This window comes from Tamandua tetradactyla, chromosome 4 (genome assembly GCF_023851605.1).
Source record: "Tamandua tetradactyla isolate mTamTet1 chromosome 4, mTamTet1.pri, whole genome shotgun sequence".
NCBI classification, from domain to species: domain Eukaryota; kingdom Metazoa; phylum Chordata; class Mammalia; order Pilosa; family Myrmecophagidae; genus Tamandua; species Tamandua tetradactyla.
The window spans coordinates 53402274-53474362 of NC_135330.1; the positions used below are offsets into that span (position 1 = coordinate 53402274).

At 34.9% G+C, this 72089-nt stretch overlaps 1 protein-coding gene across 1 annotated transcript; it reads right to left on the bottom strand.

The window, feature by feature from the left end:
• Nucleotides 1-15028: 15028 nt before the first annotated feature.
• On the bottom strand, nucleotides 15029-43517 carry LOC143680806 (complement factor H-related protein 2-like). Its single transcript, XM_077157308.1, has 5 exons — nucleotides 43349-43517; nucleotides 36239-36433; nucleotides 35043-35219; nucleotides 15899-16081; nucleotides 15029-15438 (listed from the first exon to the last, which is right to left on the bottom strand). Exons 1-5 carry the CDS (start codon nucleotides 43422-43424, stop codon nucleotides 15242-15244), a joined length of 828 nt encoding a protein of 275 aa, XP_077013423.1. The 5' UTR covers nucleotides 43425-43517; the 3' UTR covers nucleotides 15029-15241.
• Between the last annotated feature and the right edge of the window lie 28572 nt (nucleotides 43518-72089).

A 72089-nucleotide genomic window follows, 5' to 3' on the forward strand; every position in this document is an offset into this window, starting at 1 on the left:
TTAATGGGTGGAACAGTTGGCCTGAATCACTCTTCTTGCTCCCTGGGGCTGAGGGGGAATGTGGGTTATTTCCATTGGGACTTTAGAATCCAAGAGTCCCTGCCCTGGGGGAGAAGCACAGGGTGGGGGAAGGTGCAATAAAAGATCCCAAGCTTTACTTTCTAAATACCTAGCTTCTGTTTCTGGAGTTTTGACTTTTACAGGATAGAGAGGGGTCCCTTTTACCTTTAGCCATCACCTGTTGTAATCAGACTCCTCTTTAGAGAAGGGCTTCTTGTCATTAACATAAAGCACGAGGTCAGCACAAAGCCAATCCTCATCTGCCTTGTATTTTGGCCAGAATACATTGGGTGGCACATCGTTTTCTTTGATACAAATATAACAACATTTACCCCTTTCCCTTGGTCAAATCACTATCAGTACAATGTTTGGAGAAGAAAGGAATTTCTTCATGATATTTTAAGAATGGGCACTCAGACCAGTCTGAGCCATTTTATTATCTCATCTTGTGCTATCTTGTGTGAAAGCTATACTTAAGTTTATTCTTACACTTAAGGCAGCAGAAAACTGCCAAAGGGCTGCTTCTGAAAAAAAACAGAGACCTTTTCTAATGGTCCTGGTCACAGTTTTTAGTAAAATAAATCTAATAATTGGAAATAATTATAAGAAGGGCATAGGAGCTCTCAAAATTCCACAGCCCTCACCTAAAGCTTTTAAATACAGCAAACCTGATATCTTTTTGTTTGTGCAACCTATCTCTGCCTTAAGGCCCAACCACCTAAAGCAGATATGCAGGAGGGCTAGGCATGGAAAGATATCGTGAAGTGTGGTTCAGAATTCACTTTTATTGGGGCTAGAGACTAGAAATGGTAAGCATAAAAAATGCTATAGAATAGGCTATGTTTGCTAATATTATTTTTCCAATGATTGCTTTTCAATGGTAACTGTAGTACTCACATTATTATTAAAACACAAATAACTTTGGGATAGGACTAACAATAAAATCTAATTACCAAATTTCAGTAAGATATTTGAAAGATATGTAAAATTTTCCTGGGTTTAAGCTTGGGACAAATTACACAATTGCAGTGTATTTTCCAGAACTTGATAGTCAATGTACTTTTAAAATAGTTTATATTATAAAATATTATGAAAACAAGCAGACTTTTTTCAGCCTCTGATAAAAGGAATTTTATGATAAATTTTGAGTTGAACAAACTGCTTGGGTGTGTTCTTCCTAAATCTATATAAGCTTACTGATAAAATGAGTTAATATTATAAATATATTACTGAAATTCCTCTTAAAATAGCCTAACTAGATAGGTTACATGAACTGGGCAATGTGCCTGGTAATAAATTTATACAAAGTATAATTTAAAATATACTAATGTTTCAAACATTCTGTTTAAGAAATCAGTTACTTTAGTAAGAAATATAAATGAATTTATTTACAATCTTGATTACCTGGATTTCAAATAAACTGACTTTTGGTTACTTGGCCAATTATTACCTCAATATGTGGAAGAATTTGAATTTGTAGTGACATTTTTAACATTAACCAAATATTGTTGTTATTAAATGCTGTCATGAACAGAAAAGATATAAGTCTTAGCTTCAAAGAGTTTATGTTCTAGTTAGAATATACTCATACCAGGGCATAGTATAAAACAGTCATAATGCAGGTGTTAAAATGCTGCAAGAATTTTAAAAGCAGACAGATAAAGAATGATCTAAGAAAACTTCATAGAAAAGATGACACTTGTAAGACCTAAAAAGAGAATACATTTAAATAAATCGAACTCTGAACTAGCTTTTAGAAACCATAGCTTAATTTTGTAAACTAATATTCCTACTATTATTTAGTAGTTGGAAACAATGTTGAGAAAAATTTTGAGTTTTTTTCCTGGAAATAATAAATATAAAGAAGCTCATTATATTTCAAACTTAGGTTTTTCTGACCCCTGGAGGAAGTGTTAAATCAGACTGAGATATTTTAGGCCTATTGTAAAGTAATCACTTATATGTTCTGAGTATAAAGTATATAGATGCCTGGCCAAGTTCTAAACCTAAGCATAAATTTCTTTCTTCCATCATTTTATAGTATCTCTTTCTCTTTCCCCCTTCATGAATACTGTTATTGGAAGGAAGTATGCAGAGTCAAAAGTTTTGTGTATCATAAATTTTTAAAACAAAATAAAGCTTTTCTGTCAAACCAGGTAACATACAAAACTAAAGTGTAGTTTTCTACCTGTTAAAAAAACAAGGCCTCAGAATAATATCCTTCTAATGCTTATGTTGGCATTATCATTCTTTATTTCAGAAGATGTCTTCTCACTGTTAAGGGAAAAACTTACAAATAATCTGTTCTGTCATCTTTTATAAGTAAGGTGCTAAAATGTTTAACTTATTGCATAGGTGGTGTTTGGGAAATATTACAGTGATTAAAAAGGAATTTCTATCCTGTTTCTGGTTAAACTTGTTTAGGTAATATATTATTCATACATTTAGAGATTGTATAAGATTCCTGAAATTTTGATGATGTTATCACTGTCTATATTATACACTGATACTAATCTGTATGATATTAAGCAATGGTATGGTGTTGTTAGTAATGTTTTTAGTCATTCTTATAAGGCTACATGTTGTAAAAACAGCCAAATTATAAGGTGCACTGCTTTGCTCTATAACCTCTCTGAAAATATATGTGGTCAGCTATAGGTCAGGGTCCCATCTGTAACAAGGAAAAACTATAAAAGAAAGGCAGGACAAAAAACATATATATATGTTATAATATATAATTTATCTGCTAATTAACATAACCGGTAAATGTGTAAAACAGAACAAAACTTCTACTATTGTTTCTTAATATAAACAACTGTCCAATGTTTTTTTTTCAGAAAGCAGCTTCATTTAAAAATGCTTATATAATTAAAGCTCAGACTGCAAGTGTTAACTGTTATCTTTAAATTCTGAAATGCTTTGCTCTTTATATAACCTAGTAATTCCTTGAAACTTTAAGTATCTATATGACACCTGTGCGGGTTTGAAAGGATGTATGTCCCCTAGAAAAGCCATACTTTAATCTAAATCCCATTTCATAAAGGCAGAATAATCCCTATTCAATACTGCATGTAATTAGATCATCTGGAGATGTAACACAATCAAGAGTGGTTGTTCAACCTGGTTAGGGGAGATGTGTCTCCACCCATTTGGGTGGGTCTTGATTGGCTTTCTGAAGTTCTATAAAAGAGGAAACACTCTGGAGAATGAGAGATTCAGAGAGAGCAGAGAATGCTGCAACACCACAAAGCAGAGTCCATTCATTTCTGATATATTGCACTCTGGCAGTTAGCAAACTAGAACAACACCTGAGACTCAGCTTTAATTCTTCAACTCTGAAAGTCAGCATAAGTCCATACAGTTAAAAAACAACTAAAAATAATCAACTCTATTTAATGATGTGATGAAACTGATCTAGTTAAACTAACATAAATCAATATGCAAGTTAAAGAATAATATATTTGCATTTCAAACCTTTAAGGATTTTTTTGGGAGGAGTTCATGGTCTGGGAATCGAACCTGGGTCTCCACATGAAAGGTGAGCACTCTATCACTGAATGACCTGTGCACCCCTAAAAGCTTTAACTTTTGTGTGGGATAAAAAGGAAAATGTTTATTGTGTTCAAAATTTCCACTTTTTAATTTAATCTTTCTAGTCAGTTAAACAAATTAATTCAGCTTTATTTTATATAGAACCTGGAATAAGAAACAAAATCTTAATGTTCTGCACAAGCTAGTGTTATGCAGTAATGCATTTCAGAGTATTTGGGGCAGAAAATGAAAAGTGTTTGTGAAATCCCTTGAGGGATTGGAAAAAACAGAACTATTAAACTCCCCCACCTTGGGAATTCCTGACATTTTCTTGAGCAAGAGGAGCTCTAAATTTAATAAACCAAGGGCACAATTTTGAAGGTTTCCCTTATTAAATTTATTTCTGTAGTAGCAAACTGAACTTACTTAAGATTAGTGCCTAAGAGCCATCTTCAGAAAATCTTTGCTACTTCTCAAATGCAGTCTCTCTCTAAGACAAACTCTGAGCTTCCTCCCAATGTGAGACATAATTTCCAGGGCTATAAGCCTAATGCTGGCCCTGGCATTGTGGGACAAAAACTGGCCCTAGCCTTGTGAGACATAAGTTCCAAGGGTGACCCTAGCCCTAATACCATGGATAAACTGGCCAAAAGGGGTAAAGAAATAGAATTTCAATGTCTAAGAGATTTCAAATTGAGTCTAGAGGTTATTCTGGAGGTTACTCTCATGCAAGTTTCAGTCAGATGTTGCACACTGCCACAACATGGCAACCCCAACCAACAGTTGTCCTGGAAACCCTGAAAGATGGGCTGTGCTCTATAAAACTTCACTTATTACATTTGTTTTTCAGAAACTTAACACCTCCAGATTGTTCCAATGCCAAAGAAGATCTGAAACCCAGAAATACTGGACTCTCCTACAATAACTGATTTCATCCATTCATTCCTCTGCCTTTTAATGACAATATCCTTTTTCAGCTTTGAAGCAGTCAAAGAGTTATTGCCCAGATATCCCTCAAGATTGGGAGATAATTGTCAAATCAGAGGGAGGAATGGTAACTGAGAAATTAGGATTTAAGGGATGATTTTGATTACAGAATCATATGCCTTTTTGTTTTCTGGGATATTGGAGTAGACAGGGGAATAACCTGAAATCCCTAAAGTATAACTCAGCTGCCTGATATCTACAGTGAGTGTAAAAACCCTTATCTTGTGCCTTTGTGGCTGCAAGAGCTTTTATGTCCTTTATCTGGTCATTTTCTTGTGGTGCAGAACCCTTAATGCTAATGAAGTCAGCCATTAACTAGTCTTAGCCCTGGACATTTGTAAATCATGTCAGCTAGATTCTGCTACTGAAAGATAATATGTCACCCATCCTTTTAGCTTACACCATTAGTATTGAAGTGATAGCTCTTCCTCTCCTACTTTTAGCTTATTTTCTCCTATTGAAATGATAATGATAATACCGGCTCCTTTTTTGCTTTGAACTTGCTATTTGAAATAGTCTCATCACCCCTTGCTAAAATCCTTAAAAACCTTAAAACCCCTAAACTTGGAGAAAGAGATTTTGGCCAGTAGACCATCTACTCTCCTACCATGTACCTAGAAATAAACTCTTTCTCTCTTTAAAACCACAGTGTCTCAGGAATTGGTTATGAGCATGTCATGCAGAAGAATCTATGACTTTGCTAGTAATAAATATATCCTAATATCTTGTAGACCCTACTTGCCTTGTTGACCGTTCAGGGCTTTTATCTCATTTTTGAAAGGGGGGAAGGTGTTGATATTAATCCATATGGCTTCATCCTGCTCTGGATGTTATCTTACTCCTGTGAGCAGAGATGAAAGGTCTCATTTTCAATCTAACTAGGAACAGAAAGTAAAGTGCTGAGATTAATACTTTCATCTTACAAATAAAAAAACAAATAGAAAAATATTTTCTATTTGTTTTTCTATTTGTTTAATATGCCTATTAAAAATGGGCAAAAGATTAGAATAGACATTCTTCAAAGAGAAAACACAAATGGCCAAATAGCACAGGAATAGATGCTCAGTTTTGCTAGCTATTAGGCATATCAAAAACCACAGTGAGAGAGAGATTGGGCAAGACGATGGCATAGTGAAGTGTGCAATTTATTTCATCCTCCAGAGCAGCTAGTAAATAGCCAGGAACAGTACAGAAAAAATACTGAGGGAACATCAGTGACTGGACACACAGCATACACCAGTCTGGCATGGGTGGAACAGCTGAGATCCAACACAGAACTTAAGTCTCCCAAGCAGCAGAGGCTGGTGCCCCTTCCCCATGAGCGTGGCAGGTTTCTTCCCTGAGGGGTAAGGAAACAGATTTTACTAGTAGCAAGGGCTTAGCTCAATCATGTTCCCATAGTGGAATAAATTAAGAAATTCTGACTGCAAAAACAGGTCCCAAGCACAGATAAACCTGGAATAAGCACTCACAGATCTAGGAGTTTTCACCCCAGCAAAGAGGGAGTAAGACTGGTGAGGAAAAAAAAAAGAAGAAGAAAAAACAAAAAGGAGGGTTTTTTAAGTAGACCACTCAAAATTAGTGAAGAGTCCTGGGCCCCCACAAGAAGAGCACACATCAAGTCTGTGGGGACATAGAGCCATGTATCAGCTCAAGCTCTTGATTGGTAAATCTGGGGAATGGAGGTACAGCTTAGAAAAGGCTTTTTACTTGTATTTTATGTCTTAACAGATCACTAGATAGAACTGCAAGCCATCTCAGGCTCAAGCACTGCCCCAGGCAAAGGCACAACTAAGGCATGTCTGAGAGACAAAGTAACTAGTCAAGTGAAAGGGATTAATTCCTAAAGAGAATATCTCCCAAGAAAAGGGAGCAAGCTCCAGCTCAAGTGAAGATCCCAGGATATTCAAGCCCCAGGTTTGGAAAACAGAAGCAATCAGATCCTGCCTACTACCTTAGCTTCTGTCTCAACCACACCACTTGCAGGGAGAGTCTACTGGACTAAAGACACTGAATCACTTTTTGCAGGTGGGAAGCCACAGGTAGTCAAACACCACATGCTGAGCATGATAGGAAAATTGTTTGATCTAGAGACTTCACAGGAAAGTCTGACAGCAAGCTGTGTCTCACCCTCAGAGAAAACCTATGCTGCCTACTCTTTCCTCCTAACACATGGGCCTGTCTGGTTTGGGAAAATCTGATTTTAGTCAATAATATCTGAAGAGACCCTCATGCAAAAAAAAGGCTCCACATAGGAAACAGAAAAAGAAAACTGAAAAATATTGATCAGTCAAATAGAATCTATGCTAAAGGTCAAGAAAAAGTTGAACTGAATGTTTACAGCTAAGCTACTAGAGCTAATAAATAAGTTCAACAAAGCATTAGGATACAAGATCAATATCCCAAAATCATCAGTGTTTATGCATGCTAGTGATGAGCAATCTGAGAAATAAATCAAGAAAAACATTCCATTTATAAAAGCAACCAAAAGGATCAAATACTTACAAATAAATTTAACTGAGGAAACAAAAGACCTATAGAAAGAAAATTACAAGAAATTGCTTAAAACATTTTATTGAAGACCTAAAGAAATGGAAGGGCATACCATGTTCATAAATTGGAAGGCTAAATACAGTTAAGAAGAAAATTCTATCCAAATTGACTTATACATTCAATGCAATACCAGTTGAAATCCCAGCAACTTACTTTACAGAAATAAGAAAAACCAATAACCACATTTATTTGGAAGGGTAGCATGTCCCAAAGAGCTAAAAATATTTTGAGAAAGAAAAATGAAGTGGGAAGTCCCACACTACTTGATCCTAAAGTATATTATGAAGGTATAGTGGTCAAAACAACATGGTACTGGCATAAAGATAGATACACTGAACAATGAAATTGCATTCAGTGTTCAAAAACACACATCATCATCTATGAACAATTAATCATTCATAAGGCAAGTCAACTCACTATGGACAGAGCACATTCTTGAATAAATAGTATTTTGAGAACTGGATATCTATATACAAAAGAATGAAAGAGGATCCAGACCTCACACCCATTACACAAATAAACTGAAATGAATCAAAATCCTTAACATTAGAGTTAAGATTATAAAACTTTCAGGAGAAAATGTAAGGAAATATCTTTAAATCTTGTAATAGGAGGTGGTTTCCTAGACTTTATATTCAAACCATGAGCATTTTAAAAGAAATAGATCAATAGGAACTCCTAAAAATTAAACAATTTTGTGCATCAAAACCATGTCAGGAAAGTAAAAAGGCAACTGATTCAATGGATGACTGTATTTGGAAATCACATATCAGAAAAGCGTTTATTATCCAGAATATATAAAGTGATTCTTCAATTCAACAACAAAAAGACAAACCATTTCAAAAATGGGCAAAAGACGTGAACAGACACTTCTCAGAAGAGGAAATACAAATGGCTAAAAGGCACATGAAAAGATGATCAAATTCAAAGGCTATTAGGGATGTGCAAATCAAAACTACAATAAGATATCTTACACCATTAGAATGGCCATTATCAAAAATAAAATCAGAAAGTGACAAATACTGAAGAGGATGTGGAGAAAAATGCCCAATTTTCCACTTCTGGTGGGAATGTAAAATAGTACAACCACTCTAGAAAGCAGTTTGGTGGTTCCTCAGGAAGGTAAGTATAGAATTGCCATATGATCCAGCAATCCCATTACTAGGTACGTATTCAGAGGAACTGAAAACAAAGACAATAACAGACATTTGCAAACCAATGTTTTTACCATTCACATTCTTTTGATTGTGAAGAGAAGGAAACAGCGCAAATGTCTATCAATGGATGAGTGAATAAACAAGTTGTGGTATCTACATATGATGGGATATTAAGCAGCTGTAAGACATAATAAAGTCATGAAGCATGTGACAACAGGGATGAACCTTGAAAAAATTATGCTGAGTGAAATTAACCAGAAACAAAAGGACAAATACTGTATGATTTCACTAATATAAACTAACATAAATGAGTGAACTCTGGGAATTAAAGTTAAGAACACAGGTTATCAGATGATAAAAATAGGGCAGATATTGGAATTTGGTGCTGAAGGAATACATATTGTGCAACAAGACTGATTGTTGCATAGTGCAATGCTATCTGATTTTAGCACAATAATACAAGTACCCTGAATGAAGTTGAATGTGAGAATGATTGAGGGAGAAGGAGAAGGGCTGGGGACACACATGAAATCACCAGGAAATATAGAGGATAAAGAATGAAATGGTACAATTTAGAAATACCTAGAGTGGATAATGATAGTGATGAAATGTACAAATATAAAAAAAAACATTTTTGCATGAGAGAGAACAAATGAATGTAAACATTGCAAGTACTAAAAATGGATGGGATACAGGAAAAAGTTCAATCAATGTAAGGTAGGGTCTATACTCAACAGTAACATTGGAATACATTCCCACTAAATGTAACAAAGGCATTATGCCAAAACTAAATGTCAACAAGTCAGGGGTATGGATTCTTTGCAAAAGAAAAGGAAATGTCTACATATAGATTATAGAGGTAAAGGCATGTCTATTTACTTAGGTTGGATTATATGATGTGTGAATAAAACTGTTTAAAAATGAACAGAAAGGAACATTGTTGGTAGGGAAACTGAGAGGAGCAGCCCCTGGGAGGGCCATGTTGTGGTTCCACAGGAGGCTAGGGATGGGGTTGCCATATGATCCTGCAACCCTGTTGTTAGATACAGACATGGAAGAACTGAGAGTGGGAAATGAAAGAGCAATTGTACACTCGTGTTTATGGGGGCAGTGGTAGCGATTGGCAATGGATGGAGATGACCAAAGGGTATAGCAATTGAGGAGAGTAAGGGGAACAGTGGTTCCCCCTTGCATAGCCAATCTGTAGTAATACTGATTGGCCGTGCAAGAAGGAATGATGGTGTGAGGCATGCAACTAGGTGAATGAAACTTGAGGGCAGTATGGTGAATAAAATGTCAGGAACAAAAAAGACAAATATTATCATGCTTCAATCATATGGACTAACAATAATGTACAAACTTGGAGAATTGAATTTGAGAGCATGGGTTATCATGTTGGGGCCTATTGTAAAGAGTCCTAGATTGTAAGCTGTTAACAGTAGTTGTACATATGAAGGAGTTGTAACTGTTATTTCTAAATCCCGAGATAGTGAACTATTTGTGTATAACCTGGTCATTTCCTGAAACTTCAGTTATGTATGTGACACTTGAGAGTGAGGTAGAACATGGAAGCTGTGAAAGTCAGCATTACCCCATACAGCAACAGTTTAAAAAGTTGAAAAAGTGATCAAACTTCAGCTAGAGATATAAATGAAGCTGATCTGATAGGACTGAGGCAAATCAGAATACTGGGTAAAGAATGTTATAACCCATATTTTAAAAGTTCAATTTCTGTGTGAGACCAAAGGAAAGGATGTTTATTAGGCACAAAATTTATATTTTGGGTAGTGCATTGCATAATTTAACTTGTGTGGTCTGTTTAGTTGAACACCATAAGTACATGGACTCTTAAATAGAATGTGAGCTTTTGTTATTTGTATAGGTTAGTGTGATGCTGTGATATATCCCAGAGTAATTTGGGCAGAGAATAAAAAACACTTGCAAAATCTCCTTGGGAACTGGGGAGAAAAGAAGAAATATTCACGTTCTCCATCTGGGGAATTCCTGATACTCTTGCAAACAGTGGGAACAGCCAACTCAATAGGCAGAGTCCTCGATGTTGGGGTTGGCCCCTATGAAAATTATTCCCACAAAGAAGTAGCAAAGCCTAATTATAATTATGCCTGAGAGTAAACCCAAGAGATCCACTTTTATGGCTTAGATGTGTCAGCTTTCTCTAAGCCAACTTGTCAGGTAAACTCACTGCCCTCCCCCTTACATGGGACATGACTCCCAGGAGTGTAAATCTCCCTGGCAATGTGAGACCTGACTCCTGAGAAGAGCTGGGATCCAGCATCATGGGATTGACCAAAGCAGGGAAAGAAATGAGGAAAAATAATATTTCAGTGGTGAGAGATTTCAAATAGAGTCGAGAGATTATCCTGGAGGTTATTCCAAGGCATTATCTAGATATCACTTTTAGTTTATGATGTATTGGAATCGCTGGAGGCAAGTACCTGAAACTCTCAACCTGTGTTCCAGCAGCCTCAATTCTTGAAAGATGATTGTACAACCACATAACTTTTACAACATGATTGTGTGATTGTGAAAACATTGTGTCTGATACTCCTTTTATCCAGGATATGGGCAGATGAGTAAAAAAATGATTTTTTTCTTTTTATTTCTTTTTCTTGAGTGACACAAATGTTCTCTAAAAATGATCATGGTGATGAATACACAACTATGAGATGATATTGTGAGCCATTGATTATATATCATGAATGGAATATGTGAGTGTGAAGATTTTTCAATTAAGAAATAATAATGAAATATCATTTCACACTTATTTGAATCAGCTGTATTTTAAATAAAAGCAAACTATAAGAGTTGGAGGGGATGTAGAGAAATTGGAACACTCATCTATTGTTGAGGGTGAAGTAACATGGTGCAACAGCTGTGAAATGCAGTGAGGGGGATCATCACAAGCTAAAAATACAATTGCTATGTATGCCAGTTTAAGAGGATGTATGTATCCTAGAAAAGCCATGTTTGAATCCTAATCCCATTTTGTAAAGGCAGCCATTTCTTCTAATCCCTATTTAGTACTGTATGTTGGATACTTTGAATAGATTATCTCCATGGAACAAAATTGGATAGGGTGGAGACATGTCTGCAGCCATTCCAGGTGGGACTTGATTACTTTGCTGGAATATATAAAGGAGGAAACATTTTGGAGAAAGCTGGAGACTCAGAGAGAGGAGAGAAGAACAGCAGAACCATGAGAAAGCCACGCCAGAGAACGCAGAACCATGAAGCAGAGAGCTCACACCAGCTGCTTTTGGAGATGAAGAAGAAAAACACTTCCCTGGCAGTTGGAGAGGAACATGCCAGAGGATGTCATGTTCACCATGTGCTCTTCCAGCCCAGAGAGAGAAATCTGATCGTGTTCACCATCTGCCCTTCTACTTGAGAGAGAAATCCTGAACTTCATCGGCCTCCTTGCATCAAGGTATCCTTCCCTGGATGCTTTAGATGAGAGATTTCTATAGAATTGCTTTAATTGGGACATTTATTTCCAAAGCCCAAAAACTGTTAATTTGTGATTTATTAAATTCCCCTTTTCAAAAGTCATTCCATTTCTAGTATACTGCATTCCAGCAGCTAGTAAAGTTGAACAAATGTGATCTGGAAATGGCTTCCAGGAATTTAACCAGAAGAAATGAAAGCAGGGATTCCAAAAGACATTATACTCAACGTTCACTGCAACATAATTTGCAATTTACAAAGGATGTAAGCAACTCAAGTGTCCATCAACTGATGAATGGACAGGCAAAATGCATTATATACACACAACAGAACATCATCCTGCTGTAAAAAGAAATGAAATCCTGATGCATGTGACAACCTGGATGAGTCTTGAAGACATTATGTTGTGTGAAATAAGCCAGATTCAAAAGGACAAATATTGTCTGATTTTACTGTTCTGAAGTAAGTAAAATAAGCAAACTCACAGTATTATAATCTAGATTAAAGATTATCTGGATATAGATAGGGGGATAGAAAGTGGGGAGCTGATATTGAATTTACAGATTTCCTATTTAGGCTGATGATAAAGCTTGGGAAATAGATGGTGGTAGTTATATGAATTTAATTTAAAAACTGAATTCTGTAGGTGAATATGATTAAGAGAGGAAAACTTAGGATGCATATGTTATTAGAATATAAATTAAAAGATGAAACATGGGACTGTATAGCACATCTATTGTAGATGATGGATTATAGTTAATAGTACAAATACAAGAATGTGCTTCATGAATTATAACAAATGTTCAATACTAATATGTGGTGGTAAAAATAGGGTGGTATATGGGAAGATTTATAACTAAAGTAATAATGGACAATGAATGGAAGTATTTTAAAAATACTTCATCAATTGTAACAATGATCTGTACTGTTAAAAATGAATAATCAAATTATTTTTAAATAGTTTTGTATACTAGCAACTATTCCAGACAAATGCAAGGTATTGGTGGTACGCAGTGTGCATCTCTAATAAAAAAAAAAGCAAATGTTTTTAAAATGTTTGACAAAATACACAATAATAGAATGGAGAGATATTGTATTTTAAAATGAAAAAGTCAAAGTAATCACATACAATGCTTGAACATTGATTATGCTCTTAATCAATTTTCCCTTAAATAACAACTACAGAGGATAAATAGGAGAAGATATTAAGGAATTAGAAAGAACATTCATTGGTGAAAATGATAACATTTTTAATGTAGATACAATTCTTTGTTGGAGATTTATTCTGAAGAACTTAAAGTAGAATTTGATAATGTCTGCAAATATTTTCTTATGGTCATCCACACAAACGTAAAGAACTGTGTAGAGAGATAACTATAGAAAACATATTTGGCAAATGTTTACTTATGTTTGAATCTAGATTCTAGTTCTAATGGTGTTTATTAAACTCTTATTCTAAGATTTCTATAAGTTCACAGGTTGGGTAAAATATATATGTGGGTCTATCACTGATATAGAATGGTCCCAGTGCTTTTGTGTAAACAGGAAGACTGTTAAGCTATCATGTCTAAAAATAATAATAGTAAATGGTTGATCAGTGTTAGAGGTTTCCACCTCACAAAGTTGGCAATGATCAACAAATTGTGATTCATTTCCCAGTGACAACAACCCCCCATCCATGACCTACATGACTGATTGAGGAAACCATAGCCTATGTGCTTGAATGCAACCCACCAATTCCTTCCAAAGATGAACAAAAAAATCTACCGTTCCCTATTGGCCCTTAAAGCTCCTGCCCTTAACCAAGTCTTGCTACTTACCTATCTTAAAATACAACATCTCTTTACCCTAATTCCCCACCAAACATAGTATAACTCATCAGTCAAACTTATCCCTTCCACCCAATGTATTGCAGTGCATATAATGTTGTACAAACTCCTGGAGGCAGGCTGAAGTTATTCTTTAGACTCCCTCTGCTGAGAGAGCTTCTCAATAAACTTCCCGCCTGTAGTCACCAGTCTCCGAGCCCCGGTGTGTGCCATATTTCCTACCAATGAGAATCTGTGCATCCACTTACTACAATAGACCATCTCAAAGATCAGTTTCTTTGTTGCAAGGGTGATATACTGCTCAGATATGGAGTCTACCTGTTATGAAGCATCTAAGCTTTATTTGATGTGACATAAATTGATTACACAGCCTCACCTACAAAGTGTTCTTGCACTAAATATTGATCTGGTTGGAGACACTGAGTTCCTGTGTGTGGGCAGGAGTGAGAAAGGGGAGATCTCCTTCCTGGTCAGATTGTCAGTGGTTCCACAGGATGCGTTCCTCAAACCAACTACTTCATGCTGTAGTTAGTACAGATTCATTTTCAATTCAAGCAATACAATTTCAGGTACATCTTAAATGGTTTATGCTTTGTGGAAATTAAAATATTTCTATCCATGAGTGATTTAACACATTAGTGTTGTTTAAAGTATTTGCACACAAAAATTAAATTTTGCATCTTGCTGTTGACTAATCTCCAAGATCTTTATTCACCAAGAAAATCACAGGTATGTTGTAGGACTCAGACTCTTTCCCAACAATCTCTTCATACTTCTTCACATGCATTCCTTAGCTTTCAAGTCAGCCATAATTTAAATAACATATTCTTGGTATTGAAGGTTAAATGTAGAAAATTAGAGCATACGCAGCTCTATGAAGGTCTTAAACATCAATTCTTTCCCCTGATAACTCTAACTCAGATACAGTCATTGCAAATATATTATGGCATTTTATGTTCATCTTTATTCAATAAATATTAATTTTATACTCAAAAAATTGCATGTATGTGTATGTATGATTATACCTGTATTGAGTATCCACCACTTTTTATGACAAACTTACAATGATTATGTAACCAACTGGATCTGAATTCCATTCTGATTTGTTTGGATCATAGAATATGCCTGACTTCATATAGAAGATTGCACATTTCATATTTGTTATATTTCTCTATTGATATATTAGGAATCAAAAAATAATTATAGATACCATGTCAATTACATAAGATATCACTCAGTTGGCCTTACATGTTTATGAAGTGTAGAATTTTAAAGATGGAGACAACCGTATCTTTTCCATTCTTTCTGATATAACAGAGACTCAGAAAGGCTCAAAAGTTATGGGGAAAGGTTTGAGAGAATTCAAAGAGTGACAGAGGGAAGCAAGCTTGAAGTGAATGCATCAAATATCTTGCAATTGGTTTATGAATAGCACACATAACACAATTGTTTGCCAAGTTTTAATCAAGTACATTTAAGAAGTGAGACACTGGTCTCTCTGATTACAGTAACATCATCCACTTAATATTTAACACAAATTCTGATATGAATAAAAATGTGTTAACAAATAGAAGATAAAATAGAGTTGAATTGGATTAACAATGCAAAATTCAAATTCAGTGCACTTATTTTCATTACATAAATGCAGAATACCAAATTTTAAATACAAGTGGGATATATCACTGTCCCTTCCTGACACTTTGTTCGAAGAGGAGGTGATGATTCTGCTAGGAAATATCCATACTTACATTGGAATTCAATAACATCATCTGTTCTGGAATACAGTTTTTTCTCATGTGACCACTTTAACTTTATGTTATGCTCATTCATCTTTTCCTCTGATATTACACATCCCTCTGTAAATAGAAAAAAATGAACTTAAAACATTAATAAATGCAAATATCCCTTTCCATAGATGTCTAGGTTTTCAATAAAATCTTACATACTGTCTCAGGAATTCTTTCCAAAAATTTTACCAAGCCATCTCTATAAAAAATTTTAGCATAGATTCTTTTAAATGTTAAAATACAACATGGAAAAATAAAGTATTAGGCTTAATGAGTGATAATTTGATGTTATGACCAAGGATTCAAAATGTGAATTATCACATTAAGTGTCTTGAATTCAGAAATCTTCCATTAGCACTGCATTTGAATAATAATTTCTCAATCTTCGGTTCCAAACATATTAACATTTCATAGTCAAGCACTCAGCAGTTTGCTTGTGTGTTATTCCATGAAATTTCAAACATAAACAGTCAAAGTTTATTCATATTACTCTTGTATTCTTGGATATCTGGAAGAGTGAGGCACTTACCTAAGCATTTTGGTGGTTCTGACCACTCTCCATTTCTACATGTCACATGTGTGTCACCCCGAAGTACATAAAAGGCCTGGCATTTATACTCCACTGACATTCCTGGAGCATATTCTACTTGTGGAAATATGGTTAAATCTCCATTTTTAATAGGTGGAGGGGGCCCGCATTTTCCTTTAGAATCTAAAAAATATTATTTTTTGAGAACAAATCAACTTACAGATTAAATAGAAGCAAAGAAAAACAGCACAATAAAGATCAAGATGTGTACTAATTTCTAACAATAGACATATTTCACTTTATAAATTCTTATCAAATGCAGTGAGTCACACCATTTCATGGCTCTTTATTTCACCTCACAATAAAGCACACTCAAATTATTAATAAATATGTTTGTTTTATAATATTCCAATATAATAATGTTATTTTCTGTGAATTGATGTTTAACTATAGGATAGCTAAGATAAACAAGTAAAGCTCTTGAAGTCCTTTGAGTCCCTAGGTATTTGTTTGATTTTCACTTAGATTACAAAAGAAATGGCAACTCTTTGGAAAATTGCAAAGAATATCCTGTGTATACAATAAAAGGGAACTTCTGGTGCCGTCTTCTGAAAGCAATATGTTAGAAACATCTTTGCTTACTTTTCTGCCAAGTACAACTAAAAACCCTGAATATGATATTTAGAATGACACTATAAAGACTTGGTAGGGGTAGAGAAGTAGACATGGCTAATAATTTGAGACTCAAGGAGTGATAAGCAGTGGGCTACTTGAGTTTTATTTTTCCTCTTGTATATCATAGAATAAGCATTGGAGAAAATTGCATCTCAGAAATGATATCAGGGTCAAACAAAGAAGTCCCCCAAAGGGCCTGCAATTTCAAGCCTGAGGCCTGGAAAAGGACCCATACTGCCACCTTTTCAACAACACTAGAACTTTCTAGAAAAAATTATAGAAGTAACTGAAGATCTCCCAACCTTCAATCAGCAGAGAACAAGCAAGGATCATAAATGTCCGACACCCTGAGATAGCAAGGCATCTATTCTTTTTCCCATGGCATAAGTGAAGCCAAGTGGTGAGCCTGGTCTTGCACCCTGCATGCTAGTAATGGAGACTACTGAAATAGATAAAAGTAAAATCCAAAGTTTCAAGCCATAATAGCCAAAATTTCTAGGATACAGTGGAACATCACTCTACCTACTAAGAATGGGAAAACCTCAAAAGAGAAAAGACATTCAATAGACACCAGTATTAAGATGCCCAGGAGTGTGGAATTATTTAACAATTATTTTTTGAAACCATAATGGAAATTATAAAACTGATGATCTAATCTCAGAATTTTTTTTTAAATAATTCAATGAGTTTAACAGTCAATTGAATATGGCAGAAGAAGGAATCCATGAAATTGAGGTTAGAACAATGGGAATTACCCAGGAGGAAAATACAGTGAAATCAAAGAACATATGAATAGATCTTCAGGAATCACAAAAAAATAATAAAACATTAAAATCCTAAAATATTTGGTGTTAGGAAAACTAGACAGTCCATACCCAAAAGAATGAAAGAGGACCCATATCTCACACCTTATACAAAAATAAACTCAAAATGCCCCAAAAACCTAAAATAAGAACCAGTACCAGAGTTCTGGCAAGATGGCAGAATAGATTAGGTCAAGTTTACCCCTGCTCCAAGGAGTAGCTAGAGAAGGGGTGGAAAGGGAACCGAGACAATAATTCCAGGGTGTAAGTGACCTGGGAGGGTCTTCTACACCCCATAGGAAGATCTTGGTTGCAAAACCTAAAGAAGTCAGATGCAGAGAGCCAGACACTATACAACTAGTGCAAACAGCCTAACATGCCCATTTCTAAATGGAAGTCTGGAGACCACAGGAGTGCACAAATAAGAAGAGGACTAGGAAGCAAGCCAAGCTGCATTCCTTGAATGTGTTACACTCACATGCGCCACCCCCACCAGGCAACAAGTGACTCCTCTCACACCTGAACCCCATTACACCCCGATTCTTATGCTATGACCACCCACACCCCGGCACCACACCTAGCAGGTGCTCAGCTGTGCATCTGTGCTACATAGGCCCTGCCCTGCATGCTTGCACACCTGATCCAATCTCCTCCACACCTGCTTAACCATGCCAGTACCTGCCCACCTGAAATCAACGCCCCCCGACCCACATCCCACAACCTCTGTGTCCTGTGACCCATCTTTATACACTCTGATATCCACATCTGGGTCCCCCTGTACCCCTCCCCCTGTGCAAGGACACATCCATGCCCTGTCGCCCTCTGCCCCAACATCTGTCATCTATCCCACACCCTGATATCCACAACCCTCATGCTTCATGTGCCCACCCACATCCTGCCTGCACACCAGCCCCTGTGCATCCACACAGCCCCTCCATCCACCTCCCACCATGCCCTACTTCTATGTCCTGCATGCCACACCCTGCTCCTGTGCTCCAAGGTGTGCTTGAGTTTCACCCCATCCCCAAAGCCCTGCACCACACCTCCACAACCCCACACTGCATATTCCATGCTCACAGGCACCAGCGTAATGTCCCCAACCTGTGCCTAAACCTGTGCTGCAACCCATCACTGCACTGCTATGCCCCTCCCAGGACCCCACATCCTGCTGCACATCCATCCTGCAAATACACAGCTTTAGACTATTGAAAGAAATCAACTTCCAAAGTAACACTATTGAATCATTTATATGCCTTGAAGACAAAAGAAGATCGCTCAGCATATCAAGATGCAGACAGAGAGAGCCAAGCCTAATGACCAAATTAAAACACTGGAGGAGATACATATTTTGGAACAATTAATCAAAGATGTTTATATAACACTTCTAAATAAAATAAATGGAATGGCTAATGACATAAAGGGGATCAAGAAGACACTAGAAGAACATAAAGAGGAATTTGAAAGAATTAATGGTAAAATAACAGATATCATAGACATTAAAGATGTTGTAGACCAAATTACAAATATAATAAAAGAAACACAATGGCAGATTTGAAAAGACAGAAGATAGAATAAGTGAACTAGAGGACAGGACAACTGATTTCAAATACACAAAACAGCAAATGGCAAAAAATATGGATAAATCTGAACTAGATCTCAGGGAAATGATCGACAAAACAAAGCACGCCAATATAAGAATCATTGGTGTTCCAGAAGAAAAAGACAAGAGTAAAGGACCAGGAAGATTAGCTGAGTAAATAATGGGGGAAAACTTCTCAACTCTTATAAAGGACATAAATATGCAAATCAAAGAAGCCCAATGAACTCCAAATAGAATAAATCCAATAGGCCTTTGCCAAGACACGTATTAATCAGTCTGCCAAATGATGAAGAGAAGCAGGAAGTCCTGAAAGCAGCAAGAGGAAAACAATATACACCATACAAAGGAAACCACATAAGACTGTGTTCAGACTACTCAACTGGCAGAGGTTTGATAAATTTAAGATCCTGAAAGAGAAACATTCCAGCCAAGAATTCTGTAACTGACCAAATTGTCCTTCAAAATTGAAGAAGATATTAATATTTTCACAAACAAACAAATCCTGAAAGATTTTGTCAGCAGGCAATTGGCCCTACAAGAAATACTAAAGGAATGTATGACAGCTGAATAAAAGAGACAGGAGAGGGAGGTCTGGAAAAGGGCACAGAATTGAAGAGTACCCATAAAAGTAATGTAAAGGATATAAAGACAAAGATGGAAGGGCAGTACAATGGTGGCTCAGTGACAGAGTTCTCACCTGCCATGCCAGGACCTGGGCTTCCTGGAGCCTACCCATGCCAAAAAATAAAAGAACAAAATGTAATTCACATATATGCTGCTTATAAGAGACTCATCTTAGACACAAGGATACAAATAGATTGAAAGTGAAAGGATGGAAAATGGTGTTCCATGCAAGTTGTAACCAAAAGAAAACAGGGATAACTATACTAATACGAGACAAAAAAGACTTTAAATGTAAAGGCATCACAAAATACAAAGGAAAACACTGTATATTAATTAAAGGGATGACTAAACAATAAGAAATAGTAATCATAAATGCTTATGCTCCCAATTAAGGTATGCCAAAATACATGAAACAGACATTGGCGAAACTGAAGGAAATAATAGACGTTTCAACAATAATAGTAGGAGACTTCAAAACACCTCTCTCCTGTATAGATAGAACAACCAGACAGAGGATCAACAAGGAAATAGAGACATTAAATAACTTGATAACTGAATTAGACCTAACACATATGTAGGTTATTACACTCCAAAACAGCAGGATATATATTCGTCTCAAGTGCTCATGGAACATTCTCTGGGATAGACCTTATGCTAGGGCACAAAACAGGTCTTTATAAATTTAGAAGCATTGAAGTTATTCAAAGCACTTTCTCTGATCACAATGGAATGAGGCTAGATGACAATAACCAACAAAGAATAAGAACTTTCACAAATATATGGAGATTAAGAAACACATTCTTAAACAACCAGTGGGTCAAAGATGAAATTGCTAGAGAAATCGGTAGCTATCTGGAGACAAATGAAAATAAAAATACAGCATATCAGAAATTAGAGGATGCAGAAAAGGCTATGCTGAGAGGGAAATTTATTGCCCTAAATGCTTATGTTACAAAGCAAGAAAAAGCAAAAATTAAGGACTTAACAGCACACCTGGAGGAACTTGAGAAAGAACCGCAACCCCAAAACAAATAGAAAAAAGAGAAACAACAATGATTAAAGCAGAGTTAAATGAATGAAATGAAAAAATAACAATAGAAAGAATCAATAAAACTAAAAGTTGGTTCTGTGAGAGAATCAATAAAATCAATGAATCATTAGAAAATCTGACAAATTAAAAGGGAGAGAGGATTCAAATTATCAAAATCAGAAATGGCAGATGGGGAGTCATTACCACAGTCCCTGAAGAAATAAAAGCAACCATAAGAGGATAGTATAAACAACTATGCACCATCAAACTAAACAACTTAGATGAAATGAATACATTCCTGAAAACACACAAACAAGCTACACTGACTCGGGGAAAAAAGAGAAGAACTCAACAAATCCATTACAAATAAAAAGATTCAAGCAGTCATCAAAAATCTTCCTCCAGAGAAAAGCCCAAGGCCAGAGGGCTTTAAAGGGAATTTTATCAAACATTCCAAAAGGAACTAACACCAATACTACTCAAACTTTTTGAAAAAATTGAAGAAAAAGAATACTACCTAACTTATTTTATGAAGCTAACATCACTTTAATATCAAACCCAGGTAAAGATGCTATAAGAAGGAAAGCTACGGGCCAATCATATGATTGATGCTGAAAAAGTATTTGAAAAACTCAATATCCTTTTCTGATAAAAGTTCTTCAAAAGTTAAGAATCAAAGTTAACTTCATCAATATGGTAAAGGGAATATATGAAAAACTCATAGCCAGCATTGTATTCAATCTAGAGAGACTAAAAGCTTTCTCCCTAAGATCTGGAACGTGACAAGGATGCCCTCTGTCACCACTATCATTCAACTTTGTACTAGAAGTTCTAGGTAGAGCAATCAGTCAGAACAAAGACATAAAATGCATCCAAATTAACAAGGAAGAAATAAAACTTTCATAGTTTGAGGATAATGTGACACAATACTTGGAAAATCCTAAGAAATCTACAAAGTTACTTGAGGTAATGAACAATTCGGCAACCTCGCTGGATAGCAATGTGCAAAAATTAGTAATGCTTCTATACATAAGCAATGACCTAACTGAGGAATTAGTTAAGGAAAAAATTCCATTCAAAATAGCAACTAAAATAATCAAGTATCTAGGAATGATCTTAACTAGGGACATAAAAGACGTGTACACAGAAAACCACATAACATTGCTAAAAGAAATCAAAGGGGATCTAAATAGGTGGAAAGACATTCCCTGTTCATAAATAGGAAGTTTAAATATAGTTAAGATATCAGTTCTACCCAAATTGATCTTCAGATTCAAGGAAGTTCCAAAGTTCCACAATCTACTTTGAAGCCTTGGAAAGGCAAGTTACTGAATTCAACTGGAAAGGAGACACTCCAAGTAGCTAAAAGCATCCTACAAAAGAACAGAGTGGGAGGATTAGCACTTCCTGATTTTAAAGCATATTATAAAGCCACAGTGGTCAAACCAGCATGGTACTGGCACAAAGACAGAAATATTGACCGATGGTATAAAATTGAGAGTGCAGAAATAGACCACCAAATCTACAGTCAACTGATTTTTGACAAGATCCCCAAATCCACTGAACTGGAACAAAATTATCTTTTCAATAAATAGACATAGGAGAACTGGATATCACTAGCTAAAAGAATGAAAGAGAACACTTACCTTACACCCAATACAAAAATGCAAAAATTAGCTCAAAGTGGATCAACCACACCTATCAGGGTATAGGGGGAAAACTTCTATTGCATACTATGGGCTATGTTTAACTGGAAAACATCAACAGTACTGCAGTAACACCAAAGGTAAGTAATGGAGGGAGGGACAGGAGTTAAGGGGAAGTTTAGATTTTCTATCTGGTGAAGGTATGTTTATTGGTTATCTTTCTCTTGGGACCGATGAACCAGTACCATAAAGCTCCTAGAAAAAAATGTAAGGAAACATCTTCAAGACCTAGGAATGGGAGGTAGCTTCCTAAATTTTATACCCAAAGCACAAACAACAAAAGAAAAAATAGATAATTGGGAACTTCTCAAAATCAAATGCTTATGGCCTCAAAAGACTTTGTCAAAATGATGAAGAGGCAGCCAATTCAATGGAGAAAATATTTGGAACTCACACATCAGACAAAGGTTTGATATCCTGTATACATAAAGAAATCATACAACTCAACAACAAAAGAGCAAACAACCCAATTACAAAATGTACTAAAGACATGAATAGTCATTTTTCTGAAGAGCAAATACACATGGCTCAAAAGCACATGAGGAGATGCTCTTTTTCATTAGCTATAAAAGGGAAATGCAGAGCAAGACTACAATGAGATACCAACTCACACCTATGAGAATAGCTGCTATTAAGTAAACAGGAAATCACAAATGCTGAAGAGGATTTGGAGAAATTGGGACACTTATGCGCTGCTGGTGGGAATATATAATGATATAGCCACTATTGAAGACAGTTTGGCATTTCCTTAGGAAACTAAATATCGAGTTGCCCTATGACCTGGCAATGGCACTACTCAGTATATACCTAGAGGAGCTGAAAACAGTGACACAAACAGACATTTGTACACCAATATTCATAGCAGCATTATTCACAAATGCCAAAAGATGGAAACAATCCAAATGCCCATCAACAAATGAGTGGATTAACAAAATGTGGCATATACACACAATGGAATGTTATGCAGCAGTTAAACTAAATGATGTAGTAAAGCACATGACAAGACAAATGATAAGGCAGACATAAAATGACAGGTACTGCATGGTTCCACTTTTATGACCACGGTAAAGATAAAATGAGAAGCCTACGAAACAGAATATGGGGAACTTAGAGATACATAGAAACTAGATATGGGTGAACATTCAGCTAATGAGGTTGAATGCAAATGTAAGGGAATACATAGAAGGGAAGGCAGTTCACTAGGGGGTCTGTAAGTAATATTACCATATAGAAGGTGAACATGATTGAAATGGGTTGCAAAGATCCATTTGTCCTACTGGTTAACACTGCAAATATAAATAAGTTCTTGCATGAACTACTTCAAAGGCATGATTGTTGTACAAAGAGGGTATATGTACAGGGCATAGGGGGAAAACTGCTATTTCATGCTATGGGCTATGTTTAACTGGAAAACATCAACAGTACCACAGCAACACCAAAGGTAAATAATTGGGGGAGGGACAAAAGTTAAGGGGAAGTTTAGACTTTCTATCTGGTGAAGGTCTGTTTATTGGTTATCTTTCTTTTGGGGCTGATTAAATTAACTAAAATTGAGTATTGATGGCTGTTGACTTTGGAGATTATATATGATGCCTAATGAATGGAGGTGGCTGAAGAATGCACTAATTGAGAAGTATTTAGATATACCTGGTATTTAGAGATAAAAACAAAGCTGATCAGGTCAGGATTAAGGTAATTCAGAACATAGGGGTAAGGAAGACATTGTGTCTATTATAGAACCTCACCTAGTCTTTGAGATCAAAAGTAGAAAGATTTATTTTGTCAAGAACCTAAATTTTCTGAAACAGATAATCTAACGCTACCTGTCTGGATGGCTTGTTTAAATAATTGAAACACAGGGAGCTCAGAATAAGAATGAGGATCTTTAATCCTGTATAGCTTAATGCAATGCCTGGATTAATTCCTGAATATATTAAGCAGATAATCAAAAAGTCCCTTTAGGAGGGAAGAAAAAATATGAAACTATTAAACTTTACCCCCAGGAAAACCCCTGATTTTGTGTCAAACATTAGGGACACCCAAATCAATAGCCCAATTCCTTGAGGCTCGCTGTTGTGAAGCTTATGTATGTAGCACAGAACCTTAGCTTACCATAGATATACTGAAGAGTTATTTCTGGAGGACCTCTTTTGTTGCTCAGATGTGGTCTAACACTCTCTAAACCCAACTCTGCAAGTGAAATCATTGCCCTCCCGATAAGTCAGACATGACATCCAGGGATGAAAGCCTCCCTGGTAGTGTGAGAGATGATTCCCAGTGATGAGTCTGACTCTGGCACTGTGGGATCAACAATACCATCTTGGCCAAAAGGGGGAAAGAAGTGCAATAAAAAAAGGTAATGGTGGCTGAGAGTACAAATAGAGTTGAGAGGCTATTCTGGAGGTCACTCTTAAGCATACTTCATTTAGACATTGCTATCTATCATAACTTGCCAACCCCCAACAAAAATCATTCCAGCCAATTGTAAAGGACATCTAGGCCATATATAAGATTCTACAAAAGTTTCATGCACTAGGGTAACTTTCCAGAAACCTACAACCTCAAGATGGGCTCCTGGAACAAATAAATCCTGAAACATGAAGGTCCAGCCTCTCCAGATCATCAGTTAGTTCTGTCTCCCTCTCCTATATTATTGACAGCCCCTTCAAGCATGAGAAAGCTAGGTTGGCCATAGCTCAAATACCCCCAACGAAAGGGAGAAAGATCAAAGTTGAGGCTGGAGTTATACAGAGAAATTAGGATTTAACAAATAAGTAAGATGGCTGAATCATTATATTTATATTTCTTTTTAGTCTCCAGTTTCTTAGAGCAGCTAGAAATAAAAACCTAAAATTGTGGAATTGTAACCCATACCAAACTCTGAAACCTACTCTATAACTAATGGTTGTGCTGTGCTTTGAAATTTATTGCTTTTTTTATTTGTTATTTTACACACACAAAAAAATTGATTGTGATGATAAAAATAAATATTCCTCCTAGCCTCCAATATTCTGGAGGAGTTAGAAGGAATAGTTTGTGATGATGGTATGTTAGCCCATGATAAACTCTGGGCTGCTCAAATAGTTGAGAGTGCTTTGAAAATTATTGCTTTTTTCTTTCTTTCCTTTGTATACACATGATATTATACAATTTAAAAAGTTTTTTTTAAAAAAGAACAAGTACCAACAATTCCTTAAAGAAAACATAGGAAATATCTGTAAGATAGACAGCAGTTTCTTAAACTTTACACTAAAGCACAAGCAACGAAAGAAAATATAGACAAATTGATAAATTGGACCTCATCAAAATTGAATACTTCTGTGCTTCAAAGGACTTTGTGAAAAGGGTGAAAAGGCAGCTGATTCACTGGAAGAAAATATTTGGAAATCATATATCTGCCAAGAGTTCAATATCCAGAATATACAAAGTAATCCAACAACTCAACAATTAAAACTCAAACTACCCTATTAAAATATGGGCAAAAGACATGAATAGAGAGTTTCTTAGGAGGAAATACAAATGGTTACATAGTACTTAAAAAGATACTCAGTTTCAATAGGTATTAAGGAAATTCAAATCAAAATCAAATGAGAAATCATCTCCCACCTATAAAAATGACTGCTATTGAAAAAACAGGAAACGTCAAGTGTTGGCGAGGCTGTGTAGAAATAGGAACATGTAGGCACTGCTGGTAGGAATGTAAAATGGTAGAGCACCTCTGGAGGACGGTTTGGAGTTCCTCAGGAAGCCTATACTATGACTTGGTAAATACCCAGAGGATCTGAAAGCAGGGTCTGGAACTGACATTGCACACCAGTGTTCATAGTGACATTATTCACTACTGTCAAATGATGGAAACAACCCAAATGTCCAATATCTGAAGGGTGGATAAATCAAATGTCGTGTATACATTTGGAATATTACTAAGCTATAAGGAAGAATGAAGTCCTGAAGCACAGGACATGGATGAACCTTGAGGACATTAAATCAGACATGAAGGACAAATATTGTATGATCTCACTAATGTGAAATAATTATACTATGTAAACTTATAGATGTAAAATTTAGAACACAGGATGCTAGAATATAGAATGAGACCAGAAAGATAAGGAGTTGTTGCTTAATGTGCACAGATTTTTAACTAGGTCGAACTTAAATATTTGGAAATGGATAGAGGTGATGGCAGCACATTATGGTGAATATAATTCACAGTCCTGAATTTTGGGTGCGTGTGGTACAAGGGGGAATTTAGATTCATACATGTCATCAGAATGAAATCTGGAGGTTGAAAAATGAGAGTGTATAGCACAGCGAATCTTGGGGTGGCAATGACTATGATTGATAGTACAAATATAAAAAGTTCTTTCATGAAATGGAAGAAATGTATGCCACTATTACAAGGAGACAATAATAGAAGTGTATATGGGGAAAATGTACCTATTGCAAACTATGGATTATAATAGTTAATAGTACTATCGTAATATTCTTTCTTCAATAGTTAAAAATGTACCACACCAATACTAAGGGTCAATAATAGAGGGAAATAAGGGATATGGAATAGTTGAGGTTTTCTTTTTATTTCTTTTTCTGGATTAATGAAAATGTTCTAAAATTGATCATGGTGATGAAAGCACAACTATGTGATGACACTGTGAGTCAACAATTATATACTTCAGAAGGATTGTAGGGTGAGTGAATGTATCTCAATACCACAATATCTTTTTTTTTTTAAACTGACGACTGAAAATTTCCCAAATTGGGCCCAAGGTATAAATCTACATAATCAAGAAACTGAATGGACTCCAAACAGAATTCCATATAAATTCATGCTGTGACACATCATAACCAAACTGCTAAAAAGTAAAGAAAAGAAAAAATCTTGAAAGCACCTGGAATGAAATTATGCAATAGGGGATTAAATATTCAAATGATACTCTGTTTCACATCTGACCATGGACATCAGAAGGAAGTGGTACAATGCTTTCCAAGTGCTGCAATAAAATAACTTTCAACACAAAATACAAATCAAGCAAAACTAATCTTTAGGAATAGCAGCAGCTAAAGATATCCTAAGACATAGAAATCCAAGAGAATTTTCCTCCTACAGCTCTACATTTAAAGAAGGGCTAAAGTAATTTCTGCCAATACTAAGGAAAAGATAACAGAAAAATGACAGAGATTTCAGGAAAGAAAAATGAAAAATAAAATTCATAAGAATAGGCATAAATATAATATCTGTCTTATCGTGAGTTTTGTAAGTGATGCTTGAAATCATATTACCTGACACATCAGTGTATGTAGATGAAATTTGTAATTTTCCATTTTTTAATAATAGCTATCCCAGTGGGTGTTAAATGCTATCATTCTGGTTTTGATTTGTATTTTCCTAACAGGTAATGATGAAGAGCATCTTTTTTTATGCTGCTTTCTAGCCATTTGTATATCTTCTTGGAGAGATGTGTCTATTTAAGCCTTTGCCCATATTTTAAATTGGGTGGTCTTTTTGCTTTTTAGTTAAGTTGAAGGACTTTTTATATATTTTAGATCTTAAACTTTTATAGATATGTGTTCTCCAAGTATTTCCTCCCATTGTATAGGTTGCTGCTTTACTTTCACGAAAATGTTTTCTTCTAAGAGTTTAATGGTTTTGGCTTTTATATTTAGACCTTTGATCCATTTTCAGTTGATTTTAGTATGAGGTGTGATGTAGCAGCCTTGTTTTTTTCTTTTTTTGCAAATAGGGATCCAGTTTTCCCAGCAGCCTTTGTTAAGGAGTCTGTTATTTCCCAATTGAGTGGTCTTTGCCCCCTTGGCAAGAATCTGTTGGTCATAAAGTTGAGGGCTGATTTCTCAACTCTCAATTCGATTCCGTTTTTCTGTATGACTGCTCATGTGCCAGCATCATGTTGTTTTGATTACTTTGGCCTTGCAATAAGTTTTTTTTTTTTTTGAGAAATGTGCATACTCCAACTTTATTCTTCTTTGTGAAGATGGCTTTAGGTACTCCGGGCCTCTTACCCTCCATATAAATTTGATAATTGACTTTTCCATTTCTGCAAAGAAGTTGTTAGGATTTTGATTGAGGTTGCATTGAATCTATAAGTTGCTTTGGGTAGGAATGACATCTTAATATTTAGTCTTTTAATCCATGGTCAAGGACTGTTCATCCATTCATTCCTATCTTCTTTGATTTCTTTAGCAGCATTTTGTAGTTTTCTGTGAACAAATTCTACATTTTTGGTTAGATTTATTCCTCGATATTTGATTCTTTTAGTTGCTATTATGAATGGAATATTTTTTCTGATTTCTTCTGATTGTTCATTCTTTGTGAATATAATCACTACTTATTTTGGGGTGTTAATCTTGTACCCCACCACTTATCTTAATTCATTTATTTACCATTTTTTTCATGAATTTTTCAGGATTTTCTGTATATAGGACCATGTCATCTACAAATAAGGAAAATTTTCTTCTTCCTTTCCAATTTTGATGACTTATCTTTCTCTTACCCACTTGCTTGGTCAAGAACTTTCAATACAATGTTGAATAATAAAAGCAACAGTGGATATCCTTGTCTTGTTCCTGATTTTAGAGAAAAATTTTTCTGTCTTTCACCATTAAGTAGGATGTTAGCCATGGTCTTTTCACATATGTCCTTTATCAAATTGAGGAAGTTTCCTTCTATTCCTAGATCATGTGTCTTTTTCCCTTGCATTTTGCTAATGTGGTATATTACACTAATTAATTTTCTTTTGTTGAACCAACATTGCATATCAGGGATAAATCCCACTTGATCATAGTGTGTAATTCTTTTAATACATTTTTGGATTTGGATTGCTACAATTTGGTTGATTATTTTTGCATCTATAGTTAAAAGAGATATTGGTCTGTAAGTTTTTTTTCCTTATATTATTTTTGTCAGGCTTTGATGTGAGGGTAATGTTGGCAGCATAGCAGAATTAGAGAGTGTTCCCTTCTCTTCAGTTCTTTTGAAGAGTTTGAACAGCACTGGTATTAATTCTTCTTGAAATAGTTGGTAAAATTCCCCTGAGAAGCCATCTGGCCCTGGGCTTTTCTTTGTTGTGAAGGTTTTGATTACTTAGTCAATCTTTTTACTAGTCTTTGTGTTCTCGAGATCTTCCATTTCTTCCTAAGTTTATGTAAACAATTTGAGTCTTTCTAAGAATTTGTCCATTTCATTTAGGTTTTCTAATTTATTGGCATATTGTTGTTCACAGTATCCTTTTATAGTCCTTTTATATCAGTGAGAGAGTATTCCTGTCCACCTTTTCATTTCTGATATTCATTATTTGTATCCTCCCTCTTTCATTCTTCCTCAGTCTAGCTAATGTTTTAAAAATTTTAATGATATTTTAAAGAACCAACTTTTGGTTTGTTGACTTTTTCTTGTTTTATTTTATTTTCATTTCATTGATGAGTGCTGTAGTCTTTGTTATTTCCTTCCTTCTGTCCCTTTGAGTTTAGATTGATCTTTTTTTTTTTGCTAGTTCTCCCAGTTTTGAGATTAGGTTTATGATTTCAAGTCTTTCTTCTTTTTCTAAGGTAAGCATTTAGAGCTCTGAATTTCCTTCTCAGCATTGCCTTTGCTGAATCCCATAAGTTTTGGTATATTGTATTTTCATTTTCATTCTTTTGAAGATTTTTCTTAATTTTGCTTGTGATTTCCTCTTTACCCCTTTGGTTGTTTATAAATATGTTATTTAATTTCCACATATTTGTGATTTTTCCATTTTTCCCTCTGTTGTTGATTTCTAGCTGCATTCTGTTGTGGTTGGAGAATATGCATTGTATTATTTCAATATTTTTAAATTTATTGAGGCCTCTTTTGTGACTTAACATATTGTTTATCCTAGAGAATAATCCATGTGCATTTGAGAAGAATTTGTATTCTATTGTTGGTGGGTAAAATAGTCTATGTATATGCCTGCAAGATCTGGTTGGTTTAAAATTGTCATTCAAGTCTTGTATTTCCTTATCGGTATTCTGGCTAGATGTTTTATCCATTACTGAAAGTGGTGCATTAAATTCTCCTATTGTTAATGTAGAAACATCAATTTCTCCCTTCAAATCAGTCAATATTTGTTTCATATATTTCACAGTTCTGCTGTTAGTTGCATCTATACTTATAACTGCTACCTTTTCTTGTTTTGAATTGTTCCCTTCTTCAATATATATTACCTTTATCCCTCATAACTGCTTTTGACTTAAAGTTTATTTTATATGAAATGAGTATGACTATTGCCTGCTGTTTCTTGGTTCCTTGCACAGCATATTTTTTTCCATCCTTTCATTTCACCCTACACATATCTTTGAATTTAAGTGAGACTTTTGCAGATAGCATTCAGTTGGGTCATGCCTTTTTATCCATTCTCCAATCTTAACTTTTTGACTGGGAACTGTAATCCATTTGCACTTACAGTTAGTACTGATTATGCAGGAGTGTCTTCTGACATTTTACTCTTTTGCCTTTGTATATCTTATATATTTTTGTCCCTCATTTCTTCTGTTAATGCTTATTTTTATATTAATTTGATTTTATGTGTGTTACCATATTGAGTGCCTTCTCTTTTCCATGAGGATTTTTTTCCATCTATTTTCCTTGTGGTTCCCATGGGGTTAACATTTAATATATTTAGTTTGCTAACAACTTAACTTCAATAAGATGCACATACAATTTTCCTATATCCCTCTGTCCTCCCACATTGTTTTATACTTGTTATCACTTATATCTTGGTACATTGTATGTCCATTACTATATACTTATCATTACTTTCTATGAATTGGCATTTTAGCATCTGTAAAAAGTAAGAAGTGGGGTTACACATCAAACAATACACTACAGTAGTACCAGCACTTATAATTACCCAAATGGTACCTTTACTGCAGGTCTTTATTTCTTGTGTTATTTTTGATCACTGTCTGGTGTCCTTTCCTTTCAGGTGAAGATATCCCTTTAGCATTGGTTGGAGGGCAAGTTTAGTGGTGATGAACTCCCCTGGATTTTTTCCCATATATTTACTTTTTAAAGAATTTGTTAATGTTACAAGGTTACTGCATTGCCAAAAACATACCTGAGAATTCATAGAAAGAAATGGTATCAAACTTTTTTTGCTTTTCCATGGATGTTTTACTCTTCCCCTCATTTTTGAAAGACATTTCACTGGATTTAAAAGTCTTTGTGGTCCATCGTTTTCTTTCAGTATTTTAAGTATTTCAAACCACTCCCTTTTTTTGCCACCTGGTTTCTTATGAGAAATCAGCATTCAGTCTAATTGGGATTTCCTTATACATAACACATTGCTTTTCTTTTACAACTTCAAAACTATTTGTCCTTTGCTTTTGATAATGTGATCAATATATGTCAGGGAGTATTTCTCTTCACGTTTCATGTTCTCTGGGTTCCTTGCATGTGCCTTTTCAAGTCTTTTGCTAAGTTTGGGAAGGTCTCTAACATTATTTGAATATTCTTTCTGCCACTTTCTCTCTTTCTTTTCTTCTGGAATTTCCATAATATACAGGAATACTTGATGTTGTTCCAGAGGTCTCTTGGTCTATTTTGTTATAATTTTTTTTCTCTCTGCTCTTCAGCCTGGCTCATCTCATGTGCCCATCTTTCAGTTCACAGATCTATCTTCTACCAGCTCCAATCTGCTCCTGAAATTGTTCTGGGAATTTTTCATTTTAGTGATTGTGATCTTCAATTACAGTAGTTCTGCTTGGCTCTTTCTAAAACTTTCTATCTCTTTACTAAGATTATCGTATTACTCATTCATTGTTGTCCTAATACACTTTAGTTCTTTCTCTGTACTTTTCATCTCCTTGAGCATTTTTAAGATCATTTGTTTAAAGGCTTTGTTCAGTATGTCCACAGTCTGTCTTCTTTGCTTGTGTTTTCTCTATTTTTATCTTCTCCTTGGGTATGGGACATCATTTCTGTTTTTTGTTTATTGGTTTGTTTGTCTTGTACTTTTTTTGCACAACCTACATTTGTATTTTAAAATATTAATTCTGAGATCTGTTCCCTGGTGTTTGTTTCTTGATTTTGTAACCAGCTTCAGGACAATCTGCTCAAGATGAATGCAGTATGCAGGGCTTTTCCTGCTGTTCTCAGTCTGTGTCTTGTCCTGGACTTTTGCTTGTTAGTTGTTTTGTAGTTCCCCTGTTTAAAAGCATTTGATTATCCTCTAGTTTTTCAAGAGACAGATGCCCCTCTCACAGGTATTTGAAGCAGGCAAGACTATGCTTCAGACTTTCTGCCTGTATAGTTTGTTACACTCCTTTCATTTTCTCAAGTTTCTTTTGCCTGAAGGGCAAATCCTTATTGGAGGGTCACATGGGAGAGAATTTTCCCCAGCAGAAGCAGAACTAGTGTCCCACAAGGGAGGACCAAGAGCTTCTTGCACTGCTCCACAAAGCTGAGCTCTACTGTTCTGTCCAGCAAATGCAGCCATCCAATTAACAGTACCCTGAAGCCCTGAATAAGCTTAGCATCCTTAAATTTCCGCAGCTGTTATCCCTAACTGGGATAAGCCCCGCTGTCCTAGTCCAGGCAGGTTTAAGAAATGACTGCTGCTGCCTTTGTCCTGGGCAGGTAGAAAAATTGGCTACTGTTAGAACGAGGTCCTCAGTCATCCTACGTTGCTTTTATAGTCAAATGATTCATGGAATACCAATCATTGTCATCCATAGTTATTTCCCTAAAAAGCAAAGAAGTTATTCTCTTACTTGGTTATGCTGCTTTTCTAAGATGTGAGTCTTGCTGACAGTGGTTATCATGCTCACAAAATGAAGAGGGCTTGTCCGAAGGGTGGAGAGAAAAATGGACATTTATAACATACTTGGAGCTCCTGGATCTAACTGAGACTTATACCAGTTTTACCGCTGGTCTTTTTTAGGTGTGGAGTCAATTGCATATTTCATTTAGCAAAAGTTAGAAAAACTCATTTGGTACTAAAGCTTCCTAAATACTACATTACTTATGTGGGCTCTGTATAAAGTGTGGTATCTCAAGCTGTTAAAATACACACTTTTTAAAATTGGTATAAATATGCCTGGGAACACAATTTATTGCTTGAAAACACAAAAATAAAACATAAAATACTAATGAAATTAAGTGAAACAGAACTGTTATCTTCTCAAAATATGCTAAGAATGTAAAACCAAGCAAGTAATAAAAGTCTGTGTTTTATATATGCTTTTGTAATGATTTTAAAATGAAGCCTGGACTGTTTGGAATTATTAAATTTCTGAGCCAATGAAATTTAGCTATAAAATTAATGTAACCTATTCTTTTGCCAATAAATATTCTTGACCCAAACATAGGACTTTCATATTTTTCCAGGTGTCTTAAAACTGAACCAAGAGTCATTACATTAAACCATTTAAATTGAATATTGAAATTGTAGTACTTAATATATATCATAAGTTAATATAATCATAAATTTCCTTATTGTTATCCTCCAACTTCATTTCACTCTGATTTTTCTCTTTTTTTCCTTGTCATTCCAGCTCAGTAAGTTCATAATTTTTCAGCATTTTACATGGCTTTAATCATTAGGCAAACATTTCTGTAAAATTCTGCAATATTTCTGAACCAATTTTCATGAATTTTGATAAATCTGATATGTCATAATCAGCTTCACATGATGTGATCAAATCATCTGATGACAATGCTGAAAAAATTTAGCTTGGTTTTCTCACTACACACATTCTTAAAAGCTTTATAAAAGTTAAATAATAAGAGCTAAGGAGAGGTAGATGAATGTAGTCTTGGGTTATCCATTCTTTCAACAAAATTCAAATAAGTATTACGCCAGCACATATTTTCTTACTGCTTAACCAGGTGATTTTTTTTTGACAAATATTTTCTTGTCCTTGAGATTATTTTTTGCTTTCTAAATAGAAAAAACATCAAATTTTAAGCATAATTCATTCATTACATTCTAATTCTTAATAGCAGGACTACCATTATTGATTCCAAGTGGATTTTTTTTGTCATCACTTTTGTTTAAAGATTACTTGAATCTTAGTTCCTTTTTAGGTGTATAAAGACAAAACTTCTGTTTTTACTTTGAAGAATACCAACAACCATTTTCAATAAAATCATAAGAAAATTCCAAATAGCATTCAAATATAATATATAATCAATCATAACTTGGTTTTATTTAAAAATTGTATTTTATGTTCTAAACAATGTACAAAACCTAGCTTTCAGAAGAACATGTATTTTATAAAGTTACAATTAGCAATAACTGCTTATGGATATCTATGTAAATTGTTTAAATATAATATTAGAAACAAAATAAATATATAAATGCAGTATTGATATTGCATATAAATAATGTTGCATTAAAATATGTTTTTATGCAATGTAATGATTATTGTGTTATTTTCTCTTCACAAGCTTAATTTTATTATAGATTTTAATTGAATTTGTATAATTTTAAGGTAACATTTAGTAGGTTTGAATTAAATATTGGTTATTGTCTTCAAAACTTACTATCATTTTTTACTATTATTTCCCATTATTACAACATTTCATATACATAAGTAGGCAGATTAAATATGCACCTATAATCCAGAGATTTGCATATGCAGTAAAACAATTTAGAGCTATACATCAAAAGAGTAAGCAGATTCAACATTTTGTAGCTTTTTTTAAATCATAAAATATACATTTACTTACCAATCAGGTTGCATGTGGGAGGGGAGGACCAGCCACCTTCTGCACAGGAAATTGAGCTCCTGTTATTTTGAAGGCTGTATCCTCTATCACAGACAATTTGTACAGTGGCACCTTCCAGGTATATTTGTCCTGAAGATATAGAACGACCATTTTCCACCCAAGGGAAAAAGCACAGTCCTAAAAATGAAAAAGATAAATTTGCATGTGTTCAAAATTGTAAACTTTGAAACATTCAAAATGAATGTCAAGATTCAAATCAGAAAAGAGAATAAAAAGTTTTGAAAAATAAACTCTAATTCACACTGTCATATGCATAAGAGAAAAGGAAAAGTAATAATCGTGCTATCATCCATTAGTTAAATGAAACTATCTTGAATACAAAAGCTATTCCACATAATTAAGAATTGTTCATATTTTACTTAATTTTTTATTTCTTATTTACTTTCATCAATTACTCTTCAGAGAAGATCGGCAATTTCTGTTTCCTTTGAGGGCTTGTCTGGCCTTCGTCCCTGTGTTTTTATCTTTCTGGTTTCTGCCATCTCTTTGGGCCTATTCTCTACTGACTACTGTGTTGAAGAATCAATATAAATTAGTGGCCCTCAACTGGGGGCGATCTTGCCCCACAGGGGATATTTGCCAACGTTTGGAGACATTGTTGGTTGTCACAACTTAGGTAGGGCTACTGGGTAAAGGTAAAACTTCCTGCAATGCACAAGACAGTGCTGCCACAACAGAGAATTATCTAGACCACAATGCCGATACTGCTAAGATTGATAAACCCTGCTGTGGATGCACATTTAAGTGACAAAGACAAGATTAATAGAAAATATGAACATAGTTAAAATAGTAAGCCACAATTGTTCTTTGAAATAGAAATTTTGTGGTTTACTGTAAAACAGATTTCATATTTCACAGTTTTATAAAATGATGTTATGGAAAATACTAGAAAAGAGAAAACTGTCAAAGCTATTGACCATTTGTATGCAAAATTCAAATATTTCTGGTTGTACAACACATTTATATGTTTCCCCATAGTCTGTATCATTATTTGTCATTTAGTTTTCATGAAAGACTCCTACAAAAAGGGCAGTTGTTGTCTCCTCTAGTCCCCAACCTGTGACTGTCTGTTAAGAACTTGTGACCCTCCATTCATTGAATAAATCATCCGAATAATGATTGAGGCATTTACTCACTGAGGCACTCTGGTTTTGGTGACCATCCTTCCTCTGTGCATGTTATGAGAGTCCAAAAAGATTTTGAAGGAGACATGAAACTATATTCACAGGAATAATAGAAAAAATTTCCCACAGGAACTGGAAATAATGGTTTGTAACTGTTTTCGTCATATAGTTTTCCGTGTTTTATTTCTGGAAATTCACAAAGTTTCTCTTGGGGAATCAGAACAAAACAAAATAAACAAATATTAATTAAAGAATAAATAACTTCAATTTCAATGACATTACGACTCACGCCATTCATTTATTTAACCCATTACCCTTTTGCTATTAGTGATTCAAAAACAGAGAAGTATTTATAAATAAGAGCCAAAAAATATTTAAATAGGTCATTTACAGATGCTATTAACATTTTTGGATTCAAATGAAATGAAAACTCTTTTGAGGTATCTCCAAGAAAATAAAAAACAATAGAGAACAACTTAAAAATTAACGTAGAGGGTAAGAGTGGCTTTATGCAGTAAGCCTCCATTAATCTAAGACAAATGTTGCTGGGATGAGAGCATTTAATTTAATTCTCCATTTACTCTGTCTCTTTTCTTCCTTCTTTCACCCATCATGAGTTGTTCCACCAGAAATAACAGGCATGACTTTCCCCTTCAATCCAGCCATGATGTTACATAGGTAAGATTTTTATATCATAAGTCATTTTTATTATTATAAATGTATTTTCAGTGAAAAATATTTAGAATGAATGAAGAAGCATAAAACAAGCAAAAAACTCACCCCATATAAAAATCACCCCAAACAAAAAGTCCAAGATATGTTTACAACTAGATTCTGATGAAAAAGAAATATAAATGTTTACATGTATGTATGTATGAATGTGTTTATGTACAATTTCTTGTGCATATATTGTAGTGGGAAAATATGAAAATAATAAAGAATTGTCACTGCCCCTGCAGAAATATGATAATATGTATAATTTATCACATCAATAAAATACAAACAAGGAAATATATAAATTGTGCTGTTTTGAAACTGCTATGTACCCCAGAAAAGCCATGTTCTTGTAATCCAGTCTTGTGGGAGCAGACATAGTGTTGGGAAGGACCTCTTGGATGGTTTCTTTCCATGGTGATGCGACCCCAGCCATTCAAGTGGGTCGTAATCTACTTCCTGATGTCCTTTAAAAGGGAGACATTTTGGAGAAAGCACAGATGCGTGGAGAGCTAACACAGAAAGCAGATGCTTTGCAGATGGAGATAGAGAGAAGCACAGAGAGGAGGCCACTGGAACTAGGAGCTGAAAGCCACAAAACATGGGAGCAAAGAACTAGAATATATTGGCACGTGCCTTCCCATGTGTGCTTATTTGAAATTGTTTTGTATTCTAGAAATGCCATATTTTCTATCCTAGTTCAATCATATGGGGCCAGACCTATTGTTTAGGGTAAAACATTTGATTAGATTGTTTCCATGGAGATCGACCCACTCAATTGTGGATGTAGCCTTTTTATTAGATGGATGTGTGATTCCACCCTTTCAAGATTAGTCTTGATTAGTTTACTGGAGTCCTTTATAAAGGGAAACATTTTGGAAAAGCACAGTTGCTTCAGAGCCAACAGAGATACAGACATTTGGAGATGCTTGGAGTGCTGACAGAGAAAGCAGATGCCTAGACACAGATGTTTGGAGATGCAAAGCCCAGCAAACATTGCCATGTGCCTTCCCCAGGAGATGCTAAGCAAGCCAGAACCCAGAGTTGTGTCCAGAGGAGCTAAATGAATTCCAACAGACAATTAGAGAGGAAACCACAGGCCTCAGAAACTGGAAGCAACAGAACTTGGAACAAGCACCAGCAGATGCCAGTTATGTGCTTTCCCATGTGACAGGTATCAGCCTACATTGAGTCAAGGTATCTTTCTCTGGATGCCTTAATTTGGACAGTTTTAGGGCGTTGGAACCATAAACTTATAACCTAATAAATTCCCTTTTTAAAAGCTGTTCCATTTCTAGTATATTGCATTCTAGCAGCATTTAGCAAAACAAAACATATTTTTGTACCGGAGAAGTGGGGTGCTGCAGTTTGCAAATACCAAACATGTTGCAGCATCTTTTTATATGGGTAAAGGAAAGTTTCTGGAGGAATGGTGAGGAGGTGACTAAGAAAGGCCTGCAATGCTTTGAAGAAATTGTTAGTAGAAAAATGCATGCTTTGGGTGCAAGGGTAGTTCAGTGGTAGAATTCTCACTTGCCATGAAGAAGACCTGAGTTCGATTCCGGGCCCATGCACTTCCCAAACAAACATGACAAAGAAACCAACAAAATTCAACAAATGGTGCTGCAATAATGGGCTGCTTACATGGAAAAAGAATGAAATGTGATGTACCATTCAGTATACAAAAAAAAAAAGAAAAGAGAAATATGGATGCTAAAGATTCTTCCAATGAGACTTTAGGTAGAATTGATGCATGTGTTAATGCAAACTGGAAGGAAGGTCTTTGATTAGATTACTGGGGTTGGCCCAGTCAACTGTACACGCAAACTCTTGATTAGATTATTTTCATGGAGATGTGGCACACCAAATTGTGAGTATAGCCTTCTGATTAGATGGAGATCTGACTTGCCCATCAGTCATGGGTCATGATTAGTTTACTAGAGCCCTTTAAAAAGGGAGATATTTTGGAAAAACTCAATTGCTTCAGAACTGACAGAGACAGATATTTGAAGATGCTTGGAGTGCTGACAGAGAGGGCAGATGCCTAGACATGGTTGTTTTCTGTTGTGCCTTCTTATGAGATGCTAAGCAAGCCAGAACCTGGAGTTGTGTTCCAGATGAGCTAAGTCCAGACCCACAGAAACTTAGAGAGGAAACCACTGGCATCAGAAGCTGGAAGCCATGGAATTGGAAACAAGGACCAGCATACACCAGCTATGTGTCTTCCCCTGTGGCAGATATTGACTTTCCTTGAGTCAAGTAATCTTTCTCTGGATGCCTTAGTTTGGACATCTTTAGGGCCTTGGAATGCTAAACTTCTAAATTAATTAACTCCCTTTATCAAAGCCAACCTATTTCTGGTATATTACATTTCTGGAAGCATTAGCAAACCTATTGCACCATGTAACAGAGGAATCTTGATGTGATTGGTCTTTCTTGCATTAAAGCATCCTTTTGTTGATGCCTTAATTTGGGCATTTTCATGGCCTTAGAATGGTAAATTTGTAAACTAAAAATCCCTTTGTAAAAGTTAATCCATTTCTGGTATACTGCATGCTTGTAGCATTAACAAACCAAATCATAAATAAATATTTATTTAAATAAGTATACAATACAGAGATAAATGAATATAAATTAAAATAAATAATTTTCATAATAAACAAATAAATATACAATATATTCTATAAATGATATATACTCTGTGAATATGTTATATAATATATATTACACTTTTTACACAGCTTTTGCAAAAATGTTTAATTTTGTTTCTTAGCTGGAGACATTTCCACAAAATAGCACTGATGATTCATAAAGAGTTATTTTCTACTTTTAAAAAATACTGCCTAAAAATTTTCTGCAGATGAACTAGTCAAACAGGCAAATTTCTCTAATTTATCCAGAGATAATGCATAGTAACTTAAACTATTAGTTCAGGTAATATGGGACATTGTGGGATTTTCATTTGTTTGTCTATCTGAAAATGTGCTTTACAAAATTTTGGCAAGGATACAGGTTGTTTTAGTTTGCTAGCTGCCAGAATGCAATATCCTAGAAACAGAATGGTTTTTAAAAAGGGCAATTTAATAAGTTGCTAGTTTACAGTTCTAAGGCTGAGAAAATGCCCCAGTCAAAGCAAGTCTATAGAAATGTCCAATCTAAGGCATCCAGATAAAGATACCTTGGTTCAAGAAGGCTGATGAAGTTCAAGATTTCTCTCTCAAGTGGAAGGGCACATGGTAAACACAGAGTTTCTCTCTCTTCTGGAAAGGCACATGGTGAACACAGTCAGGGATCCTGTCTCATCTGGAAGGGCACATGGTGAACACAGCATCATCTGCTAGCTTCTTCTCCTGGTTTCCTATTTCATGAAGTTCCCAGGGAGACATTTTCCTTCTTCATCTCTGAAGGTCGCTGGCTGGTGGACTCTGCTTCTCATGGCTATGTTATTCTGCTCTGCTCTCTCTGAATCTCCCATTCTCCAAAACATTTTCTCTTTTATAGGACTCCAATAAACTAATCAAGACCCACCCATATGAGTGGAGACATGTCCTCATCTAATCCAGTTTACAACCACTCTTGACTAAATCACATCAAGTTTTAAACATACAGTATTGAATAGGGATTATTCTACCTTTATGAAATGGGATTTTGATTAAAACATGGCTTTTCTAGGGGACATACATCCCTTCAAACCAGCGTACAGGTGAAGAGATACTCATATGCTAAGAATGGGTTTCTAGTATTATTCCCCATGTGAAGTTGGAATGGCAAATAGCTTTACTAATATTTAAACTCATTTTACTCAAGAAACTGCAAAGAAGAAACAAAAAGCAACCGAGGCAAAGATTCCTTGCAATGCTAATTAAGATCCTTGCCTCTATGGGAAAGGAAGAACTGTAATAAACAAGGTAAGCTGACATCAGCAAGTCTGCTACTCTTCACTAGATAAGCCCATTCCTACACAAACTTTCGGCCTGGGCAGCTTTTGCATATTTATGGTACCCAAGGATGCCAGCCCTAGACAACTCACATAGCTCATGTCTCTCTTGCTTTCCTCCTCCGCATTCTCCCACACCCTTTCTTTATTCTAAGCAGGTATATAAACTGTTTCTGCACCACTGTTTTGAGGAGTAAATTTCTTTTAGTTCTGTTCCCACACATCCCACTTAGCTCAATAAAATTATTCTGCACCTTGGTTTTCAGGGTTTGTTTTCAATTTAAGACCTAATACTCTTATCAAATGTCATGTTTTTTTTGTTTTTCTGTTTTTCTGTTTGTTTGTTTACATGGGCAGGCACCGGAAATCGAACCTGGGTCTTCTCGCATGGCAGGCATGGGCCCATCCCAAATGTCATGTTTTAAAGCAGAATACTTGAGTACTTCATAAATTGTTGCACATTTGTACCTCCTATTTCTTGCTTTTCTTATTTCCAGTACCCAGAATAATATCATCCATGTTACTCTTGTCTCTATTATACCTACCTTTTAAAAAAATCATTCAATAACGTTCAGCAAATATTTACTGAGTGCCTATATGGGTTAGAGAAAGCACAGAGCTGCCATGATGTTGAGGGATTTATTGGGTCACTTTCCTTATCCAACCACCCATTTCAAGTTGAAAACAAATGATCTTATCTATGAATTCTAATAAAATCTTGTATGTATATATATATATATATATATAATATATATTTCTGTGGCTTTTGTATTGTATATTGTATTGTATTTACATGGTTTTCTTAGGTAGAAGAATATGGTTGTTATGATGTAGTGTGTGTGTTCTTTTTCTCTTCTCTCTTTATTCCTTTCCCTCTCTTTCTCCTTCCCTCACCCCCTTCCTTTCTCTCTCTTTCTTTTCCAATTTCATTGCAGCAGAAGAAAGCATAATAAAATGCAATAAGTTAATTACTTATGAACAATGTACATGCTTTTATATACACAGAAGTGTTCCCTATATTTACTCTTTCCCTCCATTGCTTTTGATACTTCTCTTAACAGACTTGTAAACATATGCAGTGCAAATTTACAGAACACTTAACTGAAAGAACAACTTTTTAGAAAGTGTTTCTCTAAACATGCTGCGGAAGCCTAGTTTGTAATTTGAAAGTAGGTTTGTGGCTAAGGATTTTTCAAAGTTCCACATAATCACTTTTGCATTTTATGCCCTTCTTCTGCTATTTTGCTTGGGTAGAAATATTTTTAAAGTACCGTCACTAACAGATAGCTAGACTAACATATAATTTACATAAAAAAGAAAATTCAACCTACTCATCTACACACGTTTTCAATGGGCATGAAATAAGGATTGATTCCTTGGTACAAATTAACTGCAGATTTAGACTACTTTTAATTGAGACTGCATAGTATTTCACACTGGACAGAAATAATTGCTTTTATTTTTCCCATCAACTTATTGCTCTCTACTTATTATAACTTAGCATTGGGATAGAGCAAAAAAATCTTAATAAGGTTCAAATCTGGAAAAATATCATTTTGCAACATTTAAAATGGTAGAAAACAATGTTAAGTTCTAATATATATTTATATAATATATATTTATATATTTATATTTATATATATATTTTATGTCAGTGGAAGGGAGTTCCCCAAATACCCTTATATAATACAGAAAAATTAGTATAAAGCAAAGTAGTAAATTAAGTTCTTAGTGGAAATTGAAAAGTAAAACACAGTGATTCATATTACATTTATACATAATATTTAATAAATAAAAACTTAATTTTCAATAAATAGAAAGGTTTGGTCATGAAATAGGATAGTAAAATTTTAAAAATGTTTGAAAGAAGAAGTATTTTAACAATACCTGTTATGTGAAATTTTCTCTTTCAACAAATGTTGAAAGCCTCCAGAAATAAAATAATTGTTCAACATTACTACATGGTAAAGTTAAGAATGTTTTTTATTGAAATAGATATATTTTTAATTTTCTATTAATTTTGCCAAAATATTAAATTTAGAATGATTTAGAAGGATATTTAAAATTTGAAGCTATTGTGTGAAGAGTAACACTCCTCCAAGTGCTGTGAAACAGATTCCAGCTTTCCCTGACTTATTTTTCATGAGCATCTATGGAATTGCAATGCCATGTCACTCTGTCACCATAACTGTATTCTGATTTTTCATGATTTACTATTTCTCCATAATCAGAATTTGATTAATTTTCATAGTTTGGGACTCAGAAAACAGAGAAAACATTTTATTTATTTTTTCCCTTATACAAATGTGAGGCAATATTGCCCAAGGAATGATGATGATGATAAAGTTAGTGATCTCAGAATTAAAATATCCCAATATATTGCTCCTAGTAAAAAATTTGATGCATAAAAAAAGATGACATAAACCACATTTGATAGGAAAACTGAGTATTCAAGTTTTTCTTCAACTTACCTTGTCCCCCAACACAGGAAAGCCACAAGATTAGAATGAGGTTGATTAAGAGAAGCATGTTGTAAGTCACAATCATATATAAAGAAATATATTCCAGTTGTGTTGCTTTGAGTTCTGCCTTCTTTAACAAGTAAAGAGTATGACTCGATTTCAGGGCACTACAGTGAAACTAGTTTGGTGACTTTCTTTGGACAAATATCAAAGTTCAGAGAGATTGCCCAATATCATTAAAAATATCTTAACTGTTTTTCACAATTGCTTAAATTCTTAGCTTGATAAATAATTGCAAAATTCTCTGTGATAACAAGAATTAGGACAGAATTCTGAACTTGTTCTGAAATTATTATGAAGTACTAATTTTTATTAAAATACTTCTTCAGGACAGGTGTGGTCCTTCCTCAGCAGGTTAGATCAACGTGAATGATGACCAGAGTCCATGTGTTTGAAACCTTCTCTCTTACCCTGAAGTCATTTCACCTAATTTTACTTCTTTTTGAAAACCAATTAATGTTCGGGTCTTGGTCAACCCTGTATCTTTGTGCTTAGGAGAGCAAGCTTTGATTTTTTTTTTTAATTGTCCTTAGGGCACAATGATTACTGCAATGGTTGTAGAGCATTCTTGGGTATTTGAGTTTTCTTCAACTAAGTTTCTTAGAGGCCTATGATACTTCAGAGATATGATTTAGTCTGACAGAGGGATGGTTTCTCTTTATTTAGCTAATAAGAATGTCACCCCAGTCTTCTCAATGACCAGAAAAACAAACTTCTTACTCTACACTGACTTTTGTGGTTCAGTCAGTACTGATAAAAGTGTCCAGACACGGACTGACATGCACTTTTTCCCTTTTCTTCATAGTTAGTGCAAGTTACTCTACAGTTAATGTTTACCATATTTTTAAGATATCATTTGTTAAGATGAAAATTGTTTTCAAATAATCTATAAAGAAAGAGACTAAGACCTGAATTTTTTTTCTCTTTAAATAAGAGAAAAATCTCTAAAGACTGGTAACTAATTCTGGTAAGCCTTTTATTCATTTACTTTTAAATAAAGAAGTACAAACATTAAATAATTTTTGAAATTCTTTCTAATTTCACTGATTAGCACATTGTATTTTTTCTTATCCTCTTTGTTGGTTTTGTATTTCTTGTTTTCAGTACTATTTGCTTTTCATCAGTTGATATGTATTAATAGGAAAACACTCAACTGTCACATCTTCACTCAGCAAAACATGGGAAAGGTTGTGCTGTCCTATTCAGTCTATTCACGCTTAGAGATTATGGGAAATGGTCACACAAGAGTCTACCTAATCTGTAGTATCCTCCCTTTTTAGATCTCATACGTTTTCCAGTTTTATGACACAGCCAAGTCCCTACTATATATCCCATTCTTTATTTATATATGGCACATATTCTTTCTATGCATGCTCAAGACTGCTAATCCATTTAAAAATATGGTTCGTGTCAGAGTTAGTCAAGTTTACTAATGAAACTCCAGATGAAGTTTCTCAGTTATGCCATATTTTGTGTCCTAAAGTCAATTTATGGGTAGTCCCTAGTAGAAAGTGTCTCATTTACTCTGTCAGCTTTTTCAATTCAGTCTTAACATCCCTTTGTTTACAAAATAGGCACATTATACATTTCAATATCTTTCTTCTTTCTCCTCTTAACCACTCTCAAAGGTTCTTCATTTTCTTTAACTGTGTGTGCATAGGTTTTGTCATATTGAAGATGCTCCCCTACCCCAAATCTGGGTTCCTCACTAGGCATGGCTTAATGCACAGACACATGGAATGGACTATGGAGGAAAAGAGGCTATTTACATTTGCAGGAGGGAAGGGGAAAATTCCCAAACTGCCTCCCTGTAAATATTTTCTGTGCAACTTTTAAATATGTTAGAGACAAAGAAAGTCAATCATATTAGATAATGTAGTAAAGGAATTGGGGAACTTCATTAGTTCCTTATCTCAGTTGTTTACTACATCCTTTAAGATTACATCATCTAAGATACATGATAAATGATGATTCCAAGTCTGGGGTAATAGATGAAGAGAACTCAACCAATAGAGATTAATGTATGTCTTAATTAAATTCTATTCAAGGTTGGGTGCATGTTCTATATATTGCTTTGGTGTGAGATTAAAACATAAAAACACAGCTTGCTTAGAGGTTTATGGTTACATTTAAAATGCTAACACTACAGTATTATCAGAATGGAACCAGAATATTTTTTATTTTATACTGCACTGTAAATGTAGCAGCAGACCCTGTCTGCCTAAGGTGTTTCCTCTCACAGGAAGCAAGTCCTGTTTCCTCAGGTCGTTTCCCCTTTGAAAAGTCTCCCAGACCCTGAAGACATTCAAAACTGCACGTGGACAGGATGCTGCCCCAGGAATGGTTGAAATTGCATGTAAGCAGGATGGGAGAAATTCCTGTAGAAACCCCTCCCCTTCTGTACATCACACGTAGTGAAGCGCTTCCCTTAAAACCCTGTGACAACTCCTGCTGGGGGCTCAGACTTTTAGAGGTGACTTGGTTGAGTCTTGTGTGCACAGACTAATACGGCTTGCTTCCTGGAACTTTGGAACCTTGGTCCTGGTTCATCTGGTGCTTCGTGTAACATTCCTGGAGGCTTTCAGCCTTGTCCCTGGTTTTGCACAACAAAAATAGTTAACACTCTCTTGACGATTATTTTAAATGATGCTTAATTACTTTCAATTTCTGTAATATAATTTATAAACCTTTTCTTAAATATTAATACTGCTCTCTAATCAGGATTAAAAAATGATTTATGACTACTGACCCATCATATAGATATATCTTTTTAGTCTCCTGTGTATTAGAATAGCTGAAAGGAAATACCTGAAACTGTTGACAATAATCCAGTAACCTTGATCTTTGATAGTGATTGTATAACTAGATAGCTTTTATCTTGTGCATGTGATTGTAAAAACTTTGTGATTTTGACCCTCCTTTTATCCAGTGCATGAGTAGATGAGTAATAAAATAGAGACACGCATGAAAAGAATAATAGGTTGGGAATACAGGGGGAAAATACCCCATGTAAAGGATGGATCATAGTTATTAGTACCACTTTAATAATATTTCGTCAATTGTAACTAATGTAACTACTGTTAAAAATATTAGAATTACGAAAAAGTGTTATCATCAATTGTAGTAAAATATCCATACCAATGCAAGCGTCGGTAGTGGGGTGGTGTATGGAATCCTGTATTTTATGCATGATTGCTCTGCAAACCCATAACTTTGCTAATAAAAATCTTGATTTAAAAAAAACCCTTCCCAGTTTTCCCTATCCTAGTGAATTTGGAGTAAAATTATTTGTAATGGTTTTTTCAAAAAGTTCATAAATTACCAGTAAAAGAACCCCATGACAAAATGTCTGTGCTTAAACATGTTTCTGGTTAAATCTTGCGTGTTGTTTGTCCAATCATATCATCAGGCCTGTTCTCAGTCTTGGTCTGCATACTGTTGGGTGTGAACTCACTCTTAATAAGATTTCTTCAAGATGTTGTCACTGAGAAATTAGGCTTTAAGGGATGATAATATTTGCTGAATCATTATACAGATTTTTTTCTTTTTATATTATTGAATAGCCAAAAACTAATATGTAAAATTATTGAAATTCAACTAGTCTCACCCTTGTTTATATTTACTGTTTTAATAGTCATTCTAGCCTAATCTGACCCATGTTTATACTTACTATTGTAATGGCTATTCTAGCCTAGTCTCAGCCCGGTGTATACATGACATTGCAATGTTAACAGCTCCATCTTCCCTTGTTGGAGTCCATAAAAAGTTTGAATCCCCAGAATCAAGGAAACAGATATTGGGGCCAGTAGGCCATCTGTTCTCCTGCTTCACACTTAGCAATAAACTCTTTCTCTCTTTGAAATCTCATTGTCTCAGCAATCAGTCATTTGAGCCATTGGGCAGAGAATTCCTGGTCTTTGTCTCACATCAATAAGTGATTCTGGTGGGTCCAAAAGGTCCTAAGAAGGAAGGAGACCATCTGCCCAAGGTTTTGGGGCCCCAGTAGAATAGGTAAGCACAGTAACAGAGCCTTTTGCAGCCACTAGATGTTCTTTAGAATAGAGGTTTGGCAATTGGGTTTTTCTCTGTTCTGCCAGTGCTCCAGAAACTTTTGCTGTCTTAAGAAGTTTCAAAGAGAGAAACTGTTTCCAGTTTCAAGTGTGCACATTTGAGTGGGTGAGTGGGTCTTCAAGATAGAAGTGATTTAGGAAGTTACTTTGAGACCCTTCCAGAATGAGCCTTTTTTTCTAACCTCAACACTTTTCTGTTTGTGGCTACCATTCTGCAAGGGGTTTGAGTCTCTGACGTGTATTGTCTGTCTGTACAGGGTTTAAAACCCTGCCCTGAATTTGCCTTTTGAGTATATACTCCTGGGAAATAAGTAATTCAGTGATAAATTGGTGTTCAATGAAATTAAATAGGACTGTTCAATTGCTAGCTGGTGTGCTACCTAGGTATAGTAAGTGTTTGATGCTTGTTTAATTGTTAGTTGGAGCATTTGGTCTAGTTATTAATTGGCATGTTACTTAAATATACAGTAATTAAGTTACTTAAATATACAGTGTTAAGCTTGTTAGTTGGTGTCTTACTACATTTGTATTGGTCAAATACTCCTAATTAGTTACTGTTTATAAAAATTCTTTAGAATGAGATCCTTTGGACTGTATTGAAAAATTGGAAAGATTTTAGTTATGAACCTAAGAGAGAAAGGTTTATGTCTTTCACAAAATCTGACCTCAATATGATATGAAATCAGGGGAGAAATGGTATGAGTGTAGCAAGCATGCCCCTTACAGCAGGCAGGCCTCTCACCCCTCTTTGCACATTTAAACTATCTCCTCTTTAAAAATTCCCCAAATTCCTCTGAGCAGTCAGAACTGCACATAAACAGGATGCTTGCCCCAAGAATGGGTAAAACTGCACATGGGAAAAATAAGACAAATATCTGTAAAGAAACCCCTCCCCTAACAGCTCATCTGCTTCTGTAAACCCAGTTTTGTGCCCTTCCTGATTGAACCAGCCAATCATTCACCTTGTCTTTAACATGTCATCCTGTCTATAAAAACTGTGTTAACCTTTCGTTCAGGGCTCAGACTCTCAGCGGCTACTCGGCTGAGCCCTGTGGCCATGGATGAATAAAAACCTACTTCGTGAAACTTCAGAGCCTCAGCCCCGGTTTTGTTCTGTTTCCATGTAATGTTGGAGGCTTGCAGCCTTGTCCCTGTGTCACACAACATGGGAATGACTCTAAAATTTGTTCTGCAAAAGGGCAGAAATGGGATAAGATAATGTATATTCAATCCTTTCTTTTGTCCCGCTCAAAAGTATTTCTGCTTTGTGTGCATGTGTGTGTGTGTGTGTGTGTGTCTAACTCTCTATTTGTGACTATTATATTCTCTTGCCTCTGGATGGTAACAGCAAGTCAATGAAAATTCTTAAAGAGCTTTATTTGGATTGTTTAAAAATAAATAACACTCATAAAAAATTAGTACTCATGAAGTGAGAAAAAGAGCAGAAGGCTGCCAGAGAGCTGCCTCTGGAAAAGGCAAAGACTTTTTTCAATTGTCCAGGTCACAGCTTTAAGTAAAAGAGATCTAATAATTAAAAATAGTTAAAAGAGGGGCATAGGAATTCAAATTCCATCTCTCTCACCTAAAACTTTAAAATCCAAGTTTAAAAGAAGAGGCCTCATTATTCTGTCTCACCTATCCCTGTCCCCAGGGCCTAATCAGCTAAGGTAGCCATGAGGGAAGGACTGGTTGCAGAAAGACAGGAGAGACGTGGTTTAAAATTCTTTTTTTCTGGGCCTGGAGATTAGAAATTGTAGGCATAAAAATGCTGCAGAATAAGTCATTTTTGTTAAAATTATTTTTTTCCAATAACACCTTTGCAAGGCAAACCATATTTATCAGATCATCATTTAAATATGAATAGCCCTGGATAGGAGCAAATAATAAGATTTAAATGCCAAATTTCAGCGAGTAAAATGAATGGTCATTGAGAACTATGGAAAGGTTTTTCTGGATTTAGGCTTGGGACAAATTAAACACCTGCAGTATATTTTCCAGAATTGATGGCCAATGTATTTTTAAGGTTCTTTGTAATTTTAAAATATTATGAAAACAAATAATTTTTTTCACTTTGAATAGAAGAAATTTTATGACGAATTTTTTAATTGAACAAATGCAATTTCATTCTGCTTAAGTATGCTCTTCCTAAATTTATATAAGCTTCCTGATAAAATAAGCTAATATTTTAAGTATGATCTCAAAATTATATAATATAATTTATATAATATAATAAAATAAGACTACAGTGATGCTCCATATATATCCTATTGAAGAAATCAGTTATGTTTAGTAAGAAATATGAATGTGATTTTTAAATAGCCTAATGTGAATATATTTGTACCAGGGCATAGTATAAGATATACTTGTACCAGGGCACAATAGTAAAAAAGAATAAAAATTCATTCTCTCTTTGAAATCCCAGTATCAAAAATTGGTCATCTGAGCCATTGGGTAGAGAATTCACCACATTTGTCCAGTATCAGTGTTACTTTATTGAAAGAGTTTTCAAATGAATGAGGTTTGGCTCTGATCTGTATTATGAGAGTCCTTTGTAAAGGAGTGAAAGTCAGATGGAAAGAGGTGCCTTGGGAAGCAGCCAGAAGCTGGAGGTCAATGGAACTGGAAGAGAAAGGAGATGACCTCCCCATGTGCATTGCCATGTGATGGAAAAGCCATCACCCACAGACAGCCCCAGAAGGCCATTGTCATCTGGGAGAAAGCATCACCTTGCTGATGCCTCAATTTTGAGGCGTCAGCAAAACTGTGAGCCAATAAATTCCTATTATTTAAGCCAAAACCCATTGCAGGCATTTATTTTAACAGCTGGGAAACTAAAACACGTATAAACCAACTTTAACTGACTCCAGCATTGTATGTGATTTATCAATAATATGCGGATACTGCTTTTACCACACAAACATATAGCCTTCAACTATTTAATTTAACAATGTAACTGAAAATTATGCTTTATTTTCAAAGTTATTTAGAATTGATTTGAATGCTTTCCATATATTTCTTTACCATTACACTTTTGTTGTATAAATTGTATATGCTCTCACATATCTTTTTTGGAATATCACTGATTTTCTAATTTTTAATTCTAATTATAATTTTTCAACTACATCTGATCTATATGATATTTCCAGTTGCTTTTCTTTTTGAATTTTACATTTATTTGTGAGGGAAATGCCTAACTTTTGTATTCTCAAATATTTCAATGTTTTACATTTGTGAAATAAAGAGTTTTTTTTAACACTTTCTATATTAATAAGAAACTTAATAAAAATCATATGCAGTAGGAACATTCTATATTTCTAATTCCTTACTGTAATCTAGCCCGATGTAACCCAGGCTCCATACTCATGAGATAGTGACAAATGTGTCTTAAAAGACAAGCTGTCCAAGCCACTCACTTGCTTAAAATCCATCAGTGGATCCCCAGTGACAATTCCTAAGTAAAGCTCAGTCTTCTTGTCAGATTTAGAAAATCTTTTCTAATCCTTCCCTACTCCACAAAACTAACCACAAATTCCCTCTGTTCTAGCTATGCTGATTTTCTTGTAATTTATTCCATATTGTTTCATGATCCTGTTTGTTTTTTCACAATCTCACTCTCTTGCCTAAAATGGCAATTCTTCTTCTATCTACCTGTTAAAATCACATCCAAGATTAAATGTCATATCAAAGATCACGTCTTCTTGGAAAGTCACTAGACACATCTAGTGGCCCTCTCCCATCCCTAGCCTCCTCCCACTTCCTTTTCTGCTGTGTGCAGGTCTTTCAGTATGTTTCCATCCTGCAATTCCACAGCCCGAGGGAGATGCTAGGTCTAATGAAAACCTGGCTATACCAGGAACTGGTAACAGACAGCACTAGCTTATCAGGGTGGGAATTCTCAGTGGCAGGACCCCCTTCATCTCATTATAAATACCCTGGCCTCACATAGTGAATGTGTCATTTCACTACAACATGACGTGGAGCACATGAAGCTGTCATCCACTGACCTGATCCCTACAGTTTAGCTTCCCTGAGAGACTGGCATAATGCAATTTCTTCCTCTGCTCTTTTGGAACATTAGTGCTGTAAAGTAAGAAAGTAGTGATTTGCTGAAAGTTCCTATTGTGCCTGAGGCTGTGTGCCCATCACACATGATATAGCAACTCACTCTACAACCTCTTCTCAAATATATTTCCTGGTGTCCCAGAATGTGTTTATTTCTTTGCTAAATTTGAATGTCTTTCATTTTTCTATTATGGTGTATATTGCATTGCTGTTATTATTTTTATGTCTTTCCTGTTGGGGTTTTATATTTGTTATATTTTTAGGCTTCCTTCTTCATTTGATCAATGTGCTTGAGAAAGCATTTCTTTATACAGTCTGATGCAGGGAAAGAAAGCAATTTCTATCTGTAAGAATTTGAGAATTTTGCCACGCAAAGGAGGACTCCAAGAGACGTTCTGTCATGCAACACGCAAGGGGTTTATTTTCCACACATGTGTGGGGCTCGCTGAACACGCCGGACCAGAGAGCCCCGAACCTAAGTCTGCAAAAGCTTTTTAAAGGGTAAGATGAGGGGGGTGTGGGTTGAGCATGGGTCACAGGTGCTGTTTTGCAAAAAAGCAGATAAGAACAGTTTTACAATAAGCATTTCTTAACAGTTTTACAACAAGTAACCTTGGCGCCAGGATTGTTTATCTTCAGCCTGATGGGGCCATAATTCTTTTCTTTATAATTCTTAACTCACACTAAATGCATAGCCGTGAATATAAAATGACACAAATGCTTTTGCTGGATATTTCAGAAGCTAAAATATATGTAAATAGCTAAATTAAGCAGGAAAAATTAGCTACTGTTAAGCTTTATAAAATTCCCTTTTACACTATCTATCATGTTTTCTTGTTCCAATGAATAATATTAATGGTAGCAATAGTTACAGATATTGTTGTATACCTAATATACTGAGCTATATTTGCATATTATAACCAAACTCTGGCTCCAAAAATGTTATCTCCTATTGTGTGCATGTTTGGTGCATATGAAGTGTTTAGAAATAAAATTCGCAAAAAAAAAAAGGTCATCTCCATTTTGGAGATGAAGCAAAATGTGCACTTGCAGTGCACATTTTACAAGCAATGAAGCAGTATGTAATGACAGAAATTGTCATTTATTGAGTTGTTTTTCACTTGAAATTATTTTATTTGTTTTACATGAATTATTATATTTAGTCTTCCAATTGGTAAGAGTGTTTATGCATTAATTACTCATTAGTCTCTTTATATGCTGGATGTTGAAAGGATTCACAGGACTCAGTTTATATTCACACAATAGCTTTATCACAGGCAAAGAACACTGACATAGCAGCACAATGTTATACATTGAAAGAGATACAGTCGTAGAATTCAAGCACAGAATTCTTTGTCTTTGTACTGCTGGGTCATATGGTGCCTTTTGTTTACAGATCTCAAACCACGAGCTGTGGATTTAGAGAACTTGGTTACCAGGAAGCCCAATGTATGTTTGTGGTGGGAGAACCTTAGAGTGGACTCACCTATGCACATTCCAGCTCCGTGTCCATCTTAATCATCAAAATCCCCAGGTGCCACAGAAGTGAGATGCAAATCATAAATAAATCCAATTGCTACAAATGCATATAAATTGGCACATAATGCTTCTGAAAAAACTTTCAGATCCGTGGTTACTGAACAGTCACATACCTTTAGTTAAGAGATTTCAGTGTTGTTTGATTTGGGCTTCTAGGTTCTTGGCTACTCCATGAGACAATCCAGGGGCACAGCACAGATCAAACAAGCAGGTAGAAAGTTTATTTGTCATGCACATGAGAAGACTGTGTGGACGCTCTCCCAAGAGGAAAGCAGCAAGAGGCAAGCAATTCTATGGGAAGGGTTTGTTTTTTATGTTTTTTTGTTCTTTTTGTAATTTTTTTACTAGTTAGTTTATTACTGTCCCCCTCTTCCTTCTTTGAAAATTTGCTGACGCTAGATCCAAGATAATTCCCGCAGGCTCCATGTTGTATTTACTCCCACCAGGGGCTGTTTACCATTTTCCTCAGAGATATCTTTCTCCTCACAGGTTGGTTGCTCTTTAGAATTTGCCCTTTGTCATTAGCCAGCCAACACCATAATTCTAACCCTGCCTCAGTAGTGCTTTCCAAGGACTGCTACCTTGAGATAAGCATTCATAAATCTGGAGTTGAGATTAATCCACGCTATGCAGTCCAACCCCATGACCCTGGTCAAGGATTTTACAATGAATTGCTCTTCATCAGAACACGTATGATTAAATTTATCAAAATAGTTATATAGTACATAAATAAATAATATGCATAGGTTACATCACACATTTGTAATAATCAGTGAAGTGTGGGCATTGATTTTAAAAAAACAACTAAACTATCCTATAAATCCTACACAGGTTTCCTCATACTTTTGCACAAGGTTAACAATTTTCTTGGAACATTTATTTTTGCTATTTTGACTTCATTATGAGTTTAAGTTAATTGACTTAAAGCCATAAATAACTGAGTATTAATTAATTCTAAGTCCTTTCTGGCCAACCCTCTTGCATTGAGATCACACACTGTGGAAGCTCTAACTCAACTTCCCATTACACTTAATCCTCTATATTGGTATTATCATGGATCTTATTGGCTTTTATCAAATTGACCTTAATTATACTTCCAATATTTTACAAAGTTGCTGTATGATCATGGATATCAGAAATATTGTTGCAAAATAAACAGAATTATGACTGTAGTATTTATTGTTCCTTCCCAACAAAAATGACCATTTCTTCTTGTACCAAATATTATTCTGTTCAGAGGTATAGACCAAATTCTGCATCTTGGTGAATTTGGGATTCCAGAAATGATGTTCTCTCATGTCATAGGATTGAATTCAGTGGATGATCAGTAGAAAGCCCTAGTAATTTATCACTGTGAGTACATGCAGTAGGAAGAAAAATGGCATCCAAAGATATTTACATCTATCCCTGCAACCTATCGATACATTGTGTTACAGGACAAAGGGGAAATTGAGGTTGCAAAAGGAACTAAGGCTGCTAATCAGCTGACCTTAACATAAGGAGATTGTCCCGGATTATTGGTGGGATCAATGTAATCACAAGGGTCCTTTAAAATGGAAGAAGAAAGTAGAAGTGAAGGTCAAAATTAGGGGACATTTGAAGGTGCTAAGCTGCTGGTATTGAAGATGGAGGGGCATAGCTAAAGAATTCAGGTGACCTCTAGAAGCTGGAAAAGGCAAGGAAACAGATTTTCCCCTATAGCCTCCAGAAAGAAATGTCTTTAATTTTTGCTCAATGAGATCTATGTTGCATTTCTGAACTATGGAGCTGCAAAATAATGAATTTATGCTATTTTAAGTTGTTAGGTTTGTGGTAACTTCATCTGGTAGCAATAGAAAACTAAGACAGAGTCTGTTTCAGTTTGCTAAAGCTGCCAGAATACAATGCACCAGAGATGCATTGGCTTTTTAAAAGTGGATTTATTTAGGTAAAAATGTATAGTTCTTCAGAGGAAAGGCAGCCAGGCTTCATCTGAGTTTCTCTGTCACATGGGCAGGCACACAGTGAGTCTGCTGGCCTTCTCTCTTGGCTTCTGTGTTCCAACAGCTTTTCCCAGGGAGATTCCGTTCTGTATCTCCAAACATCTGGGCTGAGCTGTGAGAGTTGAGATGAGGTATGCTGAGCTTCTTGGGCTGTGCTGTGTTGAGTTCCCTTCTGACCTCTCTCTTTTAAGCCTCTGACTAATTAAATTAAAGGTCACTCACAGCAGAAGGCTCTCTCCTTAGCCAACTGCAGATGTAATCAGCCATAATTGAATTTCACATGTTGAAGATTTAAGTTCACAGCAACAGAACAATGGGACATCTTCACCTGGCCAAGCTGACACCTGAACCTAACTATCACAGAGTCAAAGTAAAGTTTAATGTGCTTCTTATTCCAAAACTTGTCCATTTGCATATGTCTTGTCTTTATCTATTTGTTGTGCCATAATTATAGAGGCTCTAAAAGTTTTTCTATAAACAGATTCCATGTTCTTTAGCAGTTACCGTATCAGTTCTCTGTGCTTGAAAAACTTCTTCCAACTGTAATAATCTATCTAAAATCTCTCTTGGGTTGGAATATAAGCTATTTACTGCTATTGTGTTTGGACATATTGTTTGAAATTTTCTTCCACTTGTAAAACCTGTTTAGCCTAATGTCACATCATCAGGTCACATAGTTTGCCATCTTTTGCTTTCCTCTTGGGTTAAGATACTATTAATGTATCTTCAATTGCAAGAAAGTATTTTTCCTCTCTTCACTAAAGGAAAATCCTGTTTATTCCAATATTCTTAGATCCCTTTCTATTTCTCGTGAAGCTTTTTTGATCCAGTAATCTATTGCATTGTCCGACACATATGTTGTTCTTTCTATGTGATAATTGTTGGGGGTAACAATCAGGAAATGTTTTTTGTACCTAGTCATAGGAGTATTGGTTACTCATAAACTCCTATACACTTATCGATATGTGCCAGAAGGATCTCATATAGGCAGGCTGTCTTGATTTCAGAGTGATGTATCAGCCCATCATGTGATTTTCATGGATTTGGATAGGTGAATCTCAAGAATTCACATACCCTTTTCATTTATTTAAATCTTGTCACCCACAGAACTCTTTGAAAAAACTGATTTGTGACATAAATTTATACACTGAGCAAGTGGTAGACAGTTTGCTACCATTATAACCTGGCAAACTGCTTAATAGTTCATCACTAACATTAATAATCGCATAATGATTTTCATCTCCATTATAGAAGAAGTTCAGTAGGGAGTAGAAATTCTAATAGATATTGTCCTGGTGGTCCCTGGTGGTAAACAAAGACTAAATACACAGCTCCATTGGATGTGCTATTTAGCATTTGTGACAGTTTCCTTTGTTTCACTGAAACAGGGTGTGCCCCACTGCAGTAATGGTGCTGCTCAGTGCTGCCTTTTAGTCAACAACACTTTATTCTACTGATGGTGGGGGTTTTGGCCAAAGGAGTCACCCTTCCAGGCATTTGAGAAAAATTAAATGAGAAAATTATTGTCTTGCTATAACACTCTCTAGAGGTAGCAAAGTCATGTTTAATTTTCCCTTTTAGATAATCTACGTTAGTGCCTTTTTCTAAGCAATTATGCCAACTTCTCTTTACCATTTATTTTAACCCAAACTGTCCTTCCACCAAGGAGGGATGTTAGGTTTGGTCTCTGAGCTGACTCATTTGCTGGACGCAAGAGACTTGCTAATGACTCCCCACCTCATCCCATCATATGAGATGAGATGAAAAAGAGATAGATTTATTGGACAATTACTTCCATAAAAGAGTAGTTGCAACTACTCTGCTGTACCTTTATAGTGTGAATGCCGGCATAGACAATATGTGAACTGGTGTACACTGTTGTGTTTCAATAAAATTTTATTTGTGAACACAGAAATTTTAATATCATATACTTTTATGTGTCACAAAATATAATCCATTTAGTTTATAGCTCTACAAAAACAAGCAGCAGGCCAGATTTGGCCTTTAGACAGTAGTTTGCAGATCCCTTATCTGGCTCATCAATTCTTTTTGAATTCAAAAAGCTAAGTAAAAAAGTATAGTCAGTGTGTGCTGTCTGAGAATGATTCCAACTTTAGGCACTCTTAAGTTTAAATTGGGAACAGAAATTACAGGCTCAGAGAGAGAAAAAAATTGCAGTGAGTTTGGGTAGACTTCTAGGTAAGTGGTAGGATTATTCTCAAACCCTTCTTCCTTTTACCTACTGCTATATCAAAGCATTTGCCTAATAATGAGCCATCTTTAGTTTCTCTTATGATTAATTTTAATGCACAATCCTATAAACATGTAAATCTGCCTTCCAGTCCATTATTATCTCTCAGCTTTTTAGCAAGTGCTTCAATTAACCATCATAATTTTTTTTACTATTCTATGGATAATAAGGAATGTGATATATCCACTGATTGTGGTGTTTCTTTGCCCATTGCTATAAAATGAACTCTTGATCAAAAGATGTGTAATGCCAAAACATTATTATTGTTATTATCATTTTGGTACAATTCTTTAGTTATATTATTAGCTTTCACTTCCATGACTGGATAAACAAAACCACAACTGAATATGTTCCAACACCAGTCAAAGCTGACTTTACTCTTCCTGGTACTAAGGGCAGGCATCCAATACTGTTTGCCAGATGTGTGCAGGTCTTCAACTCCTGTTGGTGTGTCCCAATGCATTTTGTAATCTTTATGTCTCCTTCTGAGAAATTGGACAATTATGATTAACAGTTTGTTCCTATGCTGGAACTGGGGCTGGCTTGGGTCCCTCCATGATCACTCATTTTATGTACACAGTAGCCACTTCTCATAAATGAACCAAAATATCTGATTGTTGAAAGCATTTTTTGTTTGTTTATTTTGGATAGCATCAACACATCTCACTTTAATTATTTCTTTGAATTCCCATAAAAAGTGCCACAGCTTTCCAGATAGAGCACTGACAGTCTGCTCATAAACCACCATCGGTAAGACAGGCTGATTATGTATTAACAACATCAGGTGGTCTAATGTGAGAGCTCCATGCTGCAATAGCCTAACACAAATGTTCAGGGTTTGTTTCTGGTAAAAGAGAAAGTATCTGCTCATGATTATGACCAAGACCCATTCTGTATCTTCCTGTAATATGTACTTGGTTATACAATTTCCATTTATTAAGGAAACTCCTTTGTGCATTACCTTTTCCTTTCAAATATGTTTTAGACAAAACTGTGACATTGTGGGTTTTTCAAGATTCAAAATAATTTATATCCTTCAATTATTGGAACCATTTCAATCAATACCAAATGATATGCCAAATGACTGGCAATGGGTGGATTGATCAAGTGGCTTTCTAGAACAAAATTGCACCACTCACCACAGGATAATTGATGATAATGGGCTTTTTCCAGATATTGCAATCAGCATGAATCTGTATAGCTGATACCCTGAAATCATTCAGCATTAGGTAAAAAGGCCCATGGATGGTTTATGCTACAGCTTTTTGCAATTCTAGGCAAGTCTGCTGTTTTTCAGAGCCCCAAATCATAATTTTATTTTATATTTTTAGTAAATGTATGAATTGGTGAGAGTAGAATTGCCAATTGAAATACGTTTCATCCAATATCTGAGTAGTCCAGCAATTTTAGATTTTAGAATTATAAAAAATTTACAGAGAGAATACAGAAAGTCCCCATGTACTTTTCACCTAGCATCTTTTAATGTTAACAACTGAGTTTTGGTACACCTGCCAAGATTAAGAAATTAACATTACCATTGTCTATGATTTATTTACTTATTTTTCAACCCTAATATATTTGTAAAGTAGTTTCAGAATTTCTAACAAATACTTCTATGATAAACAAATTTAGCAATTAGAGTACAGAGTTTACATTCAGTCCTTTTCATCTTTAACCTTAAAGGAATAAGTCAAGACACTGTTTTTCAAAATTACTTGTATCAACTCCTATTTTGCTCCCCCTGTTTAATGAAATTGTGTCCAAAATTTATAATAGATGTAGCCTCACTTTTCACCAAAGGAATTCCATACTGGTATCACTGATGATATTAGTTAATTTTTGAAATTTGCATACAACATAGTTCACTATTTGTGATGGACAGTTCTACCAATTTTGACAAACGCATTAAATCATGTATGCACCACCACAGACCACAGAAAAGATTTCCATCACCCTGAAATTCATCCAATTTGATCCTTTATATTAGAATGGTCTCATGAATATTACATTCTTTGAGCTATAGTCTAAAACTATTTTTTCCTTTCTTCCTTTCTTTCTTTCAAACATTCTCCATTCCTCTAACCCCTGGCAACAACTGACTTGAGTCTATATCTATATTTTTTATTATTCCATAATTTCATATAAATGATAAAATATGTAGCCTTAGGGCCTGGCTTCTTTCACTTGCTGAAATGCATTTAAATTTCGTCCATATTATCCTGTGAATGGACAGCTACTCCTTTTTGTCTGTACTACTGCTTGTTTACCAGTTATCTGTTAAAGGACACCTGTTTCCAGTTTTGGTGGATTGTGAATCGGAAAACTATAAACATCCATTTACAGATTTCTGTGAAGATATTAGTTTTCAGTTCACTCAGGTGAACTGAAAACTTACACAATTTCCAGTTAATAAGGAATTTCCTTTGTTTTATGTCTAAGAGATAGGATTGCTGATTCAAAAAATAAGTGCAAATTAATAAGAAACTTCCAAAGTATCTTTCTTGAAAAAAATTTTATTTTGAAGTTATTTCCATTTTACAGAAGGTTGCAAAAATAATACAGAGAACTCCACTATATCCACAAATGCTCAGCTTTATCAACGCTTAATATTTTGACACATTTGATTTAGTATCTATTATCTCCATATCTGTCTATCTATCTATCTATCTATCTATCCATCCATCTATCTACCATCTTTCTAATATCAATTGATCTATCTCCTTAACATTTGAAAGATGATCGCATACTTCATATTCCTTTAACTATTAATATTTCCATGCATAGTTTTTAAGAATAAAGATATTATTGTGTAACCACATTAAGTATATGATCAAGTTCAAACAATTTAATTTTGACATAAAACATTCAGTCCATATTCCATTTTTTCATCTGTCCAATAAGATCTTTTTTAGGCATATCTCCTCCATTATTAGATCTATTCCAGGACCATGTATTGCATTCAATTTTCATTGTTTTTTTGGTCTCTCTTTTTTAAAAAATTGTGACAAAATATATAAAACATAAAATTTCCTACCTCAACCACTCCTAAGCATGCAATTCCATGGCATCACTCATGTTCACACAATTGTGCTGCCATCACCACTATCCATTACTGAAATTTTTCCATAGCACCAAAGAGAGTCCCTGCACCCATTACACATTAACTCCCCATTCTTCCTTCCTCCTGTCACCCCTGATTACCTGTACTTTAATTTCTGTCTCAATGAATTTGCATATCCCAGTTATTTGATATTAATGGAATCATACAATATCTGTCTGACTTATTTGTGTTTCTGTGTCTGTGCCTGACATAATTCATATGACCTGATGTCTTCAAGGTTTATCCACGTTTAACATGCATTAGAACTCACTTCTTTCTCCAGCTGTGTAATAATCTATTGTATTTCATTTTTCATTCCTACGAACAATTTACAAGGGATCCTCTTTTTTCACATTATTGTAAAACCCTTATCAGATAAATAGTTTCCAGATATTTTCTCCCATTGTTAGGCTGTCTTCTAACTTTCTTATAAATGTTCATAAGTTGACACAGTTCAATTTATCTATTATTTCTTTTGTTGTTCATGCTTTTTGTGTAAAGTCTAAGAATCCATTGCTTTATACAAGGTCCTGAAGATACTTTCTTATGTTTTCTTCTAAGAATTTTATAGTTTTAGCTCTTACATTTAAGTTGTTGATTCAGCTTGTCTTGGCTAATTTTTGCATATGGTGTGAGGTAGGGGTCCACTTTCACATATTTGTATGTGGATATCCAGTTTACACTGCATCATTTGTTGAAGACCATTATTACTCCATTTGGTGGACTTGGCACAATTGTCAAAAATCTATTTGTTTGAACAGACACCTACCAGAAGAAGAAATACGGATGGCCAAGAGGCACATGAAGAGATGCTCAATGTCCCTGGCCATTAGAGAAATGCAAATCAAAACCACAATGAGATATCATCTCACACCCACCAGAATGGCCATTATCAACAAAACAGAAAATGACAAGTGCTGGAGAGAATGCGGAGAAAGAGGCACACTTATCCACTGTTGGTGGGAATGTCAAAGGGTGCAACCACTGTGGAAGGCAGTTTGGCGGTTCCTCAAAAAGCTGAATATAGAATTGCCATACGACCCAGCAATACCATTGCTAGGTATCTACTCAAAGGACTTAAGGGCAAAGACACAAATGGACATTTGCACACCAATGTTTATAGCAGCGTTATTTACAATTGCAAAGAGATGGAAACAGTCAAAATCTCCATCAACAGAAGAGTGGCTAAACAAACTGTGGTATATACATACGATGGAATATTATGCAGCTTTAAGACAAGATAAACTTATGAACCATGTAATAACATGGATGGACCTAGAGAATATTATGCTGAGTGAATCCAGCCAAAAACTAAAGGACAAATACTGTATGGTCCCACTGATGTGAACAGACATTCGAGAATAAACTTGAAATATGTCATTGGTAACAGAGTTCAGCAGGAGTTAGAAACAGGGTAAGACAATGGGTAATTGAAGCTGAAGGGATACAGACTGTGCAACAGGACTAGATACAAAAACTCAAAAATGGACAGCACAATAATACCTAATTGTAAAGTAATCATGTTAAAACACTGAATGAAGCTGCATCTGAGCTATAGGGTTTTTTTTGTTTTTGTTTGCTTGTTGGTTTGTTTGTTGTTGTTGCTTTTTACTATTATTACTACTTTTATTTCTTTTCTTTATATTAACATTTTATATCTTTTTCTGTTGTGTTGCTAGTTCCTCTAAACCGATGCAAATGTACTAAGAAACAATGATCATGCATCTATGTCATGATGTTAAGAATTACTGAGTGCATATGTAGAACGGTATGATTTCTAAATGTTGTCTTAATTTCTTTTTTTTTTCTTTCCGTTAATAAAAAAAATTAAAAAAATCTATTTGTGATAGATCTGCGGGTTTATTTCTGATCTCTCAACACTTTTCCAATGATCTTTATGTCTGTCCTTGTACCAATACCTCATTGTTTTTTATTACTGTAGTTCTGTAATGAGTTTTGAAATCAGGGAGTGTTTTTGTCTGGTTTCATTTTGCTGGTCTCATAAAAGATGAAAGTTTTTCTTCCTCTTCTATTTGATGGCAGAATTTGTGTAAAATTGGTATTATTTGTTCCCTAATTGTTTGGTAGAATTGCAATAACACCATCTTTACCTGGAATTTTCTTTTATTGGATAATTTTAAAGTTCAAAATTGATTATAGGAATAGGTCTAGAACTATTCAGATTATCTATTTGTCCTTAGGTCAGTTTTGGTAGGTTTTGTCTTTTAAGGAATTGGTGCAGTTCATATTTTGTCAAATTTATGGCTATAAAGTTGTTCAATATTTTCTGTTCTTACCCTTTAAATATATCCAGTCTCAGTAGCAATTTCCCTTCCTGAATTCCAGATGTGTTCATTTGTAACTTCTTTCTCTCTGTCTTTTATCCTCATAAAGGACTCCAGTAAAGGAGAAATATCCACCTTGAATGGGGTGAGTCACATCTCCATTGAAACAACCTGACCAAGATGTCCCATCCACAATAGGTCTGCTCCCACAGGACTGGGTTAAAAGAACAGTTGCCTTTTCAGGGGCTCATAAAAGCTTTAAAACCAGCATAGTATTTTATTAAAAAGTCAACATCCAAATGCAAGATTATTTGGATTTTTTCCTGTTTTCTTCAAGATGTTTTACAGTCTTGAATTTTATATTCAGGTTTGTGGACCATTTTGAGTTGATTATTTTGTAAGTTGTAAGTTCTACATTTAGGTCACCTTTTTTACATGTTGGTCTCAAATCGTTACAGCACCATTTGCTGAAATGACTATCTTTCTCCATTGAACTGCCTTTGCTCCTTTATGAAAACATAGTTTATTATATCTTAGTGGATCTATTTTACAGCTCTCTAACTCTCATCTATTCCCTTAACCTATATTCTTTCACCACTACAATATTCCCTTGATTGCTCCAGGCTTATATCAAGTCTTGAAATCATGTAGCATGTGTCCTACAACTTTATTCTTCTTGTTGGCTATTTTAGCTTCCATATACACTTTGGAATCAAGTTGTAGACATCTACAGAACAGCTTGCTGGAATTTTGATAGGATTTCATGAATCTATAGGGCAAATGGTGAAGAATTGATAAATTAACATATATTGAGTCTTCCAATCCATTCATTTAGATCTTCTCTGATGTTTTTCATCAACACTGTGTAGAATTTGGTATATAAGCCCTGTACAAATTTTTTTTTTACATTATACCTAAAGGTTTCATTTTGTTAGGTGCTATTGTAAATGTATTTTAAAATCCATATTCCAATTTTACTTCTTGATTTATAGGAAAGCAATTGACTTTTGTATATTACCCTTGTAACCTGTGACTGTACTATACTTGCTCATTAGTTCCAGGAGTTTTTGTTGTTATTGTTATTGTTGTTAATTTTTTGGAATTCTTCCACAAAAACAAGTATAGTGTTAGTGGATACATACAGCTTTATCTCTTTTTTTCCAATCTTTATCCCATTTGTTTTCTTTTTATGTCTTATTACACTAGTTATGACTTCCAGTATAATTTTGAAGAGGAGTAATGAACAGAGGAGATCTTTGTCTTGTTCCTAATCTTAGGGGGGAAACATAGCTTTTTCACCATTAAGTAAGTTAGCTGTAAATATTTTTTTTGTATGTGTATGGGGGGGCACATTTCATTCTTTTTCCATGTGAGTATCCGTTATTGCAGCACCATTTGTTGAATTTTTGTTTGTTTGCTTATTTGTTTGTTTTGGGGAAGTGCATGGGCCAGGAATTAAACCTGGATCTTCTGCATGGCAGGTGAGAATTCTACCACTGAACTAGCCTTGCACCCCCCGGGGCTGTAAGTTTTTGTGAGTGCTTTTTATTAGTTAAGGATATTCATTTATATTTTTAGCATAAAAATTGTTGAGCATTTTTATGATAAATGCTTTTTTCAGTTCTTATTGATATGGTCATATAACTTTTCTTCTTTAGGCTTGGAGTGGTGGATTAATGGGTTCATTTATTTATGTTATAACAGCTTTGCTATCATGAATAAATAGCTTAGTTGAGATGCATAATTCTTTTTATTCATTTTTAAATTCAATTTACTAATATTTTATTGAGGATTGTTACAACTATATGCATGAAAGTTATTGATTTGTAGTTTTATTTTCTTGTAATTACTCTTTCTGGTTTTGACATTAAGGTAATTCTTGCCTCAGAGAATGATTTATGAAGTGTTCCACCTGTTCAATTTTTTTAGGAAGAAATTGTGGAAAATTTGCTTTATTTATTTAAATATTTGGAGAATTCATGATGACACCAACTGAGCCTGGTAATTTCTTTTTAAGAAATGATTAATCATTGATTCCATTTCTTTAACAGATATAGGCCTATTTATGCTACTATTTCTCTTCAAGTGAGTTTTAGAAGTTTAGGTATTTCAAGAAATTAGTTCACTTCATCTCAATTATCAAATTTGTGGTCATAGAGTTTTCATAGTATTCCTTTCCATACTTTCAGTGTTGATGAGATTAATAGCTATGATACCTCTTTCATTCCTGATATGAGTAATTTGTGTCTTTTATTCTTCTGTAGCTTAAGTTTAATTTTTATCTTTTTCAAAGAACCAGCCTTTAGTTTCAGTGATCTTCTCTATTGTTTTCCTGCTTGCAATTTCATTGTTTTCTGCTCTAATTTTTATTGTTTCTCTTTTTCTGTTTGCTTTGGTCTCAATTGTTCTTCTTCCTCAAGTTTCTCAAGTTGGGGGATTGGACTATCATTTTAGATTTTTTTCATTTTTATTATATACATTTAAAGCTATCAATTTCTTCTTTTAGGTGCTTTTGTTGTATCCCATAAATTTTGATAAATTGTATTTTCATTTTCATTTTGTTCACAAAGTCTTTAATTTTTTATTCAGATTCCCCTTTGAACCATGTGTAATTTAGCAGTACCTTCTTTATTTTCCACATATTGGGAGGATTTATTTTTTTTGTTATTAGATTCTAGTTTAATTCACTGAGGTCAGGAAACATGCTTTGTATGATTTCTTTTCTTATCAATTCATTAAGGTGTGTTTTAGAGCCCAGAGTGTGGTCTACCTTGATGACTGTTTCAGGTGAATTTCAAAGGAATATGTATTCTGCTGCCTTTGATGGATTAGTCTATAAATGCCAATTGGATCAAGTTAACTGATGATGTTCTTCAGGTCAATTATATCCTTATTGATTTCCTCGCTGCTTTATCTATCAGTTACTACAGTGGTATTAACGTCGCCAACTATAGTGGCGGATTTGTCCATTTCTTTTGGTACTATCATCTTTTGCCTGAGGTTTTTGAAACTTTGCTATTAGTTTCATATATATTATGGATTCTTATGTCTTCTTGGAAAATTGACCCCTTTATTAAAAGATAGTGTCCCATTTATCCTTGATAATCTTCCTTGTTTTGCTTTGTCTCAAGTTAAAATAGCTATTCTAACTTTCTTTTTTTCTTCTTCTTTCATTTGATTAGTGGTAGCATGGTATAACTTTCTCCATCTCTTTATTTTTAAGCTATCAGAGTCTTTCTATTAAAGTGGTTTCTTATAGCTAACATATAGTTGGGTCTTGTTTCTTTATCCACTCTGATAATATTTGTTTTTTAATTGTTACTTCTAAAACAATCACATTTAAAATGATTATTGATATATTTGGATTAACTGCAATCATATTTGTAACTTTCCTATTTATTGCCAGAAGTTTTGTTTTTACCTTCTCTTATTTTAATTGGGCATATTGTATGATTCCATTTTATTTCCCCTGTTAGTGTATATTTCTTTAAAAATAATTAAGTGGCTTACCTAGAGTTCACAATGTGCATTTTCTACTAATCTATGTCTGCCTTCAAATAACACTATTCTATGTTGTGTAGTAGCTGCAAGTATGTTAAAACAGAGGATTCTTAATTCCTCCCTCCTGTCCCTTGTGACCTTGATGTCACTCATTTCACTTATCCAAATACTGTGACCACCCAATACATTATTACTATTACTTTAAAAACATTTAACTTTAGATCAATTATTAATAAGTATAATAAATTGTTTTATTTTCCTTTATTTATTCTTTCACATATATTCTTCCTTTCTTTATATAGGTCCAAGTTTCTATCCACATAATTTTCCTTTGCCTGAGGAAAGCCTTTTATATTCCTTGTGGATTAGGTCTCCTGGTAATGAATTCTTTTGGCTTCTCTTTTTATGAGAAAGCCTTTGTTTCCTCCTTCAAGTTTGAAAGGATAGTTTCACTGTAATAGAATTCTAGGTTGTTTTCTTTCTTTCAGTTCGATTCTTTAAATATTTCATTCCAGTCTCTTTTGGCTTGCATGGTTTTAGATGAGATGTCCACTGTAACTGTTACCCTTCTTCCTCTTAAGTAAGGTGCTCCTCTCTACCCCCTTCTCCACTCACACAGCTGGGGCTTATTTCCAAAGTTTCCTTTGGTCTGCTATTTGAATATGATATGCCAAATATAGCTTTTTATTATTTATTAGCTTGGTACTCCTTGAAATTCCAGGATCTGTGGTTTTGTATCTATAATTAATTTTGAAAAATTTTCAGCCATTATTTCTTCTATTCTGTTCTATTTTTGTTCTTCTTCTGAAAATCCTAGTTTTATTAATTAAAAAAAATTAACCAACACAACATTTAGAAATCATTCCATTCTACATATACAATCAGTAATTCTTAATATCATCGCATAGATGTATGATCATCATTTCTTAGTACATTTGCATCGATTTAGAAAAAGAAATAGCAAGACAACAGAAAAAGAAATAAAATGATAATAGAGAGAAAAAATAAAAATAAAAAATAAAACAAATATTAAAAAAACAAAAAAAACTATAGCTCACATGCAGCTTCATTCAGTGTTTTAACATGATTACATTACAATTAGGTAGTATTGTGCTGTCCATTTTTGAGTTTTTGTATCCAGTCCTGTTGCACAGTCTGTATCCCTTCAGCTCCAATTACCCATTATCTTACCCTATTTCTGACTCCTGATGGTCTCTGTTACCAATGACATATTCCAAGTTTATTCTCTAATGTTGGTTCACATCAGTGGGACCATACAGTCCTTTAGTTTTTGGCTAGTCTCACTCAGCATAATGTTCTCTAGGTCCATCCATGTTATTACATGGTTCATAAGTTTATTCTGTCTTAAAGTTGCATAATATTCCATCGTATGTATATACCACAGTTTGTTTAGCCACTCGTCTGTTGATGGACATTTTGGCTGTTTCCATCTCTTTGCAATTGTAAATAATGCTGTTATAAACATTGGTATGCAAATGTCTATTTGTGTCTTTGCCCTTAAGTCCTCTGGGTAGATACCTAGAAAGGGTATTGCTGGGTCGTATGGCAATTCTATATTCAGCTTTTTGAGGAACCGCCAAACTGCCTTCCACAGTGGTTGCACCCTTTGACATTCCCACCAACAGTGGATAAGTGTGCCTCTTTCTCCACATCCTGTCCAGCACTTGTCATTTTCTGTTTTGTTGATAATGGCCATTCTGGTGGGTGTGAGATCATATCTCATTGTGGTTTTGATTTGCATTTCTCTAATGGCCAGGGACATTGAGCATCTCTTCATGTGCATTTTGGCCATTTGTATTTCCTCCTCTGAGAGGTGTCTGTTCAGGTCTTTTCCCCATTTTGTAATTGGATTGGCTGTCTTTTTGTTGCTGAGTTGAACAATCTCTTTATAAATTCTGGATACTAGAACTTTATCTGATATGTCGTTTCCAAATATTGTCTCCCATTGTGTAGGCTGTCTTTCTACTTTCTTGATGAAGTTCTTTGATGCACAAAAGTGTTTAATTTTGAGGAGCTCCCATTTATTTATTTATTTCTTCAGTGCTCTTGTTTTAAGTTTAAGGTCCATAAAACCGCCTCCAATTGTAAGATTCATAAGATATCTCCCTACATTTTCCTCTAACTGTTTTATGGTCTTAGACCTAATGTTTAGATCTTTGATCCATTTTGAGTTCACTTTTGTATAGGGTGTGAGATACGGGTCCTGTTTCATTCTTTTGCATATGGATATCCAGTTCTCTAGGCACCATTTATTGAAGAAACTATTCTGTCCCAGGTGAGTTGGCTTGACTGCCTTATCAAAGATCAAATGTCATAGATGAGAGGGTCTATATCTGAGCACTCTATTTGATTCCATTGGTCGATATATCTATCTTTATGCCAATACCATGCTGTTTTGACCACTGTGGCTTCATAATATGCCTTAAAGTCAGGCAGCATGAGACCTCCAGCTTCGTTTTTTTTTCCTCAAGATACTTTTAGCAATTTGGGGCACCCTGCCCTTCCAGATAAATTTGCTTATTGGTTTTTCTAATTCTGAAAAATAAGTTGTTGGGGTTTTGATTGGTTTTGCATTGAATCTGTAAATCAATTTAGGTAGAATTGACATCTTAACTATATTTAGTCTTCCAATCCATGAACACGGTATGCCCTTCCATCTATTTAGGTCTTCTGTGATTTCTTTTAACAGTTTCTTGTAGTTTTCTTTGTATAGGTCTTTTGTCTCTTTAGTTAAATTTATTTCTAGGTATTTTATTCTTTTAGTTGCAGTTGTAAATGGAATTCGTTTCTTGATTTCCCCCTCAGCTTGTTCATTGCTAGTGTATAGAAACACTACAGATTTTTGAATGTTGATCTTGTAACCTGCTACTTTGCTGTACTCATTTATTAGCTCTAGTAGTTTTGTTGTGGATTTTTCTGGGTTTTTGATGTATAGTATCATATCATCTGCAAACAGTGATAGTTTTACTTCTTCCTTTCCAATTTTGATGCCTTGTATTTCTTTTTCTTGTCTAATTGCTCTGGCTAGAACCTCCAACACAATGTTGAATAATAGTGGTGATAGTGGACATCCTTGTCTTGTTCCTGATCTTAGGGGGAAAGTTTTCAGTTTTTCCCCATTGAGGATGATATTAGCTGTGGGTTTTTCATATATTCCCTCTATCATTTTAAGGAAGTTCCCTTGTATTCCTATCCTTTGAAGTGTTTTCAACAGGAAAGGATGTTGAATCTTGTCAAATGCCTTCTCTGCATCAATTGAGATGATCATGTGATTTTTCTGCTTTGATTTGTTGATATGGTGTATTACATTAATTGATTTTCTTATGTTGAACCATCCTTGCATACCTGGGATGAATCCCACTTGGTAATGATGTATAATTCTTTTAATGTGTTGCTGGATTCAATTTGTTAGAATTTTGTTGAGGATTTTTGCATCTATATTCATTAGAGAGATTGGTCTGTAGTTTTCTTTTTTTGTAATAAATTTGCCTGGTTTTGGCATGAGGGTGATGTTGGCTTCATAGAATGAATTAGGTAGCTTTCCTTCCACTTCAATTTTTTTGAAGAGTTTGAGGAGAGTTGGTACTAATTCTTTCTGGAATGTTTGGTAGAATTCACATGTGAAGCCGTCTGGTCCTGGACTTTTCTTTTTGGGAAGCTTTTGAATGACTGATTCAATTTCTTTACTTGTGATTGGTTTTTTGAGGTCATCTGTTTCTTCTTGAGTCAAAGTTGGTTGTTCATGCCTTTCTAGGAACTTGTCCATTTCATCTACATTGTTGTATTTATTAGCATAGAGTTGTTCATAGTATCCTGTTATTACTTCCTTTATTTCTATGAGGTCAGTGGTTATGTCTCCTCTTCCATTTCTGATCTTATTTATTTGCATCCTCTCTCTTCCTCTTTTTGTCAATCTTGCTAAGGGCCCATCAATCTTGTTGATTTTCTCATAGAACCAACTTCTGGTCTTATTGATTTTCTCTATTGTTTTCATGTTCTCAATTTCATTTATTTCTGCTCTAATCTTTGTTATTTCTTTCCTTTTGCTTGCTTTGGGGTTAGTTTGCTGTTCTTTCTCCAGTTCTTCCAAGTGGACAGTTAATTTCCGAATTTTTCCCCTTTCTTCTTTTCTGATATAGGCATTTAGGACAGTAAGTTTCCCTCTTAGCACTGCTTTTGCAGCATCCCATAGGTTTTGATATGTTGTGTTTTCATTTTCATTCGCCTCGAGATATTTACTAATTTCTCTTGTAATTTCTTCCTTGACCCACTGGTTGTTTAAGAGTGTGTTGTTGAGCCTCCACGTATTTGTGAATTTTCTGGCACTCTGCCTATTATTGATTTCCAACTTCATTTCTTTATGATCTGAGAAAGTGTTGCATATGATTTCAATCTTTTTAACTTGTTGAGAATTGCTTTGTGACCCAGCATATGGTTTATCTTTGAGAAAGATCCATGAGCACTTGAGAAAAAGTTGTATCCTGCTGTTGTGGGGTGTAATGTCCTATAAATGTCTGTTAAGTCTAGCTCATTTATTGTAATATTCAAATTCTCTATTTCTTTATTGATCCTCCATCTCGATGTTCTGTCCATTGATGAGAGTGGGGAATTGAAGTCTCCAACTATTGTGGTAGATGTGTCTATTTCCCTTTTCAGTAATTGCAGTGTATTCCTCACATATTTTGGGGCATTCTGGTTCAGTGCGTAAATATTTATGAATGTTATGTCTTCTTGTTGAATTGTTCCTTTTATTAGTAGATAGTATCCTTCTTTGTCTCTTTTAACTGTTTTACATTTGAAGTCTAATTTGTTGGATATTAGTATAGCTACTCCTGCTCTTTTCTGGTTGTTGTTTGCATGAAATATCTTTTCCCAACCTTTCCCTTTCACCCTATGTTTATCTTTGGGTCTAAGATGTGTTTCCTGTAGACAGCATATAGAAGGATCCTGTTTTTAATCCATTCTGCCAGTCTATGTCTTTTGATTGGGAAATTCAGTCCTTTAACATTTAGTGTCATTACTGTTTGGGTAATACTTTCCTCTACCATTTTTCCTTTTGTATTATATATATCATATCTGATTTTCCTTCTTTGTACATTCTTCTCCACACCTCTCTCTTCTGTCTTTTTGTATCTGACTCTAGTGCTCCCTTTAGTATTTCTTGCAGAGCTGGTCTCTTGGTCACAAATTCTCTCGGGGACTTTTTGTCTGAAAATGTTTTAATTTCTCCCTCATTTTTGAAGGACAATTTTGCTGGATATAGAAGTCTTGGTTGGCAGTTTTTCTCTTTTAGTAATTTAAATATATCATCCCACTGTCTTCTTGCTTCCATGGTTTCTGCTGAGACATCTACACCTAGTCTTATTGGGTTTCCCTTGTATGTGATGGATTGTTTTTCTCTTGCTGCTTTCAAGATCTTCTCTTTCTCTTTGACTCTGACATTCTAACCAGTAAGTGTCTTGAAGAATGCCTATTTGGGTTTATTCTCTTTGGGGTGCACTGCACTTCTTGGATCTGTAATTTTAGGTCTTTCATAAGAGTTGGGAAATTTTCAGTGATAATTTCTTCCATTAGTTTTTCTCCTCCTTTTCCCTTCTCTTCTCCTTCTGGGACACCCACATGTATATTTGTGTGCTTCTTATTATCATTCAATTCCCTGAGCCCCTGCTCAAATTTTTCCATTCTTTTCCCTATAGTTTCTGTTTCTTTTTGGATTTCAGATGTTCCATCCTCCAGTTCACTAATTCTAACCTTTGTCTCTTTAAATCTACCATTGTAGGTTTCCATTGTTTTTTTCATCTCTTCTACTGTATCTTTCATTCCCATAAGTTCTGTGATTTGTTTTTTCAGACTTTCCATTTCTTCTTTTTGTTCATCCC

Bases quoted from the DNA above. Each gene is read 5' to 3' on its own strand.
- LOC143680806 (XM_077157308.1), bottom strand. From the start codon at position 43,424: ATGATTGTGACTTACAACATGCTTCTCTTAATCAACCTCATTCTAATC. The intron at 36,434-43,348 runs GTAAGTTGAAGA...TGATTCCCCAAG, and splicing joins TTCCTGTGTTGGGGGACAAG to AGAAACTTTGTGAATTTCCA. The intron at 15,439-15,898 runs GTAAGTGCCTCA...TTCTATTTACAG, and splicing joins AGAACCACCAAAATGCTTAG to AGGGATGTGTAATATCAGAG.